This window comes from Pleurodeles waltl, chromosome 2_1 (genome assembly GCF_031143425.1).
Source record: "Pleurodeles waltl isolate 20211129_DDA chromosome 2_1, aPleWal1.hap1.20221129, whole genome shotgun sequence".
Lineage (NCBI taxonomy): Eukaryota > Metazoa > Chordata > Amphibia > Caudata > Salamandridae > Pleurodeles > Pleurodeles waltl.
Window position 1 is genome coordinate 400,344,478 of NC_090438.1, and position 72,089 is coordinate 400,416,566.

Sequence of the window (72,089 nt, forward strand, 5' to 3'; positions counted from 1 at the left end):
TCACATTGTTGGCTAGCTAACAAACTTCCAACAGGGTGGTTTACATCCCCACAGGAAAGTAACCATATAGTGGATGATAAAGGGAGTAACCAATCTATTGCAGAGCTACTCTCCACTTATCACCACTTAGACAATAAAGACTCAACTGGCCAAGGTTAGCCTTATTGTCCTTCGTTTGGGGTGATTTTGTGTAGGAAGGTAGCCTCTTTCTAGCCTTGTTACACCACTTTTGGCCTGTTTGTGAGTATATGTCAGAGTGTTTTTACTGTCTCACTGGGATCCTGCTAGCCAGTGCCCGGTGCTCATAGTGAAAACCCTATGTTGTCAGTGTGTTTGATATGTGTCACTGGGATCCTGCTAGCCAGGACCCCAGTGCTCATAAGTTTGTGGCCTATATGTGTTCCCTGTGTGGTGCCTAACTGTATCACTGAGGATCTGCTAACCAGAACCTCAGTGTTTATGCTCTCTCTGCTTTTAAAATTGTCACTGCAGGCTAGTGACTAATTTTACCAATTCTCATTGGCACACTGGAACACCCTTATAATTCCCTTGTATCTGGTACCTAGGTACCCAGGGTATTGGGGTTTCAGGAGATGCCTATGGGCTGCAGCATTTCTTTTGCCACCCATAGGGAGCTCAGACAATTCTTACACAGGACTGCCACTGCAGCCTGAGTGAAATAACGTCCATGTTATTTCACAGCCATTTTCACTGCACATAATTAACTTATAAGTCACCTATATGTCTAACTCTCACTTGGTGAACGTTAGGTGCCAAGTTACTTAGTGTGTGGGCACCCTGGCACTAGCCAAGGTGCCACCACATTCTTCAGAGGGGCAAATTCCCGGACTTTGTGAGTGCAGGGACACCATTACATGCGTGCACCACATATAGGTCAATACCTATATGTAGCGTCAACATGGTAACTCTGAACATGGCCATGTAACATGTCTAGGATCATGGAATTGTCATCCCAATACCATTCTGGTATTGGGGGGACAATTCCATGTATACCCAGGTCTCTAGCACAGAACCCGGGTTCTGCCAAACTTGCTTTCCGGGGTCTCCACGGCAGCTGCTGCTGCTGCCAAACCCTCAGACAGGTTTCTGCCCCCCTGGGGCCTGGGCAGCCTGGTCCCTGGAAGGCAGAACAAAGGATTTCCTCTGAGAGAGGGTGTTACACCCTCTCCCCTTGGAAATAGGTGTGAAGGGCTGGGGAGAAGTAGCCTCCCACAGCCTCTGGAAATGCTTTGATGGGCACAGATGGTGCCCATCTCTGCATAAACCAGTCTACACTGGTTCAGGGATCCCCCAGCCCCGCTCTAGCGCAAAACTGGACAAAGGAAAGAGGAGTGACCACTCCCCTGGCTAGCACCTTCCAGGGGAGTTTCCCAGAGCTCCTCCAGTGTGTCCCAGACCTCTGCCGTCTTGGATTCAGAGGTGTTGGGGCACAATGGACAGCTCTGAGTGGCCAGTGCCAGCAGGTGACGTCAGAGACCCCTCCTGATAGGTGCTTACCTCGCTCAGTAGCCAATCCTCCTTTTTGGGCTATTTAGGGTCTCTCCTCGGGGCTATTCCTCAGATAATGAATGCAAGAGCTCACCAGATTTCCTCTGCACTTCCCTCTTCGACTTCTGCCAAGGATCGACTGCAGACTGCTCCACGACGCCTGCAAAACCGCAACAACGTGGCAAGATAACTACCAGCAACATTGTAGCGCCTCATCCTGCCGGCTTTCTTGACTGTTTCCTGGTGGTGCATGCTCTGAGGGTTGTCTGCCTTCACCCTGCACTGGAAGCCAAGAAGAAATCTCCTGTGGGTCGACAAAATCTTCCCCATGCCAATGCAGGCACCAAACTTCTGTATCACCGGTCCTCTGGGTCCCCTCTCATCCTGATGAGCGTGGTCCCTGGAACACAGGAGCTGGGTCCAAGTGTCTCCCCCAGTCCAGTGGCCCGTCTGTCCAAATTTGGTGGAGGTGAGTCCTTGCCTCCCCACGCCAGACAGTAATCCTGTGTACTGCGTGATCTGCAGCTGCTCCAGCTTCTGTGCACTTTTCCAAGGATCCCTTTGTGCACAGCCTAGCCTGGGCCCCCAGCACTCCGTCCTGCATTGCCCAACTCGCTGAGTTGGACTCCGATGTCGTGGGACCCTCCTTTGTGACTCTGAGTTGACTGCTGTCCTCAGGTCTTCCAAGTGCCTGTTCCGGTACTTCTGCGGGTGCTGACTGCTTCTGTGGGGGCTCTCTGAGTTGCTGAGTGCCCCCTCTGTTTCCTCCTCCAGGGGGTGACATCCTTGTCCTTCCTGGGCCCCAGCAGCTCCCAAAATCCTGAACCGCGACTCTTGCAGATGGCAAGGCTCATTTGTGATATTTCTGCGTGGAAACACTCCCGCAGCCTCAAGCATGCCGTGGGATATCTTCTGACCAAAAGACAAGTTCCTGGCATGTTCCGTTGTTGCAGAATCTTCGGCTTCTTCCACCCGGAGGCAGCCCTTTTGCACCTTCGTCCGGGGTTTAGTGGGCTCCTGCCCCCCCGGACACTTGCATTACACTTTTGCTTGAGTGAATTGGTCTGTTACCCAGAGCCTATAATTTACCTTTTGTCAAGTCCCGTAACGCGGCGTCTGAATTGTTCTTGTACCTTGTTAGGCAGGCACATACGTCCCATGAGGTATTCCGTTTTTCTAAAGTTGGCTGTTTCAGTGGGATGCTTGTCTCCTTTCTGACCATTCTTTTGTGTAAGTCCTTAATGAAATCCCCTATTATTTCCTGCATTTGGTCAGTTCCTTGTTAGACGTGCATTTCACAAAGGCCTCCTTTTGCATGTGTTATTTTTTACTTTAGAGCTATACCTGGAAACGTTATGCCTTGACAACCTCTCCAATTCGGTTCTGTTCGGGTATATTATGGTTTGTAAATTGGCTGATAGTATGGTAATGATTTTTTTTTCTTTTTTTTCTTTTTTTACAAAATAGATTGTCAGTATATTTTTCTTTTCTGAAGTTTATGTTAAATTTTTACTTGGGCAGTGGAGGTTTCTTCCCCATTACTTTTCATAGTTGATACTTTTGGTATTCTTTTAGGTATGCCTTTTGCTCAAGTTATTTATGGTTTTCTTTTTACAGTCAGTTGGTGGTCACTGTCTTTCTATGTTTGGTATTTTTGATTCTCTATGTTGCTTTTTTTCATGTGTCTGATAACTACTATGGTCAATTTAACCACTGGGTTGAGTACTTCGACTTTCTAATGTTTTGCAATATGGACTGGAATATTTACCATTATTAGTACTTGCAAGCTTTTATTTATTTATTTTTTTGGTTTGGAATTCACTAAGCATAAAACATAATAATTTATTCCCGACTATTGTGCATATAATAAGCCTTTTGTATTCCACCTTTTTTCTTTCGCCATTATGCACTGAACTGTGTTATGACACTCAGTGCACATACTGAGTATTTTTATAACACATTAATAACAATTTTTTATACTTTTTTTTATAAACAAACCTCCTTTTTGCATTATGTCTCTACATGTTTATTTGTTTTGACTTTGACCAAAGGTTTAAGAATTTTTTAGCTTTTGCTCACCTAATTTTGTACACACCACTTTCTTCCCCGGAGAGAAACAATTATTTGTTGCATTGGAATTACTCTGGTTCTTTGGGTTATAGGTTTAACCTGTATATTGTTGCAATTCCTAAATTTCAAAGCATAGACAGAGGGCTGTATCCACCCCCTTCATGACTTCTGAAGATGCCTGCTCTGTCACTGGCAAGTCCAGCCCACACCTGGGCCTACCTGCCCTTGGCTACCTTAGACAAAGTGGAATCAAATTCAGGGAAAAGGCAAGAACCTACCAGAACCTCTTTAAGATTAGTCTAAGGGGGTTATCTCGTATACATTGACTGCCACTGGGTAACGTCAGACCCTCTCATAAGAACAATCCTGGACTTGTGTAGACTGAGAAGAGGAACTGCCCTGATGTCTGCAGCCTGAAAGAAGACTGGACCTGCTTGCCTTGAACTCAGAATCCCAGTGACTCCAAGTGTCAGATGGCTGGCACCCTGTTTGAACTACAGAGACCCAACAAGCTTACAGACAACTTCCCTGCAGCTGACCAGTACCAACTCAATCTGCCTGAGCCCTGCTACTGGTCTTTATTGAACTGATTCCTAACCACAAAGAGGTGCCCCTCCCGGACTAAACCCTCAGCTGGTGTTACAGTTTACTTTTACGACCCCAAAAACTGCAAGAACTAGACTCCAGAGGAAAACCCAGAGGTTTTGGGTTCTTTACATTGAAAAGGCCTATCTCTGTCTTATAGTTTACACAAGCTAACTTCACCAATGCAAACGCTGCACTTGCATCTGGCAAGCAATGCAACCTTCCTGGATACAGACACTGGACTTCACCGTCCAACTTCTTCGTGTCAACCACAAGCACTCCACATTTACCGTCAATGTGAATTTCCAATCGACAACCATTTCTTCACTCAATGACATCACCACCAACACACTATTCCGACTAACACCTGAGATGTTAGAAACCCGCTGTCGATAAGCCCCTCATTGGATCCAACTTGAAGCCCAGCTGTTTCTGACCTTGTTGATGAGTGCTTCTTTCGTGTAAACTGGACTAATTTAAAAGGCAACATTTCCACTGGGATGAACCTGATCCTTCTATCTGACCCATGCTCCATTGCAATTGGCTTCAACTTTTAACTTTTATCCATCCAGTGCATCCAGATATCCATAATTAGCACTTTGTACTTCTTGGTGCTATTTTTACGAAATATTTTCAAAAAACCATATCACTGATTCTGCTTATTGGATATTTGTTTTCTGTCATTTTGGGCCAGATATATCAAACGTTTTAGCATTCGCAAACGGTGTGAATCGCAAAAATCGGCTGTTTGCTAATGCAAAAACTTGTTTTGTGATGTATGAAAGGCATTTGCAGGCCAAAAACAAGGAATCACAAAAATTGCGATTTTTAGTGAAGCAACATGGTTTTGAGTGTCGCAATCTGCGTATCGCAATTTGCGACATGAAAAACCAAATTGCTATTTGCATACCGCAAATTGCGAGCTCGAATAGCAACTCGCAAATAGAGATTCAGTATTTCAGGTCGCAAATTCCGATATGCAGATTGCGACACGCAAAACCATGTCGCTATGCGATGCATCAAAAATTCGCAAATTGCGAATATTCGCAAAATGGCCTTTTGCACATGCAATTTACCACAAATTGAAACCAGGTGGTAACCAGGTGCAACCTATATAAAGAGGCCCAGAATGCCTCAGCCACAATGGCTGTACTCTACGTCATGGCGAGGAGAATGAGGATGTTGGTAGGTTTGAGGAGAGGGAGGAGGAGACAGGAGCGCATTTTCAGAGTGCGCATAACCCTTTTTGACCAGACTGAGGAGGAGATATATGAGAAGTACAGGTTGAGCTCAGCCATGATACTTGACCTGATAGCTGAGCTACAACCCATACTGCAGCCCACAACACACAGGACCAATAGCATACCCACCCATGTGCAGGTATTATGCTCCTTGCACCTACTAGCCTCATGGAGCTATCAAGGGGTCATAGCAGCAGCTGGAGGGGTATCACAGAGTGCCCTCTCTAGATTTTTCTATGCATTTCTAAATGCCATGCTGAGCAGGATACACCAGTACATCAGATTCCCCCACGCCCCACAGGAAATACAGCAGACAAAAATCGATTTCTACCAGATAGCACAGTTCACCATGTCCTAGGTGCCATAGATGGGACACATGTTTCAATCTGTCCACCATCAGCCACAGAGTATGTGTACCTCAACCGTAAAAACCAACATTCAATGAACATACAGGTGATATGAAATGCCTCCTACATCATAACTGATCTCGTGGCCAGGTACCCAGGGACCACACATGATTCGTACATCTTTCGCCACAGCGGGATTCACGCAAGACTGCTAGCTGGGGAATTTGGTGAAGGATATCTACTAGGTAATTTGCAACTTTACAATGTTGCATTGATGGCAGTGTGACTTCAAATGGCCCAGCTACTCATTATACCCTCTCTTCCTTCCAGGAGACAGTGCCTACGCAGTGCACACCTACATGATGACTCCCTACTTAAACCCTGCAACACCAGCAGAGTGGAGATACAATTAAGCACACAGGGCAACCCGCAATGTGATGGAGCGCACCTTTGGCCTGCTGAAGAGTCGCTTCCGGTGCATCCACAAAAGTGGAGGGGCACTACAGTACAGCCCGGACACGACCTGTAGAATAGTGGCCACATGTGCGATCTTGCACAATATAGCTACCACCAAGGGCATACCAGTGTAAATATCGGAGCCAGACTCAGATGAGGATGATGATCCCATACCACCCTTACAGCCAGCAGACAGGACCAGTGCAGCAGAGGGCAGGCAAAGGCGTGCTGACATCACGCACAACCATTTCAGATGTAAGTAATGACAACACCACCTCACTGACATGTATTCCAGTAGTTAGCACCTTTATTACCTTGACTTCAGGTAACATATGTGTCACTAGGACAAAGCTATGCACAATAGGCAGACATGAGCCATTAACAGTGTCACACTATTATCATCATAGTTTTACTGTATTGCTACATGTGAAGGTAGTCCCCTGTAGCACTCAATGTCACTTCTTACGTCCACGCATTCCACATGAGTGCGCAGTGGCCTCACCGGCACCTCTTGTATCAGGGTCGCAGGCAGTACTGTGCCTTGCACTGCGACGCCTAGGATCCATCACGGGGACTGCAGAACTGCTGAGGCTAGAGGACTCAGTATCCCCAGCATCCAGTTTGCTGGATGTAGCACTGCGTGCTGTCTGCATAGCATCCAGAACGTTGGATATTTGCACCCATCCCTGTGCAACATCCCGACTGCTATGTGCTGCCTCCACCTGTGCGGCCACAGCACGCCGTGATATCAGGGCAGTTGAAGTAGCGAGCTGATATACGGATCGGCAAAAGCCATTGAACATTCCCATGAATTGCCGTTGGCGCCTGCAGTGGCTCACACACCCATGCCTGATCTCAGTACAGAGTTCCTTAATGGCATTTGTCAGTTCCTTCATGTTATCTGCAGCTGTTTGCTGTCCCTCATGCAGCTTGCAGATGTTTGCATTCAGAGGCTCCAACTGCTTGTGCAGTCCTCCCATATTGTCACTGTGTGACTGCAACTGCCTGTGCATTGCCCTCATGTTTTTGCATTGCAGGATTTGCACTTTGAGCATGGACGCTTCAAAGCCGCCAAAGATTGATGGGCCCTCGCCTTCATCTGTGTGCTGTGTGCATGCATCGTGAGGCCTCCTGTGGGGAGTTGAGTGATGCTGGGGCAGGGACTGCTGCCTCCCTGTGGATCTAGCTTCTGGGGTTGGTGTGTGGCCTTCATCCGGCATTTTATTGGAGTCCAGGTTCAACTCGTGGAGAGGTAACACCCTTGCCCTGCGTCTGATTGGTGCTATACACAATGACTCACTGGTGTTTGAGTCGGACAGTGGCTGTGTTTCTGCATCCTCCACATTGGCACATTCTGCTGCTGCTTGGCCTGAGCCATATGCAAGGACAATGTGCAGCATGTCATTTATGAATGTATCACCAAATGTTGCACAATGGTAATAAATGTACACTTACATTGTATCACTGTGAGTTGTGTGTGTTGTTCTTCTGTGTGTCTGTATACTTAATTGCTATCTATGTGCTATTTTCAGCTCAGGGTGTGGACTACCACTCCCATAAGGCATTGTTGTTCTGCATGTAAGATGTGGAATGGACTACTTATCACAATGCTTTGCACTAATTGCTATTTCCTAAGGGGCATTTGTACATGCACATATGGAGATACACATCATTATTGGACTTACCTTTGCTGGTGCTGGGTGTGCCAGAAGTGTCAATGTCAGTGACCCCACTGACAGCTTCTGGAAGCAGTGTGTCTCCACTAGGTCTTCCATGGGGGTGAAGGGTGTCTGGGTGGATGGTCTGCCTCCTGTGCTCCTTGTCTCCTTTAGCCTGCTGGCCACCTTCTCCTTGGCACGGGAACGCAGGTAGTACCACCTCTTGCGTATCTCTTCCACTGAGCGCTGCACAACCCCCACTGCGCAGATTTTGGTCTGGATGTCAGCCCAAAGTTTCCGCTTCTCACTCTCTGGTACCTGGAGTGAGCTCTTCCCAAAGAGCTGGTCATGGCTCCTGACCACCTCCTCAGTGAGCACCTCCAATTCTTGTTCACTGAATTTCAGCTTCCTCTTCCTGTCTCCCTTCACCTTCCCATTGCCAGCATTGGCCATGTTGGTGTTAGGTCCTGGCTTGCTCCCACAATAGCCTCCCTGGGGGGGTGACTCTCTGACTGCTCCTTTGGGTGTGGTACCTGGAAACAGCATGGGCTGACTCACTTCCTGCTTGTGATGTCATCAGGCTGTGCCGGGTAACCGTTTTCGCAATTTGCGATTTTCAAATTGCGAATCGCAATTTTATTTGCGATTCGGTATTTGGACCTCCGAAATTGCATTAGCGATTTTTAAGAAATTGCTATTTCTGACCCGCAATTTTGATACATCACATTTTGCGTTCCGGAAATAGCGATTTCTTAAAATTCACTATTTGAGACTCGCAAAGCAAAATCTTGATACATCTGGCCCTTTATTCATTAACATTTTCTCCTTTTTTTAAATAGGTTTGGTATTTTATTGTGCTATTTTTTCACTGCATTACTGTTTGAGTGCTGCATAAATACTTTACACATTCCTTTTAAGTTAAGTCTGGGTGCTTTTGTGCTAAGCTAACAAAGGGTTAAGCATAAGTTTATTTAGTGACTTTGGTGGTTTCCATTTTCAAGGATTAGGACAGTTACTTGAGATGGGTTCTCACACCTCTAAACTACTAACTCTGTCTCTTGCAGGTACCATCTCTCTTAGATGAACAGCACCATACTCTCCATAGCTTTGACGAGCAAGGACACAGTCAATGCACAACCAACCCTTACATTAAGAAGGACAGAGGAATGAGAGACATAATTGGGCTACCTCTGTTTGCACTCTCCCAACTGGACATCACTGTAATATCAAGTACTTATTTCCCATATGAAGTTGAATGAAATACCTTTGTATCCTCAGTGCAGGATAATGCTTCTTTTTTAGGGTACTTTTATGCCCTTGCTGTCCGATGAAAGGACCCTAGGGATATTAATAAAAATATATGGGATGACCTCACACCCTCCCCCCGGGTGTCATGCTTCATCATCAGTCTTCCCGTGCTCGCCAAAAAAACTTTTAATGGCAGGCAGACCCTTAGATCCATCGAAGAGACTTACAGGGAAGAAGACGTAAAGGCTTGAGATGAGAATTAAAAATCCTGCTCATGTCCTCTAAGGATATCCCTCTTTATTAGGCAGTTGGTGAAGAGACATTTAAAAAGGGAATACAGGATGTGTAAGACACTATTAGGCTTCTTGTAACCAATTAGGTTGACATGCTTCTGTCGTCCTGGTGGCCCAGAAAGTGACCAGGACTTTCTTCAGAACCAGAATCCTACTTTACCTAGGATTAACTCCTGTCTATATGCGTACACCTCCAGCATACTTACATACAGTACCAGTGCAAATTCTCTGCTGGGAAGGGGGTAAAGACTCACTTATTATTTAGTATACATGAGGACCTGCTACATGAAACGTAGAAATAAAATATAAACTAGAATAAAAAACTTTGAAACATAAATAATAAATAACAAAACAGGACATGCATTCAAACAAAAGTTAGGAGAAACTCAGTTTTCCATGATAAGCATGAAGTGCCAGCTCTTTGTACACTCCAACTTGTGTGTGAGCACTGCAAACAATATAATATGGTGAGTTTTCACACCAACTCACTATCAAAAGTGGACTCTTGTATGTATGTGCTCATACACCATGCAGTTCAATTCACACAATCCTGAACCATTGCTATGGGATATTTAAACATTATGGAAGAGTTAACAGGGGTAGCCTCACACACTGCAGAGAAATGTGTGTAACTAATTAATAGCTAAGGAGGATAGTATAACTAGAAGAAACACATATGGAGCTTCCCATCAGGGTCACCAGCTTCGTCAAAGGTCTTACCCTGTATTTTCACCTATTGCACATATGTACACCTCCCAGCGATAATAGAAGCTGATTTGTGTCACATATTTGAACATGTGCAGCTATGTGGTGTGCGAGTGACGTCATTATCCGCCTAGGGCAGGTGCTTGGGGACATGTAACCCCTAGAAAAGGTGTGGTAGTAAGTACTGAGTAAACAATACAGTCAAGGGAGATTTTACATCTTTAAATTATTCACCTAGTGCAGCCATTGGAAAATGTACCCAACAAGAGGGAGGACATTTGCGCTGCATAAAACACACCTAAGAGAGAGGCACAACGAGAATATATTCATGACAATACATCTATCGGGGTGCTGTGCTGATTAAAATCGATAATCAAAAAAGGTTTTGGCTATAAGGAACCAGATCACTTTCACAGACCGCTGGATGATGCCGGGTTATAAAATAACATACTTTCTTGTTGCTATGTCTGCTGCAAATTTAGTTCAGAATATAATGTGCCCACTTACATTAATGTAAGCCTGAGTATAGGATGCTACCACCAGGGGGATCTTAATGGCTGATTTTCGAGATCTGTCTGATGATAGTATGTCAACACATGCAAAAGTCTTCTGTCAGGTCACAGTCTGTTTAATGTGGGAAAGCATATTGGCATCCCATTATTGATATGTTCAAGGTATAGAATTTGTGACAGCAATAGTCATTGAAATTCAACAAATGAGTGGGGAGATATCAAGTATATACAGTCATTTTCCACTCCAGGAGTTCCCTCTGGAATGGAGTTTACAACAACAGTGTCATCTTTTTGATGGCTCAAGGGGGTGGTTCTGGCTACCGTGTAGAATAGACCCCATCTCATGCCATGTCTATATGATCTGTCTGTGGTCATTTCTATTTGGTAAGCTATAACAATAGTTTTTCATCATTGAAACTGTATATGTGTGTTTTAAGACGGTATACTCAGCAATAATCCCTCTATAGGGGTATCTGTGTTATGTTACCAAATGGTCTTGGTGTTATCTTTTCCAATATTACCCACATCATATCTCTGTTGCTGTGTGGTTGTGCTCCATCAAGTGTTTTGTCATGTGGGTGAGCTCATTTTACACCTAATATTATTATTAATAATTGTTACCAAACCATGCATTGATTAAGTATTGACAGCAGCAACAAGAAGAGAGGGAGAAACAGGGACAACATAAAGGGCCTAACAGGTATTCGTATTATGCAAAAAAAACTTTGCTGCACAATTTAGATACAAAAACAGCTGGGCTTCTGGGCTGTAGAAGAAATTTGAAGGCTTGGTGGTAGACCTGGCATCACTGGCATCACTGGCATGGTTTCCTCTAACTGTATTGCCTTCTGGCCTCTTGTTCTGCTGACCTTGTTTTTGCTGGTTTTAAGACTCTGGGCACTTTACCACTGCTAACCAGTACATGTACTCTGCATAAAACAGTCTACGATTTGCTTATCCACAACTGGCAAATTGTATTAACTTATAAGTCCCTAGGAAAGTATACTACATGTTCTCAGGGCCTGTCATGTAAATGCTACTGTTGGGCTTGCAGCATTGATCGTGCCACCCACTTCAGTAGCCCTTTAAACATGAATCAGGCCTGACATTGCAGAGCCTGTGTTTGCAGTTGTAAACTGCCTTGTCTACCAGGCAAGTTAACCCTATTGCCAGGCCTAAACCTTCCATTTAATACATATGTCACCCTTTAGATAGGTTCTAGGCAGCCAAAAGGCAGGGTGAAGTGTATTTAAAAAGTAGGACATGTACTTTTACCTTTGACATGTCCTAATAGTGAAAAGCTCTTAAATTCAGTTTTCACTAGTACAAGGCCCATCTCTTCCACAGAATAACACTGTGATTGCCTCATTACCTTTTATAAGTATAATTTTCAATTGGGAAGAGATGGGACCCACAAGTTTGTTGTCTCTGGAATAACAATTTAAACTCACAACTTATGGTGAAGTCTGATTTTAAATGGTAATTCTGAAAATGCCACATTTAGAAAGTTAACATTTTCCAGTGCCTTCTGTTTGTCTCTGAATACTTGTCTGGGATTGTGGGCTCTTGTGCATTCCCTCCAGACAGCCACACACAAAGTGAGCTTAGGTGTGATTGAGGGACCATCAACATCCTGATGGCTCATTCTGGGCACAATGGGAGGGAGAAGCTGACACACCAGAATATGCGGTGTCCTTCTTTGACACAAAGGGCTGCATGATCCCCCTATATTGAGTATAGAGTCAAGGCAGGAAGATCAGGGACTCTGTGCATCTCAAAGGTCTTTCTTTAAAGTCTCCCCAACTTCAAAGGCACCACTGAGTATAAGAACCGGTCCTCAGACACCACCAACTTCTGGACCTGTGGATACTCTTCCAGGAAGAAGGACTGCTGGACTCTGCTAGACTCTGCTGGACTCTGCTGGACTCCTGCTCTTCTGACATGCTGCCCTACTTTCCTGGTACTGAGATGGACTGGTCATGAATCTCTCCAACCCAGCACTAAAGTGACTCCAAGGGCTTGTTGGCCTCCCTCATGTTTTTCTGAAGTTTGAGGGACACAAACGACTCCTAACACACCTGATGAAGCTCCTGGACCCATCTTCAAGCACCTCCTGAATCCCAAGAAGTGCCTATTCAGTCCTGGTCCCTTTCTTGATGGCAAACAGGCCTGCTCGTACTGCAACTTCGGCATTCGCACAAAGAATCAGTGGGAGCTATGGCAAGTTTGTCTTTTTGCACAGCAAGCATCACCAGTCACAACTGTGAGAGAGGGCCTATCTTGACATGCTTAGCCCCCACTTTCTGCTTGGTATCTGATGTGATTTCAAAGTGTTGAAGTGCCCGGTTCCCTGCTAGCCAGGTGTCCTGGGCCATATTTCTTTCCCTAAACCGTTGTGATGCATTGGCACAATTAAAAACACCTTTAGGTTACACTATAAGTCCTTAGTAAATGTTACTGAGGTATCCAGGGCATGAGGTACTAGGGGGAGGTCCCTTAGGGCAGCAGCACAGATTGTGCCACCCTCGGGACCATGCATCCAAGTTCACCCAGCACTGCAATTGCAGGCTGAGTGTCCTGGTGCAATCCTACAATGCAAGACTGACATGGCACACAGGCTGTGTGCCCTGCCCACTACTCACTGCATGCAATATAGGTAAGCCACCCCTCTGGCAGGCCTTCCAGCCCTAAGGCAGGGTGCACTATACTGCATCTGTGGGCATAAATGCATGCAAAATATGCCCCTACTGTGCCCCGCTCAAAGTGGGACATAGTAAGTGAACAGAAAAGCCATTTTACATGCATGTGCTGGACACTGCTCAGTACGAGCTTCACAGCTACATGATGGCCACTCTGCACCCTGGATTGTTTGGTATCAAACAACTCCGAATGATAAATCCAAACTGCTACAAATATTGGATTTATTGGAAAATGTACCCAGGGGCCACCTTAGAGGTGACCCCACAAAAAGCTAACTATCCTGGCATGGTTTCTGTCCAGTCACAACCAGCCTACCACCACTGGACAAGATTCTGGAACCCTGGGGTGAGAGCCTGTGCTCTCTGGGTCCAGAGAACAAAGGCCTTCCTGGGCAAAGGTGTTACACCTCCTCCCCCAGGAACATGCACAGCCCTGCCTATGAGGTTCAAAGGACTTATCTCCCTTGAAACGTATACCCCAGCCCTGCTGCTAGCAGCAGGTGGCTGCTTCTGTTACAAATCTCCACCTTTGGTGGGGGCAGTGGTGGGAAACTGACCAAAGAACATGAGGAGTGGCCATCCCCAGCTGCATCATTCCTTAGGAGTTTCAGGCGAGGTGACCCCTCCATTTTATTTTCTTCTACCTTGCATGGTAGGAAAATAGATTATCAGGGAAAGGGAAATGACCTCTCCCCACAGGAAGTGGTCACATAGTGAGTGTAGCCACCGTAAGGTAGATGACCCATTGGTCACTACAAGGTACTCCCCTAAATGCCCATTAAGTGCAGTATTTAGTAGGTACCCATAGACCTGCAGATCCAATTCTAAGGACACAAGAAGGCCTGCAGCAAAGATGACCCAAGGCTCGAGAACTGCATTCCTGCTGCACAACGCAAAGGCACCAAACCTTACCTGCTGCACCCAGAATTTGACAAATGCACGGACATAGGACGGACTCTACACAACCACAGAAGAAATTTGCCCTTCCTAAAATTGCCAAAGATCTCCCTTCAGAGTGTAGGCATCACTCACTGCAACACTCCTTCAACAAAGATCCAGAGATCATTGAAGTCCAGTTGACTTACTGGCTGCTGAACTAGGGGCCAGATGCTGCAGCCAGACCAAATTTTACTCAACAGACCCGGAGGACAAATCCTGCAAGTCTGCCAAGTTTTGTGGCTCACCGACATCCAGTGGTTGAACTGTTCAATAGCCCGAGGTACAGGTCACTCAACCTTGGATACCAAGAAGAAAAGTCCACTCCAGACTCCAAAGGGAACAAGAGCAAGCCCTAGTCAAGGGACTTCAGGACATATAAGAAACACTCCACAGAGTGTCCCTGCTGACCTGCAATCCTCCCTCAAATTGTCCTGCCTCCTGCTTTCAAGGGCATCTTTGCGCACAGCTTCTGGCTCACATATCTGCTCTGCACCCAGCCTCCCTGGGCCCAACATCGGAGAACCAGCTGTGATTTAATGGTCCCCCAACCCTTGCGACCTCTGTATTCCAATGGGATCCACCGGACTTGCCTTCAAGTTTGCCTGTGCATTGCTTTTCGAAGTGGTGCCCCCCAGTGGTCCTGCACAAGGTCCAAGGACTTTTCAGCAGCTCTTCCCACCAAAACCAGAAAAGCCCAAACTCCTACGGCTGGCCCACAAGACATTGGTAAATGCTTTGCCTGATTTTATATGTATTTTTAACATTTTCTCCCAATGATTCCTATGGTGCGTAATTATGCACAAAAACAAGACCTTTTCTAAACTTTGACAAATCCTAACTTAAAAAGTACTTGCCTGATTTTGATGATCTTGGTATTAAACATTTTACAAAAGTCTGAAGTATTTTTGTAAATTAGTCTTGAGTTATTCCTTTAAGTGTGCATCCACATTTATTGATACTGTGAGTACCACAAAATCTTTGCAGTTCTCCAAGATTGGCTTAACTGTTCGACCAAGCTATCATAAAATTAAGAGCATTAGGTGGTTTCGTTTTTACCTCTGTAAACCAACATGTGGCTGCCAGGACACTCTGCACAGTGTGCCCGGTTGTGTACACTGCATAGACAGCTAGCCTCCTACAACGACCAGGAGGCTCCAGTCCATCTGTCCATGTCATCTGGTCGGCGCTTCGTACCCAGGACTACCACGAGGAATGCTTTCCTTGCTCCCGCCGAAATTCTTTCCCACAAATAGGACCCTTGGCTCAATGTTTGAGAAAGCAAACCTGCAGTGGGACCTTCGTAGGACTGTATCCGACCAGTGCTCAATTGTGATCAGCCTGAACCTTTGGATTTAACCTGGTTTAGCTCTTTCCAGGAGCCCCATTTAGTGCTTTATGCTTTTAAGCACTATATTGCATTTTATTCTTTAAAAATTCATATCTCAACTTCTACCTATTGGATGTTTGTCATTTTGGTCTGTTTTGTTCATAAACGTGATGTCTATTTTCCTAAACAGGTGTACTATCTTTTTGTGTGGTGGTTTCATTGTTTGAAATGTTGCACAAATACGTTATACATTGCTCTTAAGTTAAGCCAGCCAGCTCTGTGCCAAGCTACCAGAGGGTGAGCCCAGGTTACTTTATGGTGCGTATCTGACTGACCCGGACTAAGATTGTGGTACCTGCTTGGACAGGGTGCATACCTCTGCCAATCAGAAACTCAGTTGGGTTTCGCAAAAAGAGAGCATGCCATGATAAACCCAAAATTGCAGGGTTCAGACTAGCTGAAGCTACTCTATGCCAAATGAGGGGCATATGCTGCACCATTGCCAATAGCAGCACTGCAGTCTTTCCTAACAATTGGAGGGCGATGTCAGGATATGAGTGCAAATGCCCCCAAAATGGAACCCACTGATTAGGTGACAGCCTGGAGAACAGTGCAAGCTCAGACATAGTATTCTCTTCTGCAAATCTAGTGACTCCCATGCTAGCATCTACAGCAATACTCACTATGATAGCTTCAGCAGCAACTGTAGCAACTTCACTGCTGATTGACAGCCTGCAAGACGACTACATGCAAAATGAGTCTCTAATAAATGAGCAGCTCATCTCTGTGGCAGGGCAGGCTAACTAGGTTCCTAATCCGGAAACTCATCAAATATCAAATCACAAATTTTTAAGTACAGTGGCACTTCACTTCCTTCCGTAGTACCCTTCTCACTCAATAACCTCCATGAGAGATTATTTAATCAATTCACCCATGAAAGAAACTGGAAGCAGGATCTGTGTAGCAAAACTTCTCTTCTACTACCCAAATAACTTCACACGCTTTGAAGTTGGAAGACCTTAGCAGAGATGCTTGCTCTAAATTATTGGTTAGGAGAAGCCTGCAAAACAGTTTGAACAAATGTTCAGATTTTATGTCCTTGAGGAAACAGAGATAAGAACTCTGCGAACCAAAAGAGCTCAAGATATTCTAGCTAAGGCAAAGGTACCGAAAATAAGCTTGCTTGTGCGGAACAAAAGTGGGAAAGACTTTGACATAGACCATCAGATCAACTATGCAACCTACAGTTTGTGCTGAATATCTTCTAGTGCAGACACTTGAACAGGTACTCCATTATGGATCATTCCAACAAACTCACAGGAAGACTAGGTGGTTTACTAGGGAGTTCATAACCACAATATCCACAACATTCCATGGTGTTAAAATTATACCAACATGGTGGTCTCAATTTTCTTGCAAGGGAGATCAAAAAATGTTTATGGTCATATAAGGGGTCCAGAGTTTTGGTACAACAAAGTTTGTAAGCCAAAGGGGTTCCTTTATTTTGGAACACCGGGCTGGATTAAAAACAAACAGGGATGTTACTTGGAGCCTAAGGATCAAATATTGTTTCTACTTGTCAAATGCCATCATGTATGCCATCATGTTTTGACCTCCATGAGAACATCATCAGGGCAGTCAAATGTACCCCCACTGTCTGTACTTGTGGACTAGTTTGTACATGCAGATAAGAGTAAGTCGCACCTGGCAACCCTGCATATTTAACCTGTAGAAAAACAGAGCAAAATAAGCCTTAAAACTCTAAGCATCTTTCTTTTTCAATGGTAACATTTGTTATTGCATTTTGTCTTCTTGTTCCATGCATTAGAATGTCTATTTCTCCTGCTTGTGCACTCAATGTGGTACATTCATGAAAATAACAAATTGCTAGAGACACGAGTAAAACACACTGGTGATCATGCACAACTAGTGCACCTACGTACTCTGATATTGTCAGTTTCTAACACTAGCAGTCACACTGGGGAGGAACCATTCTTGTAGTCACACAACTGTGTGGAAAAAACAGGGGTTAGAATGTAATACTTGGGAGCAAAACGTGTCTCTGAGTAGGTTAGACTTGTTATTCTAGAACCATAGCTCACTTGTATCAATCAATAGATTGCTCAGCAGGTCAGCTGTGATAGTGTTTTTATGCTTGTGTGTTACAAGTAGATTTTATTTCAGAGTAAGGATAATGGCAGAAGTCCTATCTTTTGAAGACAAGGTGCTCACTTCTTTCCCAGCAGCTTGAGGACATATATACAGAGGTCTTATTTTTCCAGTACATATCAGGATCCTTATTAGGAATGGCCTGTGCTCATGGGTTCCTCCATTAGATGAGCCCACCATTTTCCCCCTGGCAAGCACTCATGAGACTGCCTTTTTTAGGAAGAGGCAGAGGAGTGGGACGAGGAAAGACAAAAAAAAAGAAGCTCACTTGGAAAGAAATGGAACCATCCCCAAGTACCAGCAGGAATTAAGGGAAGAGGATAAACCAGTACTCAATTTGAGTAATAGAGTTGAACTGAAGCGCAGAAACAAGTAGTAGGCAAAGGCTATGGGTTTAAACCCACTCCTAAAAGTGACCTCTTTAGACTATGTACATAGGTTGTTGAATTTTGCAGGAAGATTAGTTTGCATGTCTTCTTTAAGGATCAAGGCAAGCAGTGAGGTAGAAGAAAACACTGGTTTAAAAAAAAAAAAGCCTACTTTTATGCCATTGCCTCAAGTGAAGCCACCTGGGGTGTTGGCCTTCGAGGAAGTGGTCAGTAATGAAGTAGATAAATTGAAATTATTGAATTAAAATCACTTCCATAATTTCATAGCAGAAGATTGAATGGTAATCACCCAACTTTTACAAGCCAAGTATTTTACCATAAAATCGGCAGACAAAAAAGGCGCAATCGTTGTCTTCCCCTGTGAGATGTACAAAGATGAACGTGTGAAACTCCCTAACGGGGAGAGAAACTATAAGAAGTTATTAAGAGATCCAACTGAGGCTGTAGTAGAGGAAATAAACTTTCTGGTGGACGCGGGAATTAGAGAATGATTGGATAACTGAAAAAGAGGATGAATTACAGTATTACAGTACAACCCAGCCCAACAAACCCATTATTTTTACATTCCCTCAAAAGTACATAAGGGTATTTAACTTTACCAAGAAGACCCATAGTCTCAGGGATAGGTTCAATCCTGGAACCACTCTCTAAATTTTGTGACTGGTTCTTGAGACCCACTGAGGAACAGCCTCCAACCTATTTAAAAGATTCAAAAGAACGTCTGAACATCCTGACTTATTTCAAATATGACCTAGATGATGAATTGATGATTAGCATGGATGTGGAAGCACTTTACACAAGTATTCTTCAGGAAGAGACCTTGAAGATGCTGTCTCAATACTGTCATAACTTTTTTGGGATTTCATGGCACCAACTGATGTTTTAATGAACTGAGCCCACCTTGAATTGACAAATAACTATTTTGAGTTTGAATGGGAGTTTTACTTAAAGATCCATGGGGCTTCCTTGGGAAGAACCTTTGCTCCTATCCTGACGTACATGATTTTGAGTCAAGGGTGATCTTTGGGATCAGAGCTCATTTAGAAGTAACATCAAGGTGTGGGATAGGTGCATACATTATTTTTGAGGGCAGTGAAATATAACAACTTCACCTTATGGGTAAGTTGCATAAACCAATTTTGAAAGTTAACATTTACTGTACTTAACAAGAAACTTAACATATTGGATTTGCAGATTGTTGCAACAGAGGGAGCCCTCAAGTTTTATTTTTGCTATAAGCCTCCAAATAGAAACACACTACTATGATTTGAAACCTTTCATTCTAGGAGACTCCCGGTAAATCTTCTTGTGGTGTAGTTTCTATGATTATAATGTAACTGTATGGAGAAAACAGGTTGTATGCCAAAATCTTGCAAAAAAAAACCTTAGAGAAAGAGAGTACCCAATGAAGATTATGAGCACATAACACAAACACGGAACTGCTACTCCAAGACAGAATACGGGAACCCTGTAAGAGATGCATATGTGTCTTCACTTTCAATCCCCTGTCCACTGAGGTTAGAAAAGTGATAAACAAACATTAGAGGTTCCTTAATATTGGACCCTTCAATCTGGAGAAATGAGTGTTCACATTCAGGAGAGTAAGAAGCATAAGGGACCTATTGGCACATACAAGACCTAGGGATCAAGATGTGTCACTAAGACAGAGGACTCTGTGGGACATACCAGGAGTTATGGGCTAGTTCCTATGTTGTCAGTGTAATGTTTAGTCGTTGAAGTAAAAAACAACCAGTGTTGATCTAGACTTTTCAACTCACTGGGTCATCAAACAACATAGTAATTGTAATTCAAGCAATATGGTCTACATCTTGATTTGCAGATGCATTTTGAAATACATAAGGATGACCATAAGAAAAGTGAGAATACATAATAAAAAGCATTGAGGTATGTTCAGATACAAAACAAAAAGTTAATAAAATGTTGTGTCACTTCATAGACAAGGGACACCATAAGACATACTTCCTTTGGTTTGTTATAGACAAAGCAAAACTGAAAAATAATGACATGACCTACATTTTAACAAAATCTGAACACAGGTGGGTCAGTAGGTTGCATACACATGCTGAAGGTTCCAATGATGAAATATCTTGGTCACAGGTAGGATAAGCAATGTCCAGTTCTACTATTGACAAGAGGTGACATGAATAGACTTTCTGAAAACCATAATGGGAACTAGCATGTCCAACACCACAAAGTACCCTTTTCACATTGTCTGAAAGGTCATAATGAAGACCATCAGCTACATTAAGGATGGGATATGGAATGGTAGATTTGACCATACTAGTACAAACATCCATATTGTATATCTCGGTTTATCTTTTCTAAAAATGATGTTTCTGGAAGTTATACTCAAATGATCTATCCATATAAATTGAGGGGTTGTTTAATATTATACTGGACTATACCATTATTCTAACAATCCCAAATGTATAGGAGGAGGAATTGCAGTGGATTGGTGCATATACATGACTCAAATGAATAGGACAACATAAGTTACAAAAATCCTAAAGTTACTTTGAACTTGGGATAGATTATTCAGGTCACTGGAGTGTATACAGACCATGGGATTATGACAGTATGATCGCCCAGCATTTGTAGTGGCCTGACTTAATTTAACTAATAACAAAATAATACCATAAAACAGGCGTAATCAGCATGACTGAAGAATGTGAACTAGAAAAGGGCGGAATAGGACTACATCTCCCAAGCCCCCCAGTGATGCAGATATATGATGCATACACCATGATGTTTTTTTAACTGCAATCGCTGCCAGATGGGAGAAGGTGCACTGGTGGCAACTGTAGTTGCACTAGCGGAATCTGAGCATTGAAATAGTAACATAGGGGTATATGGTGGTGTCTAGCAATCTCTGTTGGGATTGTGACAAATGTAGGGGGTCTCTCCTCCGGGCACTCACGTTGCATGACGATTGAATGCATACCATGCTGGGACAATGCAATTATTGACACAAGAATAGACGTAACAAACATTCAGTGACCAGAATGTACACCTCGCTACTGATACAGCCAATTTCATGAATACAATGGAAAGGAATTATACCCATATTTATAACAACAGAATTTGCACTTTTAGTGGGGCCTACCTAACAAGAATAGGTGTAACTAATACACAATCATTAACTGATTTTTAGAACAATTGCACCTCAATATTGATCTGACTACCTTTATAAATAAATGTACGCAATGAACTTTAACTAGTTTTAGAGAAATTAAACCCTGATGTTGATGTGACCGAGTTTACAATGTAAAGAAATAGTATTTATCCACATATTTATCACATCAGAATTTGCATATTATGGGACCCACTCACGGGCGCTCAGGCTACGTGATGAATATATGCATGCCATGCTTAAATAGCAGTTCATGAGCAGCAGGTCTCTAGGAAATCTCCCCCTAGAATTGACCTTATGTAATACTATCTAAGTAGATGAATAAGACCTGTCCTAGTTAGAGACGTGTTGTGCGACCAAGTATTACATTCTAACACCCATTTTATTCCACACAATTGTGTGACTACAGGAGTGGTTCCTCCCTGCTGTGACTGCTAGTGTTAGAACCCAACAATATCAGGGTAAGCAGGTGCACTGGTTGTGCATGCTCACCAGTTTGCTTTTCATGTGTGATTATTTTGGTTCGCTTTTCTACAGGTTAAATATGCAGGACAGGCAGGTAAGACTTAGGGGGTCATTCCGACTTTGGCGGGCGGCGGAGGCCGCCCGCCAAAGTAACCCCGTCGGAAGACCGCTCCGCGGTCAACAGACTGCGACGGTCATTCCGACTTTCCAGCTGGGCTGGCGGGCGACCGCCAGAAGGCCGCCCGCCGGCCCAGCGGGAAAGCCCCTTCAACAATGAAGCCGGCTCCGAATGGAGCAGGCGGAGTTGAAGGGGTGCGACGGGTGCAGTGGCACCCGTCGCGATTTTCAGTGTCTGCAAGGCAGACACTGAAAATCTTAATGGGGCCCTGTTAGCGGGCCCCTGCACTGCCCATGCCAGTGGCATGGGCAGTGCAGGTGCCCCCAGGGGCCCCACGACACCCGTTCCCGCCATCCTGTTCCTGGCGGTAACAACCGCCAGGAACAGGATGGCGGGAAGGGGGTCGGAATCCCCATGGCGGCGCTGCCATGGAGGATTCCCTTGGGCAGGGGTAAACCGGCAGGAAACCGCCGGTTGCCCTTTTCTGACCGCTGCTTTACCGCTGCAGTCAGAATTGCCCATGTAGCACCGCCAGCCTGTTGGCGGTGCTACCTCCGGCCTCCACCCTGGCGGTCTATGACCGCCAGGGTCGGAATGAGGCCCTTAGTCTTACCTACATGTACAAAGTAGTTCTTAAGGACAGACAGTAGGGGTCTCTTTGACTGCCCTAATGAAGGCCCTTAGCTCTCTTCCCAAAAGGTCTTGTGGGAGCCAAACCATGTTGGCATTTGACAAGTAGAAAGGTTGTTTGAGGCATAGGCTCCTTGTAACAGGGCCATCTTTGTTTTTAATCCAGCCCTGTCTATCCAACATAGAGGGGCCGCTTGGCTTTGCACACAGATTGTTTATAAAAAAAATCTGGACCGCCTTATACATTTATTTTGATATCCCTTCAAGAAGATTGAAACCACCATGTTGGTACCATCTTAATATTGTGAGATGGACTAGTCAATGATGAAGCATGCCGAAAGCGTGGGTGAGGCTGTTCCATCCAAATCTTTGATTTGCTTCCTGTTCCCTGAGATGTAATCTCATTATTCCAGAATGAGTCTAGGAATATGCCACCTTCCTTTTTTTTGTGGTTTAAATTTGATGTAGAGGTTGTGTGGTAGGAAGACCTCTAGCTCTCTAGTTGTGTGAGTTAACTAGGGAGCTGTCGGCTCAATATGATGTTTTTATATAGGCCTTCATACTTCATGGGCTGAGGAATCAGAAGACAATTCTACTAGCTCTTCCTCTTCTGTCTCTAGTAAAATAATGTTTAGGACTATTTTAAAAGACGTTTGTCAGTCTGCTGAATTTGAAAGATTACCACAGAAAGTGCTTTTAGTTGAGGACCATTTGTCTGCTTTTGTGGAAAATAATAATGTATGGCAGCTACAATCTCCCCAACCCTCCAGTAGATCAATAATATCCAGAGGAGAGACATTAGTACCACCAAACTTAAGGAATTATGAACTGTGAATGACAGATTGAAAAACTGGTAAGTTGACAAGCAGATAAAGCCAGGCTGTACTTTTTCCTTTTTTTGTAGGTGGAGTCTGCCTGCGGAGAGGGGGGTGAGATTCTATGAAAGTAATGCCCAGATGTCAAGATTGACAGCCAAACTCTTTTTGGATATCTATTCCCTGTTAGTGCCAAACCAGGGTGCAGTAGAAGACCAAGGAATAGAAGGTGGGGTTGAGGGCAGAGAAGGAAAGTGTGCTGGGATCAAAATATAGAATTAGGAGCAATAATGTGTAATACTGACCAGAAGGGAAAATGGTTAAAATCTTGTTGTGGAATATAAACGGTATTAAGAAGGGAAGGAAAGAACCAAAGGGTTTTCTGAAGCCTGGCAGCTGAATTCTGATATTCTAACCCTGCAGGAAACAGATCAATAAAGCTGAAAGCTAACGTCAATAATATATTTAAGTGCTATAAAGGATATATTATGCTAAGAATTTATGATCTCTCCCATGCTACGCACCCCTTGGGACAGAGAGGGTCTCTATACTAATATTTAATAAATCATTTAAAATTTTAAATACTAAAATTGATCCTACTGGCAGCTGGAAAATAATTTACATTGAAAATAGTGATTTGTTTATCCTGGCTAACTTTTATGTATCTAGTTATAAGAACCCCACAATTTTCTGCCCAAATGTTGCTGCAAATGAATAGCTACAACATACCTATTACTGTTACATGTAATTTCAACTGCTTATTAAATTTAATGCCCCATGTACAGGGCACATTAGAAAACAGAGGCAGCATCATCAATTTGAAAGAGGTTCTGGACTTAGTAGATGTATTGAGAAATATTAATCCCTTCCAATACACAGGAGTATACTTTCTACTCCAAACCCAATAGGCAATGCTCTCATATTAATATGTGCCTAATGAACACTCTTATTGTTTTGTCCTGCCAAGAATAAATTCAGCCTCTTCTACAGTCTGATTACTCAGCAACTTTGCTCAAATGGCAACTTAGGGGCATACGTAACAAATATTATTATCAGTACTATTTTCCTAAACACATATTGAACATGGTGATTATACTCAATACTTGCTAAATTAAATCTCCAAGTTCATTCAAATTAACCGGGTCAACTTCTGTAGTATGAGACACAGTGAAAGCCTACTTTAAAGACATAACATAACCGATTATCTCTCAGATTCAAAAAAGCAGCAAAGAAGAGAAAGAGTAGTCCACATTTAACTTAAATTCTTCTTTATTCTTCTTAATAGATTTCACTCCAAATTTGCTCCAGTCAAGGCAGTCAACACGTGTTTCGTCTGGGGAATACTCCTTGACTTCTTCAGGACCTTCTATAACAAACAATATACAACATACAGTCTACAAATATACATCACTCATGTTAATTTCCATCTCCCATTTCCATGCATTGTGACACAATGGCTTAGATGCCAGAAGTGAAGACCGTGATTCCAAACAACATAGATAATTATCACCACTGTGAGGACATACAAAACACATTAGTTCATGTCCTACCTTAAACATGCACTGCACCTTGCCCATAGGGCTACCTAGGGCCTATCTTAGGGGTATCTTACATGTAAGAAAAGGGAAGGTTAAGTCCTGGCAAGTGGGTACACTTGCCAAGTGGAATTGGCAGTTTAAAACTGCACATACAGACACTGCAGTGGCAGGTTTGAGCCATGTTTACAGAGCTACAAATGTAAGTGGCATAACCAGTGCTGCATGCCTACTAGTAGCATTTGAATTACAGGCCCTGGGCACCTCTAGTGCACTGTACTAGGGACTTACCAGTAAATCAAATATGCCAATCATGGAAAGCTAATTACATACACGTTTTACACAGGATCACTTGCACTTTAGCACTGGATAGCAATAGTAAAGTGCCCAGAGTAACAAAAACAGCAAAAACAGAGTCCAGGGCACATCAACAACCTGGGAAACAGAAGCAAAAAGTTGGGGGAGACCACGCCAAGGATGAAACGTCTAACATCAAGTATGCCAGAAATATGCAAGAATCTTATGTTTTCAGGCATATGTCTGGACACCCTATGTGCATTCTGCATTCTGGTTTCAGACAATGCTGAAGAATTCCTTTGTACATGTTTTCAAATAAGCATGGTGAAGTGTCCTTGTTTTTGTGCAGTTGCTGATTTTTCTCATTGTTTCATTGTGGAATATATTTTTCAATGAGAAAAATCCATTTCACATTAGCCCCCACTAATTTTATGAGTGTTCCCTTCACGCCCAGGAAAGTAATTTTCACCTTTCTCTAGAAGAAGAAAACCTTTACTCATATCCAGTTTTTGAGAAAACTATTAACCTCCCTACTTTGTCAGTGTTCCCAAACCTACAAAGGAAACCCCATCTTAAAATACCCACTAGCCTAGAGTGTAATATTGTGCACTATGAACACGATTTATGTGTGCAAGGTCACCTTTTCTGAATCTCTTCCATTCATGAATCAAGCTATTTTCAGGTGTCTGACTTATAGGTGTAAATTACATACACTGGTCCAAATTTGGGGATTTGGTGCATTGCAGTGTAGCATCTCACCTTGCTGCGCTGCCCTCCATCAAAGTGAAAGGCAGGACAGTGCTGTATCTAAGGCATGCAGCACATTCCTATCCTTTTTCCCTGTGCTGTTGCCCTTTCAGCAGCCTAGTGCCAAGGCAGAAACCTTTGCACCACTGTAAAAGGGTGTAGGCATTGTAGGCAGGATTGTTTTTGTGAGGCACCCTCCTGCACAAGAAAACTCATGGGAGGCTTGCCTTACTCTATATCTATGAGGCCATGCAAAGTCACGCAAAGTGACTTTGCGTGGCCTCTTAGATATGCTTGAGAAGTTTGCACCACTGCTGCGTCACTAAAAGTGTAAGCCTCTCATAAATATGCCCCAAGGACTCTGTAGGCAGTCTGTCATTCCAAATAGAAACAATGGGCCAGATGTAGGAAAATTGCAAATTGCGACTTGCAATTTGTGAGTCCTTCCGACTCGCAAATTGCAAGTCGCAATTTGCAATGCAGAACGGTGTCTCAGACATCGTCTGCGAGTCGGTATGGGGTCGCAGAGACCCACCTCATTAATATTAATGAGGTGGGTCGCAAATTACGGCCTCATACCGACTATAGGCACTCGCAAACATGAAGGCCTGCTGTAGTCAGCAGACCTCCATGTTCGTGACTGCTTTTAAATAAAGCAGTTTTTTTTTTTTTAAGTGTAGCCCGTTTTCCTTAAAGGAAAACGAGCTGCACTTAAAAAAAAATCCGAAACCTTTAGTTTCGGTATTTTTTCAGGGTAGGTAGTGGTCCTTTGGACCACTACCTGCCCTGAAAACATAATTTGGGGTCCATTCACAAAGAGGAAGGGGTCCCATGGGGACCCCTTCCAATTTTCGAGTGGGTTACCATCCACTTGAAGTGAATGGTAACTGCGACACCATTTGCGACCACATATGCGGTCGCAAATGGTATTGCATACCACTAGGAATCGCAAATAGGAAGGGAACACCCCTTACTATTTGCGATTCTGAAATGCATTTTGCGAGTCGGTCCCGACTCGCAGAATGCATTTCTGCATTGGAAACACGCATTTGCGAGTCGCAAACGGCAGATTTTGCCGTTTGCGACTCGCAAAGTGTTTCCTGCATCTGGCCCTATATTCTCTATTTTAACCTTCATATGAGAGGTGTTAGAGAGTCTAAACTCCATGCCATCAATAATGCCTTTAATTACAGTTGGACACACATATATAGCGAATGTCAAGACCTTGCACAATTTGGTAGAGTGTTAGACTTCATCAATTACGTCAGATGCTGAAAAAATAGTTTCCACAAAATTAGCTTTAAACTGCTCAATTGACTCCATCATTTAAGTGTTTTAGAAGTTAACATACCTAACTTATGAGTATAATGCAGCCATGTATAATATGCCCTACTTTCCTTGCCAGCGTACTCAATTGTGCTAAACTAAAATGTGCCACTGAATACATTAATGTGAATAAAACTTCCATTTATGTGTGTATAATACAGTGGACAACACAAACTTTAAACTGGCTGTGGGTGTCATGTAAAATATTGATACCTCACTTCTGTGCTGATGAGTCTAAAAATGTTTACATGTGGATAACCTATTCTAAGATAAGGGAAGATAGTGAGGGAAAACTATTCACTCCTCTGCTAGTTGTAGCAGTCTTAAAAATGTATAACTGTAGTTCACTTTTGCGAGACAGCTTTTTAAATTGAAGATTTTTTGAAGTCACTATGCTACTGTCAGCAAGGTCACCATCACCAACCTCTCACCTACACTCCGCTAAAGACTCTGGCCCTCATTACAACCCTGGTGGTAAATCCCACTTACCACCGTGCTGAAGGCCTCCAACATACCGTGGCAGCGGCGGAAATCCGCTACAGATATTACGACCCACATCTCAGAATCTGCTACAATACAGACACCCACAAAAGTCCGCCACACCAAAGGTCAGTGATAAACTGGCGATACCAAAACCTACACCATCACGCCAATAAGAATACACCCACACTATCACGACCCACGAATCAACGTGGCGTTCTTTCAACCACGGTAATCCATTAGCGGTACACACTGCCGCGCTCAAAATACACACACACTTACAAAACACAACTACATTGGAAAATTCAAAATACACACACCTGATACACATACACACACCACACCCACACACTCACACCACTATAAAACCCACACCCACATTACCCACAAACCCTTACAATAATTTGTTTTTTTAAAGCAGAGAGAGAGAGAATAGCAAACACAACACCAGCATCCACAGGCAAACCACATAATCACTTATACAACATCCACGCACCTCAAACAACACACCCCAACACAACACATCACACAGCACAACAAACATCACCTCACACATCCCCCACACTACACTATGGCACCTCAAAGACACCCTAGATTTTTCTGAGGAGGAGCTCAGGGTCATGGTGGAGGAAATCATCTGGGTAGAGCCACAGCTATTCGGATTACAGGTGCAGCACACCTCCATTGCTAGGAAGATGGAGCTATGGCGGAGAATCGTCCACAGGGTCAACGCAGTGGGACAGCATCCAAGTACACGGATGGCATCAGGAAGAGGTGGAACGACCTACGGGGGAAGGTGCGTTCAGTGGTATCCAGACACCAGATTGCTGTACAGAGGACTGGCGGTGGACCACCACCTCCTCCCCCACAACTAACAACATGGGAGGAGCAAGTCTTGGCAATACTGCATCCTGAGGGCCTTGCAGGAGTAGCAGGAGGACTGGATTCTGATAAGTCAAATCTTTACTACTATATCCCCCACCCATCCCCTCACCGCCATCACTCCAACACCTCACATATGCCCCACTATCACAACCCACACATCCCAATACCAAGCCCTGCATGCAACACCAAAGCATGGACACCCATTGGCAAAGCATGTCCAGTACAGATACCCACACAGACCCCAAAACACTAATCACACAAGGGCAAACACAATAATGCAAGCACAGGAGTAGAGGGTAACTCACTCAATGCACAAGATGGCACACACAGATACTAAAACCCTGCATTTACAACCCAACAGGACTCATACCCAATGTCACCGGACAGGAGGTGCCAGACATATCCAGTCCCCCCACAGAAGAGGTCCACAGTGATGACAGCAGCTCTGCACACCTGGATCAAGATGACCAGCCCGGCCCATCAGAGACCTCTGGACAGTCGGTTCCCCTGCCACAGTCACAATCCACCACAGACCCTCCCACCTCAGGAAACACCACCACAGCACCCACCCAGCGGGCCCATGCCACTGTCCCCAGGACACGTCAATAAGCAGTGTGTCTACCACTACCGGGACCCCAGGCAAACCCACCAACCCAAGACAATCAGGGGCCTGGGGTCAGTGGCAGTGGGCACACGGTTCAGGGGACAGAGGCACAGGACAACAGGGAAGCTGGGAGGACTGCTGTGCAACAGGCAGAGGACAGGCCCAGGGAACCAACTCTCCACAAGGCACTTTCCAACATCATTGGAGCATACCACCATTCCCAGGAGACCATGACACTAGCCTGGACAATGAACAGCCCTCCACCTCCGCCGGCGCTAGTGGACAGGAGGCACTGCCACAGGAACAACAGGCCACCAGCACCCCACCCCCTGCAGAAGGAGAACCACCCCGCAAACGGTCCCTAAGATACAGGAACAAGACATAGAACATTGCCAAGACCCCACCAGGAAATAAGACCCTCCTGATTGTCACCCTTTTGTCCCACTTTGTCACCCTGTCCACCTTAAACTGCCATTGCTCCACTTCCTATGCCCCCATGGACAATGCACCTGTGAGACCAAGAAACTTAACCCTACCATGGACATTCCTCCACCATTACCCCAACCCATTGCACACCCCCCTCCATTTATTAGCACAGAAATAAACACCCTTGAATCACAAATGAATCTGGAGTCAGTCTGTAATGTGTAATTGCAACTTCTCTGAAATATAGCAATGTCAATGTTCATATTCACATACCAATGTTACACAGTTGTTGGGCAGCAGTAAACATAGCAGAGGGCACAAAGTGGGACCCAAATCTGTGAAATGGAAAGGCAAAGTGACATGTCAGGGTCCATACACAGAGGTAAAAAGGCAAATTTATGCTATGTCCTACAGTAGTATGAGATGTGTGAAGCAGTGCCATCCTCTTACCTCTGTCTCCTGGAAGTATTGCATGATGATGTTGTTTCGGTTGTCTATATCTTCTTCTTCTGCCTCCTCTTCTTCACTGTCCACAAGCTCCACAGCTGCCACAAGACCAGCATCAGGCCCATCCTCCTGCAGAAAAGGCACCTGGCGTCGCAAAGCCACGTTGTGCAACATACAGCATGCCACGATTATCTGGCACACCTATTTCAGTGAGTGGTATAGGGAGCCACCTGTCAGATGGAGGCACTGGAATCTGGCCTTCAGGAGGCACAAGGTGCACTCTATTATCCTCCTAGTTCGCCCATGTGCCTCATTGTAGCATTCCTCTGCCCTTGCCCTGGGATTCTTCACTGGGGTCAATAGCCATGCCAGGTTGGGATAACCACAGTCACCTGCAAATATCAAGGGACAACTGTTAGACATCCACCAAACAGTATGGAATCTCCCACTCCCAGACACCTATTTAAACTGTGTGGGGACCTTGGGCTCACCTATTAGCCACACATGTTGCCTCTGGATTTGTCCCATCATATAAGGGATGCTGCTATTCCTCAAAATATAAGCGTCATGCACTGAGCCAGGATACTTGGCATTCACATGGGAAATGTACTGGTCTGCCAAACACACCACCTGCACATTCATAGAATGGTAGCTTTTGCAGTTTCTGAACACCTGTTCAATCCTGAGGGGGGCGACAAATGCCACATGTGTACCATCAATGGCACCAGTGATGTTGGGGATATGTCCCAGGGCATAAAAGTGACCTTTCATTGTGGGTAGATCCTCCACCTGAGAGAAAACGATGAAGCTGCACATGTGTTTCAGCAGGGCAGATAATACTCTGGACAACACGTTAGAGAACATTGGCTGTGACATCCCTGATGCCATGGCCACTGTTGTTTGAAAGGACCCACTTGCCAGGAAATGGAGCACTGACAGGACCTGCAATAGAGGTGGGATTCCTGTGGGATGGCGGATAGCTGACATCAGGTCTGGTTCCAACTGGGCACACAGTTCCTGGTTTGTGGCACGATCAAGTCTGTAAGTGATAATGATGTGTCTGTCTTCCATTGTCGACAGGTCCAGCAGGGGTCTGTACACAGGAGGATGCCGCCATCTCATCACCTGCCCCAGCAGACGTGCCCTATGGAGGAGAAGGGTGAGCACAGGGTCATACACCACATAGGTTTCACAAGGCTGTTTAGGACAATCGTGAAATTATCTCTGTTTGCCTTTGTCTGTATTCCTGGCCAAAATAGCTGTGATGCAGTTAGTTGGCCTGCCATGCGGGCCCCTGAAATGGCGGCTGCCTGACCTGTGAGGAGGGACAAGGGGAAATGAGGTAAATGCACTGGCATTGTGCAGCCTCGCGGTAGGCGGTCGAAGACCTCTGTGCAATTCAGCATTGGTTTTCAATGGGCCCTATGAGTTCCAGGAGCCAATGATGATGTACGCCGGCGGTGACGGTACGCACCACCGCGGACATGACCGCCATTTTGTATCTGTTCCCTCACTTGATACCTGACCTTCAACAAGAGAGGACCTACACTGCAAGTGATGCTGTGACCTGCGTCTGGAAGCGACAATGGCTACAGTGTCTGGGGAAATGGCCCTTGCCTTCACTGTGAAGGAGTTGGAGAAACTGTTGTATGGGGTCCTCCCCAGTACGCGCTAATCTATGGTCCTCCAGAGAAACAGGTGAGTGAACCGTGTGCATGGTGGATGGGACATGATTGTATGGAGTGTCGTGGATGGAAGAGACAGGGGGGGACAGGCCAGCATGTGAGGATGGTGAGTGTGGGGGTTATTACAACTTTGGAGGAGGTGTTAATCCATCCCAAAAGTGACGGTAAAGTGACGGATATACCACCAGCCGTATTACGAGTTCCATAGGATATAATGGACTCGTAATACGGCTGGTGGTATATCCGTCACTTTACTGTCACTTTTGGGACGGATTAACACCTCCTCCAAAGTTGTAATAACCCCCTGTTTGTTTTTCTGGGACAGGGTGGGAGGTATGTGGCCAATGTGTCAGAAGAACTGTACGGGGGAGTCACATAATTTTTTTACTTCACTATTCCTCTAGGGCAGCGCCCACCAGAAGAAGGGTATTTGGCGTGCCATCGCCAAGGGAGTGTGGACCCTGGGGATCTACATAGACAGAGCACCCACTGCAGGAAAAGATGGGAGGACCTGCGCCACTGGACCAAGAAGACGCCGGAGGCCCAGCTGGGGATGGCCTCCCAACGTGGAAGGGGTGCCTGTCGCACCAAGACCTCTCTGATGTACCGGATCCTGGCGGTGGCATATCCTGAGTTGGATGGGCGCTTGAGAGCATCACAGCAGCCACAAGGGGGTGAGTACACTATCATTCAGCTGACTCTGCACGCTTGACAAGGTGTCTGGGTGGGGTAGGTGGGCTGTGGGTTCCCCTAGGCCAGGGCAGACACGCAAAGGTAGATCCATTGATTTGCAGACTCAGTCCCACTCCAACCCCAAAGGTGGTATTTGCCCTCTACACCTAGCCAGGCTCCTATGGGTTCCAGCTGTGCATGAAATGGGTCTAGACAGAGTCCCCCCATGGGCATGTGCTTTTCCCCTGCACTTTTAGTGCATGGCTTAGTGCATAGGGCTGCTCCCTGTGTGTTGTGTCCGCCAACGGTAGTGGTGTTGCAGACACTGACCATCTGTCTCCTCTGTCTTTCCCCCCCTTTTTATTTTGTTACCCTGTCCTTGTGTGCATTAGCATCATCTGGCTGAGGAGCACAGGCACCGGAGCAGGAGGGAGCTGCAACCCACATGACCCTGGCGGGTGAATTTACGGAGTCATGAGGCACCAGTGGGATGGAGGGCGAGGGGAGCTCCACGACGGGGACAGGAGCAGACACCAGTGACAGCGACTCCTCCTCTGATGGGAGCTCCCTTGCAGTGGCGGCACCTCTGTGCCCACCGCAACAACAGATACAGCCACCATTCCTCCTACCAGCACCGCCCTCCCAGCAGCCACTCATCGAGTTTCCCGTGCCCACTCATCCAGGAGGGTGGGCATCTCCTTCACCCCAGGCACGTCAGACCCTGCCCCAGTCAGCCCTGCTGCACTCAGTGATGAAGCTATTGACCTCCAGAGATCCCTCACTGTTGGGCAATCAACCATTTTGAATGCCATCCAGGGTGTTTAGAGGCATTTGCAGCAAACAAATGCTTACCTGGAAGGCATTCATTCTGGTGTGGCAGCCCAGCAGAGAGCATTTCAGGCTCTGGCCTCAGCACTGATGGCAGCCATTGTCCCTGTGTCCAGCCTCCTCCCTCCAACTTCCTCTACCCAGACAAAATCCCCTGTACCTCAGCCTATCCCAAGCACACCATCAGACCAGCATGCACACTCATCAACACACAAGAGTGGACATGGTAAACATAAGCACCACACATCCCGCAGGCACTCACACAGGCACCATCCCCATGCAGACACACCAACATCTACTGCATCCACTGTATCCCCCTCCTCCACATCCTCCTCCTCCCTACCTGTCTCGTCTCCACTCACACCTGCATGCACTACATCTTCATCCACTACCTCATCACCAGCACGCCCATCACCACACACTGCTCATGTGCAATCACCACCCCACTACCAGTCACACATCCCCTGTGTCCTTTCCCAGTGTGTCTGTGAGCTCTCCTCCCAAACTACACAAACGCAGGCACACATCCACCCAACAGCCACCCACCTCACAACAGCCTCCGGCCCATGCACCTTCACCCAAATTCAGCAGACGTACACCTCCTACAACCACTACCTCTTCCTCCACTCCCAAACCCCCTCCATCTTCCCGTCCCAGTGTGTCTAAGAAACTCTTCTTGGCTAACATTGACCTCTTCCCTACACCTCCCCCCGTCATTCCCCTAGGGCCAGGATGTCCAGGTCCCAGCCCAGCTCCTCAGCCACCAAGTCGTCCAGCACTGTGGTCTCAGCAAGTCCTGTCTCATCGCGGGCGGCACCCATCAGGGCTGCAAGTGTGCCACCTAGCGAGGCCAAGGATCAGCCCATTCCACTACCTGCCAAGGTGAAGAAGATGCCCACATGTCAGAGTCACCAGATCCTCGGGGTTTGCGCACGTTCCCAACACGTCCTCTAATGAACAACTCCAAGAGTCTGATAGACAATTCACAGAGACTGTGAGAGTTCAAGAGGGGAAGAGGGGATTAGGAAGGGTACTGCTGGGAAGGAGACCTTTAATGGGAAAAAAGGTTAGAACACACAATATAACCTGAAGTAAATATTAATAAACATAGTCTTTCTGGAAATATGAGCAATCTTGAATTTCAGTTTTTAAAATGAACAGATTTTGTGATGATCAGATACCTGTAATGGAATCAAGATTAATTGAAATAAAACTTTTCTTATTCAAGCATGAATTAGAATAACAAGAATATGCATAATAGGAGGATATAATATTGCATCTAGAACTTCTGATCCTATATATATTTTCCTTGAAATGTTTTCAACACAGATTACACTCTTAAAACACTAGAGAAGAAATATTTTTCAATGGGTTCAATAATTCAAGAAATATTTCCCATACTTGTCAACTCGAATTGTACCAATCAATTATCCTGGAATGGTAATATGCAGTTCACAACATAAATAAACTCTAGTAAAAAATTGCATGTCCTGCTGACTCGAATGCCACCATGCAAAGTCAAGAAATGGTTGCACAATAAATAGCGACAGGTTTTGAAATGATCTTAAATTGAATTATACATCGTGCCACTTCAAAACCTTCTTTTAAATGTCAATAAATAGTAACACACAATGTTCCACAAGCTTTTAAAGCTTCATAAACGAACCGCGCCTCTTGCCGATTCGTGATCAATCATGTGTGGGTCAATAAATGCCAGCGCGCAATGCAACTCAAGATTTCAAAGCTTTTCAAACGAATCGCGCCTCCTGCTGATTCATAAATATCCACGTGTATGTCAATAAACACTGGCGCGCAATGTAACATGAGTTTCAAAACTATAAACGAATCGCGCTTCTTGCCGATTCATAAACATCCATGTACCCACTTTAACAAAAATACTCGAGTGCACTTTTTACGACTATGACCTTAAAACAAATTGTTAACATAAATAAACGATCAGATCTTAGAATGAGATAATTCTAGATAACCCAACTACCGTCTTACCACCCAGGAACAAGATGCACCAATGAAGATTTCAAAGCAGAACTGGGAGATCCAAAAAGGCCACTGGAACTGAAGTTCTGGAAATAGCTGCTCTTCTGCACTGGAACCTCTGAATAGTGAGCAATGGGAGTTGGGCTGACTCTCCTTATATAGAGTCTTGGCCCAGCCCAGAACCACGCCCAGGCATGTTGCAGGGAAAGTCTCTGGAAGGCCCTGGAAAGAGGTCACACCCTAACCCACTCTGAAAACCTGTAGCAATACCTTGCAAAGAAACAGTATTTGTAAACATATTAAGAATAAGTGTTTAGGATTGAACTCTGCAATGCAAAAGGGTAAAATACAACATATCAGCACAATGCATGAATCATGTTATTTTTAAAGTGATGTTTTTTTGCATTTTTTGACGTCAATAGAGCGCGTACTGTTCTGGTGTTGACACCACATGACGTAGGGAGAAGCCGCACCAACCACCCAGCAAGGGCTCCTCCAAGCCAAAAGGGGACAGTGCCAAGGGACCAGCAGTGACATCAAAGGTGGGAAAGGAACACAAGGCGAAGGGCAAATCAGGACAGGGCACGGAGCCTCCGGCTGAGCGACCACAGTCACCCCTTCTGGCAACCAGAACAACAACCTGTATGGCGGTGGACACCTCCACCTGCACCGCCACCTGCACATCTGCTGCCTCAGCAACAGTCCTCAGGATCATCCCCAGTGAGCAGCCATCCGAGGCTGCAGGAGACGTCCTGCTTTGTCCCTCCACAAGTGCTGACTCATTCACCACCGGCAGCATCTCTGCCACAGACACCGCCTCAACCACAGCCATCAGCCCCGCGACGTGCTCAGACAGTGCCACCTCAACTGACATGGCTATCATCCCGAGTGGCCAGCCGTCAGAGGCTGCAGGAGATGTCCTGGACCCTGCACAGCGTACATGAGGCACGACCCCCCCAGCTCTGTTTGTACCTGCAGGTGGCAGGCGAAGTCGAAGCAGGGTGGAGTGTGTGTCTGTCTCCATGGAGTATCATGCTACCTGTTCCCAGGCGATCTCGTGGCACACACACCCAGGTGAGGGAATGGGACCTGCCACACTGCATGTGAAGCACTCTGGACACAATGCCCCCTCCAGAACCAGTGGAGAAGAGCATCCTCTACCCCAGTCCTTGGCAGGATGAATCACCCTGGGCAAAATGCCCCCTCCAGAACCAGTGGGGAAAAGCATCCACTACCCCAGTCCTTGGCAGGATGAAGCACTCTGAGCACAATGCCCCCTCCAGGACCAGTGGAGACTGAGATCCACTTGAGAGACTGTGGCTTTGCACTCCCCAGGATAGAGCAGTGGGCAAACCACCCACTGGAGAGACTTGAGAGACTGTGGCATTGCACTCCCCAGGATACAGCAGTGGGCAAACCACCCACTGGGGAGACTTGAGAGACTGTGGCTTTGCACTCCGCAGGATACAGCAGTGAGCAAACCGCCCACTGGAGAGACTTGAGAGACTGTCGCTTTGCACTCCCCAGGATACAGCAGTGGGCAAACCACCCACTGGAGAGACTTGAGAGACTGCGGCTTTGCACTCCCCAGGACCAAACTGTGGGCATGGAGCCCCCTCGTGGAGCAGTGGCATCGTCCGTTCATCTGGCTGAGGTGCCCCCCCTCCCCCTGAGGTGCCTGTTTATTTTCCACCTGATGCCCCAGCAGTGTTCTCTCTGTTTCGAGTCAGGTATCATGTGTGGGTTTCGGCCATGCATTCTGGGACCACTGGTCCATGGACAATGATTTCCTTACTATCCGGACTTGTGTAGTTGGTGTACATATTTGTATATACTGATGATTTAAATTTTAGCCTATCAGATTTTTCGATGATTACACTCGTTACAACCATTTCATTTGGTCCTTGCATTATTCCAGGGGGTGACGGGGTGTAAATGTAATGTTGATGCATGTATTTGTGTGTATGGTGTTGTGGGTGGGGGTGGGGGTGTTGCGTTTTGCGTGTGTGTGTCACTCTCTTTTCCCTCCTCCCCTCCCCTGTGTGCTAGGTGCAGTACTCCCTGTGGTCGTCGCCAGCGTCTTTGCTGCTCCTGATAGAAGAGGAGGTAAACCAACGTGGGCAGGACCTGTAACTCGGGCTCCATGGCGTCCTATTTCTTCGTTGGGTGTTGAGAGGTGAGTGGTTTCCGTTCCAAGTACTGTTTCTGCCGTGCTTTTGATGGCGTTGGTACCGCCCCGGAAAAGCTGGTGGATTGGTGTCTTGTAATACGGTGGGCGGTTCATTGTATTACGCCTGTCTGTTGGCGGTTACCGCTGCGGTGTTTGTTTCTACCACCGTGGCGGTCGGAGTGTTAAAGTGGCTGTCTATGTTGGCGGTTTCCACCATGGTCGTGATTCAATTTTGGCGGTATTATCGCCGCTTTAACACCGACCGCCAGGGTTGTAATGAGGGCCTCTGTCTCATCTACAAGAAAGCAAGTCATACTTGAAGTTCTAGTAGCTTACAAATTCAATATTTGCCAGCCTGTCATTGTTTCAACGTGATAGCTATTACCTTTAATGATGGTTTTCTGGCATTGTCATTATGAGCATGTGTAGATGATCAAAAAGGCAGCATGGCACGCCGATAATGTTGGAAATCATCATTTGTTTCATCATGGCATGAGTCTTGGCGAAATACAACCAGCCTTAATTCTTGTGCTGGTGTTAAAGCCTAGACACAGTGAACACTTCAAATCACTGTAGCATGTCCTCTGGTGACCTCATTCTGAAAAAAGCAGTTCCTGGAGCTGAAAAAGACCTACTCCTGAAGAGGGAACCGAAAGTTAGCAAAATATTTGCAGACTGTGTTTCATTGTATGTGTTATATGTCATTTTAACCCTTCTCTCCTAGGGGGTTGCAAAGACCCACCTCAGTAATATTAATGAGGTGGGTCGCAATTTGTGACTCCCTTGCGATTCCCTGCAATCACAGGGATGGCGGCCAGCTGGAGATAGCAGACCACCATGTCTGTGACTGCTTTTTTAATAAAGCAGTTTTTTTTTTGTATTTCAGCCCTTTTCCCTTAAAGGAAAACGATTTTCAATACACTATGGAAAATGAAACCATTTGGTTTCATTTTTTCAGAGTAGGCAGTGGTCCATTGGACCACTGCCTGCTATGAAAAAATAATTTTGGCTCCATTCACAAAGGGGAAGGGGTCCCCTGGGACCCCTTCCTTTTTTCGAATGAGTTAGCACCCACTTTACATGGGTTCGCGGTCACAAAGCAATTCTGCATCGCGGTGCGACTTGCAAATAGGAAGGGGAACACCCCTTACTATTTGCAAGTCGCATTCCCAATTTGCGAGTCGGTACTGACTCGCAAAATGGGAATGTGCATCGCGATGCCCGTTTTGCATGGCACAAACTGCGATTTTCGCAGTTTGCGCCATGCTAAACGTTTACTACATCTGGCCCTTGGTCTCTAGTTGGCAGAGGTATATACCCTGTCCAAGTGGGGACCACAATACTAGTTAGGGTAAGTCACATTTTAAATTAACCATTGCTCACCCTCTGGTACCTTGACACAGAGCAGGCAGGATTAACTTAGGACGCAATGTATAAAGTATTTGTGCAACACACACACACACACACAGTAACACAACGAAAATGTCACAAAAAGACTCCAAACAGGTTTAGAAAAATATAGAATATTTATCTGAGTAAAACAAGACCCAAACTAAAAAAATATAATTAGTAGAAGTTGAGCTATTTATTAAAAAAAATTAAACTAAAAATAGTGCTTAGAAGTCACTAGCAGTCACAAGGTTATTTGAGGTTGTGAGGGACCGGTGCAAATCCATAGTTCAGGCCGAACATGATGGAGGGTAGGACAGCTACAAAACCCACACAGGGTCTGCCGAAAGAGTACCTTGTATGGAGTGAGAGTCAACATCAAGGAGCAAATGCCAAGGCGATCTGGTGATATTTTCCATGCAGTTGGGTCACTGTGTCGTCGTTGAGCCTCCCAGTCAAGTACCCCATCGGCATAGAATTCTGTAGAGATGAAGGCAATGCCTTGTCATCGAGCTGCACAGAGCACCATCATTGTGTTGTGCAGGCTGTGAATCGGCTGTCAACTAACAGCCTCTGCATTGGTGGGGTGATGCAGCAGTTTCAACTGTTGCAGTGGTGATGCATGGGGTTGTGCAAAGATCAGCTGCAGAACCCAATTCTGAGGGCCACAGCCGGAGGGGCACCTCAGGCAAGGGAAGGACTCAGATGGCAAAGTCCAGCAGTACCAGGAGAGTTACAGGCAATCTTTGATGTCCATGATACTGCAGAATAACAGGGGCAAGCCCTTGGTCACTCTGGGTTCAAGTAAGATGGGTCCAGCCCTTGTCCTCAACAAGGCAGAGATCAGCGGGGCAGCTTAGAAAAGCAGAGAAGCAGTTCCTTAAACTAGTCAGTCTAAGCAGAGTGGCATCCTTACAGCACAGAAGCCTTTACTCCAGCAGAGTTCTTCTCTGGTCCAGTAGTGCACTGATCTGGTAGGGTCAGAGTCTTTGTACTTGTGCCTTTGAAGTGAGAGTGACTTCAAAGCAACTCCTTGAAGTGTACAGGTCCCTCTTTCATCCCTGCCCCGGCTCCAGACTATCAGAAGGTGGTAAGCCACCCTTTTTGTGGTTACAGGCACTTCACTAGTCAAGGTTGTCAGTCCCCCTCCATCTTTCCTGCCCAGCAAGGCCCATGAGAATGTAGATGAGTCCTTTGTCACACCCACCCTTCCTTTGTTTGTGGATGTCTAGAGGGAATGCACAAAACTGTAGCTGTCACCTAGCCCAGGAGTTTATTGAAAATAGGCTGAAAAGTACACAGAGCAGTAAGAGCAGAGAAATGCCCACTTTCTAAAAGTGCATTTTGAAAATAATAATCTCAAATCTGCAAAAAGGATTTAGCATAACCCTTCCAGTGATATGGAACGTGACCAAGCTACTCCTTTCAGACCAGGAATTGCAGCTTAAAGGTCTAGCAAGGAATTCCCAATGCTGGTCTATGAGAGGAGTAGGCCTGACAGTAGTGAAAACATGCCCCTTGGGCTACCTAGGGCCTACCTTAGGGGTGATTTATATGCAATAAAATGAGAATTGAGGCTTGGAAAGAGGTTTGTTTTAAATGCCTAATCAAAGTAGCAGTGAACTGCACACATAGGAACTGCAATGGCAGGCTTCAGACAAGTTTGAAAGGCTACCGGTGTGGATGACTCAATCAGTGCTTCAGGCTCACTAGTATCATCTAATTTAAAGACACTTGGTATATGGTATATCACTTTAAAAGGAACTTGCAAGTAAATTAAATATTCCAATTGTTCATACACCAATGTTACCATGTTTTTAGGGAATAAGCATATGCGCCTTAACACTGTAGTGGTAAAGTGCTCAGAGTCCTAATGCAAACAAAAAGATAGAGCAAAAATGTGAGGGAAACAGGCAAAAAGATTGGGTGAAGACCACTCTACAGCTGTCAGGTTTAACAGCCCAATAGACATATGACTGAAGCTGCTGCCCATTTGTCTGTCATGACCTCTAATAAACTTGTGTAAACTATTAATTAAATAAATAACTAGTTAATTATTAACTAGTCAATTATGTAATTAACAGTTATTATTTACATTTATATTGTTTCACCTCTAGGAATTTACGATGTATTCATTATGATATGTTAGTCTACCAAGTTCTTAACGCAGAGCTGAGGAATCCTCAAAGTGCTAGGAAGGGGAGAGGTAAACACTTTAGGGAGCCCAAAATGCTCAAATGCTCATCAAGGCAGGGCATCAAGGGTACTGGTGTTTGGTTGGCTGGACAGAGTGGTAAGAGCAGGAAAGACAATGAAGGGGTATGATAAACTGCTCAATCTTCACTCAACCTGGTACTATTTTGGCAAACTAATTTTCATTTCTTTCTCTTTCAACAGTTTATTACATTGATACACTGACATTTAATTTGCTGTATAGTTAGCGAAATGCAGTTTTTTTTAATTGATTGTATTATTAAACCAGTAATACAATAAGTTGCAAAGATACTTGGGCAGAGGGACACAAACTGCAAAGTCGAAGTCCAGTGAATGGGATCTTATATGTTCAACTGGTGGTACAATAAAGTAGTCCTACTGTGACAAGGCTTAACACTCCCCCCCCAGCAAACATGATGCTAGTGAGTTGGATCTTAGATCAGCCCAACTCCGAGCTCCAATGGCAGAAATTAGATGATTTCATGACATGTTACCCAGATCAACTGTAGCATAGAGGCCATTATGAAGTTTGTTCAGTTTTAATTTGATCTGTTTCAAACCTGCCATTTCTGGCCCTTGATAGATACTATCCAGTGCCCACAGTGTTTAGCTGCATTTCTCAGTGAACTCCAAAAGTGATTTGCCTAGCTAGACGTATCTTCTAAACAACATTGTACAACACAGTACAGTTAAAGGAGCCAGGATCTGAGGTTCTGTACAAACTAGTTTGCTGCCTGTGAAAGCAACCATAAAAGCATCATCACTGCAAGCTCAGCAGGTACTTCCTTGGATTACTCTTTTGCATTATGAAGGGGAACTTTTTCAGGGTAATGGGCTCCTGGACATCAATGCCCACAATTACCTGAAAGGTGCAGACTGCTGGGAGGTGGAGTTACACCATTTTGTGCTTAAAGGGCTTAATAACTTTTCACAGTGCAGGATTTTCTTCATCCTATGGGGTTTCTGAGATTTGATGTCCACAATTCCCTGAACTGTGCATCATGCCTGGAGGAGAAGGACATGGAGCCCTGATGCACAGAGCTTACAGAACTTAACAGCTTTTCGCAGAACAGGACTTTCCTCATCCCATGGTGATTCTGGACTTTGATGCTCACAATTACCTGACCTATGCTGATTGCAGGAAGGAGAGAGAGATGGGGCTCCACTGCACAGTGCTTATGGGCTTACTAGCTTCCTGCGATGCTGGGTGCATGTGGGAGCACCCCAGCATGGTCCAAATGAAGACTGGGCCTGTCCACACCGTTTATGGCTGACAAAGGCTGGGCTTGGCAAAACCCTCTTACCTGCTCTTCCTTCTACCTCACATCGTGGGCAAAAGCAAAGCAGTATCTAACTCATGCCCTATTTCCAAAGGAACCTCTATAGACAGTTTTTCACAATTAACTTTGGGCATAATAACTGAAGATGTTGCTCTCACAGGGAAACAACTTTATTGGAAGTCTATATTCCGATTACATAGCCTACAGGCCTTCATACCCCAGCTCAAAGCACTAGTCTTACGAACATTGATAACATTAACTCTGTAACACCTGATGGGGCCAAGGTTCTATTGCCCCCTATCAAGCCATTGGTTCAGCAGAAAAAAGGGGCATGCATACTTTGCGTTTGAACTCAGAAAAGTCAGATAATTTCCTCATAAGAATTGAGACCCTTATTCCGTCTTCACTTGATCTACCATCACCAGCAGATCAATTTTTATTTGGAGTGAAAGCCCTCACAAAGGACATGTTGCAACTGATTGTTGACCAATTAAAGAAAGTGAGAAATTGGATTGTTAATTGACTCGCGTCTGAGCCATGTTCAAACAACAGTGACATCACTTGCAGGGTAACCCACGAAAAAATCACTAATTTAACCTGTGCTTAAGCCTGGGTAGCTTGGCACAAAAAGCAGTCAGACTTAACTTAGAAAAAAAGTATTTGTGTAGCACACAAGCAGTGATAGGGTACAAATACAACAGAAAATCCTACACCAGTTTAGAAAAAATAAAGAGTAAAATTTACAAAATATTTAACATCAACACAAATCGAATCAGTAGAACCAGAATTATGAAACAATTAGAGCTTAAAGGATCAAAGCTCCAACAGTGGACATCTAGTCGCGTGAGACTGGGTCAAAGTCGAAAAATATGTCTGGCTGTGATGGAGTACGGTTCAGATAGAAGAAGTGAATTGGGCACGTCAGCCCTTTGAGTCACACTGGTAGTTCAGGTGAAGGTGCCGGGCTCAACAGCAGGGCTGGTTTCTGAGGATTCAAGGCAGGCTGCAGGCAGCATTGTCGTCCTTTCAGGTACAGCAAACCAGTCTTGCAGAGTGCACAGCAGGTCATAGCAGCAGGCCGTCCTCTAAAAGTCCTTCCACTGGTCTAAGAGTAAAATGAAGAGTGGGTCTAAGGGGCCTCTCATTATAACTGGTGCCCTTCTTCTAGAAATTTGGAGAAGCTTAAACAAAGTTTCTTCAAAGTGCATGGAATTTCCTGACTCCCCTACCCTGGCTGCAAGCTAGCTGCAGTGATAATGTGGGTGATAGGTTATTTCTGTGAAGGCAGAAGACTGAGTGGGGATGTACTCAGCTCCAACCCCAATCCTGCCAGCAGGTGGCCCAGTAAGGCACACTTAACCCTCCATGGTGTGACTGTTCGAAGGAATTCACAAAGTCTGTCAGCGACATCCAGCCATGTGACCCAAGACAGGCTGCAAGCACAAAATGGCTAAAGGCAGGAGAATGCCAACTTTCTAAAAGTGTAATTTTTTAGATTGTAATTAAACATTCTAGATATCAAACATGAACTAGCTACCTGATTGCAATGAAACTGAACTTATCAAAGTTAAATAAGCTCAACCCAAACTTATCCTTGAAACTGGTAGGCCTCACAGTAGTGAAAAACGAATTTTGGAAATGTTCACTACCAGAACAAGTAAAACTTAAAAGTACATGTCCAACCTTTTTATTACAGTGCACCTTACCTTATTGGCTACCTGGGGTCTACCTTAGGAGTACAATAAAAGTAGAGTCTAATACTTGGCAATGGTGCTATATTGCCAAGTTGAATTGGTAGTTTAAAACTGCATTTGGGCTGCAGTGGTAGGCTTGGGGCATGTTTTAAGGGGTTACTTAAGTGAATGGCACATCAAGTGCTGCAGACCCACTAGTAGCATTTAATTTATAGGCCCTCGGTATATGGTATGCTATACTACAAAGGACTTAGAAGTAAATTAAACATGCCAATCAGGTGTAAGCCCACTCAAACCATGTTCAGGGGAGTGAGAGCAAGCACTTTAGCACTGGCAAGCATTGGTACAGTGCACAGAGTCCTAAGGACAACAACAACCAATTTCAGCAACATAAATGAAGGTCTGTAGGCAAAAGGTGTGGGGAAGGCCACCCTAAGTCTGACAGGGCTATCAGAGCGCAGAAATCTCTGGTTAAGGTTTGTGGTGGAAGGCAGAGATAGGGTTTCCCCTTCATGTGTACCTCTAGAGTTCCCCTTGGCTCTCCATTGAAGATGCTGCCCTGTCCCTCACACAACTCACTTTGCCCAAAGAACTTATCAAATGACAGTGTATCTATCATGATTAGTTCCTGTCAGCCAGTAGAGGTTGGCACTGGAGTTAAAGCCTCTGCTTCTAGTCCTGCTGGAAGTTCCTACCTTAATTCAGGAGCCTGTATCCACCTTAACCAAATCTGTTTTCCTGGCACACTTAATTGCCTCCCACAGCATGTTTGTATGTGTTGATTGTGGTTAACATTCCTATACTTAATCCTAATAGTCATGAAGATGATGAACAATTAATTAACGCAGTGCTACATGGATTGTCTGTGCACAAGGGTGTCAACATGTGTAACAGCAATCAAATTAGTTCTTAATGAAGTATCCCCTGGGTGAGTCCACTTGAAAGTCTGTGTAAGGGGATTGCATTCTGATTCCCTTTAGAAGCCCCATTATGTCTGTAACTCATTATTGTCTGTCCAGTGTTCCTCTGTTAAGTATAGTTACATTGCCTCACTACCCTTAGGTTTTTTCTATAAACCAATTTGTCAGGTTAATCTGGAGTCCCCACTGACAAATAGCAGTCCTGTGTTTAACCATAATTGTATTGCTCCTGTCTCTGGTCATGATATTGGACTCTCAGAACATGGCTGAGGTGGAACGACTTGAGAAGCTACATACCCCATTCCCTCTAAACAGGTTTCTCAGGCTCTATCCATGTTCGCAGATGATGTAGTTGATAATTTAGTGCTTTCCACATCAATACGTGGTCATATATGCATTATGTTAACCAAAGTACTATTAGTTTGAATGTAGAAGATGCCACAATAAGCCATTTAAAAGTTCATCCGTTTAAATTAGTATTAGCAACCCTGGTGGTACCACTCATAAATTAAAAGTTTGCAAGATGTAAACAATATTATCTCATAATTTAGAACTTAGTCTAACAGAATGTATTGAAACAATATTGGATTTCTAATGATAAATGAATTAAATATGATGCAAAAATAGAGAACTGCAGTTTTGCGTTATATAAATTGAAATGTATTGTTTTTTCATTTAAAAATTAATGTAACATTCTTATTAAAGCATTAATAATGTTGAACCCATAAGATTTCATATTAAAATTGTGTTTATTAAACTGTAACAGTTATATGTATTGCTATAATGCACATGCATTAGTGTAAGTGAGGCCTGTTAGTCTTGTATTTCATGACTGTGCAGGAAATGCTGATTCATTTTCATTATGTGAGCATTCTTTTAGATGACATTTCCATAAAAAGACTATGGCCCTCATTACAACCCTGGCGGTGAATCCCGCTGTCCGCCGTGCTGAAGACCGACAACATACCGTTGAGGCGGTGGAATTCCGCTACAGGTATTACGACCCACAGCTCGGAATCCGCCACAATACAGACACCCACACAAGTCGGCCACACCAAAGGTCAGTGATAAACTAGCGATAGCAAAACTGACACCATCACGCCAACAAGAATAGGCCCACACTATCACGACCCACGAATCAACGCGGCGGTCTTTCAACCACGGTAATCCATTGGCGGTACACACCGCTGCGCTCAAAATACACACACACTTACAAAACGCAACCACATTGAACAATTCAAAATACACACACCTGATACACATACACACACCACACGCACACACTCACAACACTATAAAACACACCCCCACAAACCCTTACAATGTGAAATTTTGAAGAAGGCCAGAGAGAGAGATTATCAAACACAACACCAGCATCCACAGACACACAACACCATCACTTATACAACATCCACGCACCTCAAACAACACACACCAACACATCCCTCCACACATCACAACAGACAGCACCTCACACATCACCTACACAACATAATGGCACCTCAAAGACACCCCAGGTTTTCTGAGGAGGAGCTCAGGGTCATGGTGGAGGAAGTCATCCGGGTAGAGCCACAGCTATTCGGATCACAGGTGCAGCACACCTCCATTGCGAGGAAGATTGAGCTATGGCGGAGAATCGTCGACAGGGTCAAAGCAATGGGACAGCATCCAAGAACCAGGGATGACATCAGGGAGAGGTGGAACGACCTACGGGGGAATGTGCGTTCAGTGGTATCCAGTCACCAGATTGATGTACAGAGGACTGGCGGTGGACCTCCACCTCCTCCCTCACAACTAACAACATGGGAGGAGCAAGTGTTGGCAATACTGCATCCTGAGGGCCTCGCAGGAGTAGCAGGAGGAATGGACTGTGGTAAGTCATATCTTTATTACCATATCCCCCACACCCCACCTACATGACATCACATACCCCCACCCTTACCCTCACTCCCATCACTCCATCATCTCACATATGTCCCACTATCACAACCCACACATCTCAATACCAAGGTCCTGCATGCAACACCTATGCATGTACCACTGTCACCAAAGCAGGTCCAGTACAGATACCCACACTGACCCCAAACCAACTATCACAAAAGGGCTAACACAATGATGCAGACACAGGATTAGAGGGTACCTCACCCAATGCACAAGATGGCACACACAGATACTAAAACTATGCATTTACACCCCCACAGGACCCATACCCAACGTCACCGGACAGGAGGTGGCAAGCATATCCAGTCCCCCCACAGAAGAGGCCCACAGTGATGACAGCAGCTCTGCACGCCTGGATTGAGATGACCAGCCCGGCCCATCAGGGACCTCGGGACAGTTGGTTCCCATGACACAGTGCCAAACCACCACTGAACCTCCCCCTTCAGGAAACACCAGCACAGCACCCACCCAGCAGGCCCATCCCTCTGTCCCCAGGACACGTCAATCAGCAGTGTGTCCACCACTACAAGGAACTCAAGCAAACCCACCAACCCAAGAAAATCAGGGACCTGGGGTCAGTGGCAGTGGGCACACGGTTCAGGGGACAGAGGCACAGGATAACAGGGAAGCTGGGAGGACTGCTTTGGGCTAGGGGGAGGACAGGCCCAGGGAACCAACACTCCACGAGGCACTCTCCAACATCATGGGAGCTTTCCACCATTCCCAGGAGACCATGGGCACGGTACTGGCCAAGTTTCAGGAGACCCAGCGGCTGCAGGAGGAACACTACCTGGGGATCAGGGAGGACTTGAAGTCCATTAACAACACCATTGCAGGGGTGCTGGCAGACCTTGTCAACACCAGGAGGGACACAATGGCACACCAACGGGCCCCTGACACTAGCCTGGATGATGAACAGCCCTCTACCTCCACTGGCGCTAGTGGACAGGAGGCACCGCCACAGGACCAACAGGCCACCAGCACCCCACCCCCTACAGAAGGAGAACCACCCAGCAAATGGTCCCTGAGATCCAGGAACAAGACAGAGAACTTTACCAAGACCCCCACCAGGAAATAAGACCCTCCTGAATGTCACCCTTTTGTCCCACTTTGTCACCCTGTCCACCTTAAACTGCCATTGCTCCCCTTCCTATGCCCCATTGGCCAATGCACCTGTGAGACCTAGAAACTGGACTCTGCCATGGACATTCCTCCACCATCACCCCAGCCCATTTCATACCCCCCTCCACTTATTTGCACAGAATAAACATCCTTAAATCACAAAAAAAATCTGGAGTCAGTCTGTGCTTTCACAAATGTATAATTGCAAAATCTGTGGAATATAGCAATGTCAATGTACTTGTTCACATACCAATGTTACACAGCTGTAGGCCAGGAGTACACATAGCAGAGGGCACAAATTGGGACCCAGATCTGTGAAATGGAAAGCCAAAGTAACAAGTCAGGGTCCATACACAGAGTGAAAAAGTGTCAGGAAGACCAGATCCTCGGGGCCTGCGCATGTTCCCAACATGTCCACCACTAGACAGCATCAAAACTCCAATAGATATACCACAGAGCCTGAGAGAGTCCAAGTGGGGGGAAAAGGGGATTAGGTAAGGAACAGCTGGGAAGGAGACCTGTAGGAAGCAAGAGGTTAAACAACACAATGTCAAGATATAATCACATTGACTTTCAATAGACTATGGTTCTAAGAATTCTTATACTGTAATCATGGATAACCTAGGACATGACTATAACTAGCCCTCAAGAAATCTAGGTACCTGGAAAAATCAAGAATGGGTTAATACAATGTTTCCTTTGAGCTTTTCAGGAAATATCATATACTGTCTAGAATACAAGAACCTTCTTCAAAATAGTTTCAGAATAAACATAGCATTTTTACAGGAGGACAAAGGCTATCTGAACATTCCATAAAAAAACAACAGGAAATGTACCAGGAGCTTAATTAGCACAAAGAATGCCGCACTTTGAATTAAGCAATTTGAGAAATCCAAAAAGCTCAGGATAAATGTGTGTACCTCAACAAACACAGCACACCAAAGTATTCAATGCCATGAAAAGATCGCGCGCACAGCCGATCTGAAAATCAAGAGTTTACTGCCAGAAAAGAATCGCGCACCTTGCTGCCGATTTGAAGTTTCACAATGTTAATGTAATGAAATGATCACGCACACTGCTGATCTGAATGTCAAGAGTTTTTATGTCAGGAAATGAATCGCGCACCTTGCCAATTCAAAATACACAATGCAAATATCATGAAATGATCACGCACACTATTGCCGATCTGAATGTCAAAGTTAAATGCCAGGAAATGAATGGCGCCCCTTGCCGATTCGAAATACACAATGCAAATATCATGAAATGATAGCGCACACTGTTGCCTATCTGAATGTCAAAGTTAAATGCCAGGACATGAATTGCGCACCTTGCCGATTTGAAATACACAATGCAAATATCATGAAATGATCGCGCACACTGTTGCCGATCTGAATATCAAAGTTAAATGCCAGGAAATGAATCGCGCACCTTGCCGATTCAAACAAGAATATGTAAATGTCATGAAAACACAATCACGCACACAAGGAGTTTCACAACTAGGCCCAAAAACTCGAATGTCTTTGAAAAACGGGGTTGGGGCCCAGCCCGACCTCCACCTTACCACCCTGCTATAGGATCATCAATATGATGAGGGCAGGCTTAGAAATATCATTGTAGGCCTCCAGGACCGGAGCTCAGGAAGTTGCTGCTGCTCTGCACCAGGACCACTGAATAGTGAGCACTTGGAGCTGGGCTGACTCCCTTATATAGAGTCAAGCCCTGCCCTCAAACCACACCCAGTCATGGGGCAGGGAAAGCTTCTAGAAGGTCCTAGAAAGGGACCACACCCTGACACACTTGGTAAGCCTGCAGCAATACCTTGCAAAGGAACACTTACAACCATAATTAATAGTGGTTTTCAAGGTTAAACTCTGCAATGCAAAAGGTTAACAAACTACATATAAACATAATGCATGAATTATGCCTTTGCAGAAAGACTGGGTTTTTGCATTTTAGTCGCCTGTAGAGCGCGCACTGTCCTGATGTTGACAAAAAGGCAGACTTATGCTAGGTCCTACAATAGTATGAGATGTGGGAAGCAGTTCCATCTTCTTACCTGTGTCTCACTGAAGTATTTCATGATGATGTTTTTCAGTTGTCTACATCTTCTTCTTCTGCCTCCTCATCTTCACTGTACACAGGCTCCACAGCTGCCACAAGACCAGCATCAGGCCCATCCTCCTGCAGAAAAGGCACCTGCCATCGTAAAGCCAGGTTGTGCAACATACAGCAGGCCACGATGATCTGGCACAGCTTCTTCGGTGACTAGTATAGGGATCCACCTGTCAGATGGAGGCACCGGAATCTGGCCTTCAGGAGGCCCAAGGTGCGCTAGATCATCCTCCTAATTTGCCCATGTGCCTCATTGTAGCGTTCCTCTGCCCTTGTCCTGGGATTCCTCACTGGGATCAGTAGCCATGACAGGTAGGGGTAACCCGAGTCACCTGCAAATATCGAGGGACAACTGTTAGACATCCTCCAGACATTAGGGAATCTCCCATACCCAGACAGCAAATGAAACGGTGTGGGGACTTTAGGCTCACCTATTAGCCACACACGGTGCCTCTGGAGTTGCCCCATCACATAAGGGATGCTGCTATTCCTCAAAATGTAAGCGTCACGCACTGAGCCAGGATACTTGGCATTCACATGGGAAATGTACTGGTCTTCCAAACACACCATCTGCACATTCATTGAATGGTAGCTCTTCCGGTTTCTGTACACCTGTTCATTCCTGCGAGGGGGGACAAATGCCACCTGTGTACCATCAATGGCACCAATGATGTTGGGGATATGTCCCAGGGCATAGATGTCACCTTTCACTGTTGGCAAATCCTCCACTTGAGGGAAAACGATGTAGCTGCGCATGTGTTTCAACAGGGCAGACAACACTCTGGACAACACGTTAGACAGCATTGACTGAAACATTCCTGATGCCATGGCTACTGTTGTTTGAAAAGACCCATTGGCCAGGAAATGGAGTACAGACAGGACCTGCACTAGAGGGGGTGTTCCTGTGGGATAGCGGATAGCTGACATCAGGTCAGGCTCCAACTGGGCACACAGTTCCTGGATTGTTGCACGATCAAGTCTGTAAGTGATAATCATGTGTCTGTCTTCCATTGTCAACAGGTCCACCAGTGGTCTGTACACAGGAGGATGTCGCCATCTCATCACCTGCCCCAGCGGACGTGCCCTATGGAGGAGAACGGTGAGCAGAGGGTCATCCAACACTTAGGTATCACAAGGCTGTTTTGCAAACACGTTACATTTTCTCTATGTGCCTTTGTTTGTCTGTATTCCTGGCCTAAATAGGTGTGACGCAGTTATTTGGCCTGCCATGTGACCCCCTGAAATGGCGGCTGCCTGACCTGTAAGGTGGGACAAGGGGAAATGAGGTAACTGCGCTGGCGTTGTACACCGTCACGGTAGGCGGTCGAAGACCGCGGCGCAATTCAGCATTGGTTAACATTGGGCCCTATGGGTTCCAGGAGCCAATGGCAATGTACGCCGGTGGTGACGGTACACACCGCCGAGGACGTGACCGCCATTTTCTATCTGTTCCCTCACTTGATACCTGACCTTCAACAGGAGAGGACCTACACTGCAAGTACTGCTGTGAACTGTGTCTGGAAGCGACAATGGCTACAGTGTCTGGGGAAAGGGCCCCTGCCTTCACTTCGGAGGAGTTGGAGAAACTAGTGGATGGGGTCCTCCCCCAGTACACGGAGCTGTACGGTCCTCCAGACAAACAGGTGAGTACACTGTGAGCATGGTGGATGGCACATGATTGTATGGAGTGTCATTGATGGAAGAGGGGGGGGGACAGGCCAGCATGTGAGGATAGTGTGTGTGTGTATGTATGTCTGGGCCAGGGTGGGAGGGTTTTAGGAAATGTGTGAGAAGAACTAAACAGGAGAGTAACATCCATTATAACTTTACTTTTCCTCTAGGTCAGAGCCCACCAGAAGAAGGGTGTTTGGCGTGCCATCGTCAAGGGAGTGCAGACCCTGGGGGTCTACCATAGACGGAGCACCCACTGCCGGAAAAGATGGGAGGACCTGCGCTGCTGGAGCAAGAAGACGGCGGAGGCCCAACTGGGGATGGCCTCCCAATGTGGAAGGGGTGCCCATTGCACCATGACGCCCCTGATGTACCGTATGCTGGCGGTGGCATATCCGGAGATGGATGGGCGCTTGAGGGCATCACAGCAGCCACTAGGGGGTGAGTACACTCTCATTCAGCGGACTCTGCGCGCTTGATGAGGTGTCTGGGTGGGGGTGGTGGGCTGTGGGTTCCCCTAGGCCAGGGCAGACGCGCAAAGGTAGATCCATTGATTTGCAGCCTCATTCCCACTCCAACACCAAAGGTGGTATTTGCCCTCTATGCCTAGTCAGGCTCCCATGGGTTCCAGCTGTGCATGAAATGGGTCTAGACAGAGTCCCTCTTGGGCATGTGCTTTTCCACTGCACTGTTAGTGCATGGCTTAGTGCATAGGGCTGCTCCCTGTGTGTTGTGTGCGCCAACAGTAGTGGTGTTGCATGCACTGACCATGGGTCTATTCTGTCTCCCCCCCTTTTTGTTTTGTCACCCTGTCCTTGCGTGCATTAGCATCATCTGGCGGAGAAGCAGTGGCACCCGAGCAGGAGGGAGCTGCATCTTACATTGCCCTGGTGGGTGAAGTAACGGAGTCTGAAGGCACCAGTGGGACAGAGGGTTAGGGGAGCTCCACGAGCATACGCCAGCGACAGCGACTCCTCCTCTCATGGGAGCTCCCTTGCGGTGGCGGGAACCTCAGTGCCCACCGCATCAACAGGTGCAGCCGCCACCCCCCCTACCAGCAATGCCCTCCCAGCAGCACCTCAGCGTGTTTCCCGTGCCCGCTCACCCAGGAGGGTGGGCATCTCCTTCGCCCCAGGGACCTCAGCCCCTGCCCCAGTAAGCCCTGCTGCCCTCAGTGAGGAGGCTATTGACCTCCTGAGATCCCTCACTGTTGGGCAATCTACCATTTTGAATGCCATCCAGGGTGTTGAGAGTCATTTGCTGCAAACAAATGCATACCTGGAGGGCATTCATTCTGCCCAGACGGCCCAACAGAGAGCATTTCAGGCTCTGGCCTCAGCACTGGTGGCAGCCATTGTTCCTGTGTCCAGCCTCCCCCCTCCAACTTACTCCACCTAGACCCAATCCCCTGTACCTCAGCCTATCCCAACCACACCATCAGACCAGCATGCACACTCATCAACACACAATAGTGGACATGGCAAACATAAGCACCACACATCCCACAGGTACTCACACAAGCACCATCCCCAACCACCTCCTCCACGTCCTCCTCCTCCCTTCCTGTCTCATCTCCACTCATACCTGCATGCACTACATCCTCAGCCACTACCTCCATCACCAGCATGCCCATCACCACACACCGCTCATGTGCACTCACCACCCCCACCGCCATTCACACATCCCCTGTGTCCTCTCCCATTCACACATCCCCTGTGTCCTCTCCCAGTGTGTCTGTGAGCCCTCCTCCCAAAGTACACAAATGCAGGCACACACCCACCCAACAGCCATCCACCTCACAACAGCCGCCGGCTTATGCACCTTCACCCAAATTCAGCAAACATACACCTCCTACAACCACTACCTCTTCCTCCACTCTCAAACCCCCTCCATCTTCCCGTCCCAGTGTGTCTAAGAAACTTTTCCTGGCTATCATTGACCTCTTCCCTACACCTCCCCCCGTCCTTCCCCTAGGGCCAGGCTGTCCAGGTCCCAGCTCAGCACCTCAGCCACCAAATCCACAAGCACAGTGGTCCCAGCGACTCCGGTCTCATCGCAGGCGCCACCCATCAGGGATGACTGTGTGCCACCTAGCTAGGCCAAGGAGCAGGCCATTCCACCACCTGCCAAGGTGAAGAAGGTGCCCACATGCCAGAGTGAGAATCCGCACCTACCAGCAAGCAAGGGCTCCTCCAAACCAAAAACCAAAAGGGGACAGTGGAAAGACACCAGCAGCGACATCAAAGGTGGGGAAGGGACACAAGCTGAAGAGCAGGTCAGGACAGGGCACAGGGGCTCTGGCTGAGGGAGAACAGTCACCCCTTCTTTCAACCACAACACCAACCTGTACGGCGGTGGACACCGCCACCAGCACCGCCACCTGCACATCTGCTGCCTCAGCAACAGTCCCCAGCATCATCCCCAGTGGGCAGCCATCCGAGGCTGCAGGAGACGTCCTGCTGTGTCCCTCAACAGGTGCAGACACATCCACCACCGCCAGCACCTCCGCCACAGGCACCGCTGCAACCACCGCCACCAGCCCCGCAACGTGCTCAGACAGTTTCACCACAGCTGACATGGCAATCATCCCCAGTGGACAGCCGTCCGAGGATGCAGGAGATGTCCTGGACCCTGCTGAGCGTCCATGAGGCATGACTCCAAGCACTGTTTGTACTGTAATCAATCAAGCAATTGAAAAAAATTATTAAGCACACTACTCACCCATTAGGGTCTCAAGGCACTGTGGCGGGGGGAAGGGTTCCCGATTACTGCTCAAAAAGCCATGTCTTGAGGTGCTTTCTGAAGGTTAGGAGGTCCTGGGTCTTGCGTAGGTTGGTGGGGAGGGAGTTCCAGATCTTGGAGGCGAGGTGGGAGAAGGATATGCCACAGATCCACTCTACAATTTGATTCTGTCTTGACCCTTCTGTACCATCCACTGTTGTTGACTTACTCAAAACTCCATCAGACTGAGCTTGCGCTGTAGCAGTCACTTGTCCAGTAGCAACAGCTTGTCTTTTCTGATCCCTCTCACTCATTGTAACTGACCCTTCTGGAAAGGGTGCTGCATCATCAAGGGGACCTGGGACTTTGCGAGTGTTGCTCGCATGTACCTAGTTCAGGAGACCAGCACTCTTCACAGCTGTAGTGGCTGCTAAATCCACCTGGCGAGGGACTTTCCAATGCGGCTCCAAGCATGTTTTCCTCACATGCTCCTTGATCATGACTCAGTCGCCTGGACATAGTTCATGGCAAAGCTCCTGCTGTGCCTGTGCTGTGGCTTCTCCAACCTAATGAGACACAGAATGAACCACGTCAACCAGCCTTTGCAATAATCCAGCACCAAGCCACCTGTGATGTTAACAAGCATACTTGTAGGCAATGCTGGTTATTTTATGGCCCTCCCTATAATAATCTCATTAGGGGACAACCCAGTCTTTCTGTCAAGTGTACTACACATACTCATCAAAACAGAGTCAATGTGTCTGGCTATTTCAAATACCTGGATGCGCATACTTTCGCCAGTATGTGCTTCAGGGTTCCATTAATCTGTTCCACAAGTCCGAAGCCTTGGGTCGGCAGCTGCAAAGCAATCCTTGCTCAACTTGTGATGCCGCACACAACAATTTTAGGATCTCGGTGTTGAAATGAGTTACTCTGTCTGACTCTAGAGAAAGCGGAAAGCCAAAACGCAGAATCAACTCTCTAAGTATCAGCTTATCATTTCTCCTGGTCAGGTAAGCTTTAACCCAGTGTGAAAAAATGCAACCAGTGACTAAGATGAATTTCAGTCTATTGCACACAGGTAGTTCTATCAAATCAAGCTGCATTCTGTTGAATGGTCCTCCTGCTCTAACTATATGACTCAGTGTGACAACTGTGCATTTCCCTACATTCATTCCCCGGCATGTGACACATCTGTGGCACGGGATTTCTGCAATCAATCTGAATATGGGATTATACCATGTCTGTCTGAACGTTCTGATCATTGAATCCCTACCTATCTATGCTTTTTATGGTAACATCTAGCCATAGGGGACAGAAAGTTATTAGGCAGCACTTCACTTCCATCACTTGAAACCCAAACATCATCCTCATTTCTTTTGACACAGCCTGCTCTGATCCAACTCTGCTGTTCTTCCTCGGTCACTTCTTCTTGCAAACTCTTAACTTCTTCCCAAGTATCAATAGCGGTTAACAGGAAACTTTAAATTGTCTCATCACTTGTCTCGATTCTCCATTCTCTATTAATGGAGGTGCAACTAAGGGCGCAATATGTTGCCACTTCATCAGCGCACCTATTGCCTAAAGTTACATAGTCAGTACATTATCTATGTGCTGCACACTTCACAACAGCAATTGTTGCAGGCAGCTTTATGCAGTCAACAAATTGTAAATCTGAACACTATTCCATATAGGGGATTCAGAGGAGATAATGAACCCTCTCTGGGACCAGAACTGTCTGAAATCATGAACACCACCAAAGCTATACCGACTATCAGTGAAAATGGTCACTTTAAGCTTTTCAGAAACACAGCAGGCTCGAGTAAGAGCGACCAATTCAGCCTCTTGGGCAGAGAAGACTCCTTATGCCAGGAGGCTTCTATCGCACCTGAGACCGTGCAAACTCCATAACCAGCCCTCAAGGTTTATCTCTTTAACAGGAGCCATCACTAAACATGATATAATCGTTTTCATCTAAGTGGACATCTTGAATGTCAGGTCTTGGTTTGATGTACAATTCAGTCATACCAAGAGTCATGCTCAACCTCATTATTGCGGTCATCAACATTTTCAACAGGATTTGGCAACAATGTGGCAGGATTAAGAACTGTACAATGTTTGAGATTAACATTTGATAAAGCAATTATAACTTGCTGGTAGTGGGCCAAAAGTGCACTTGTTAAGTATTGGATCTTTGTACGGGGTAACAAAATTTCCACGGAGTGGGGAATAAAAATGTACAGGGGATGATCCATAACAATGTCTTTGCAGTGTTCTATGCTGATGCTAAGGCCCTCAGTTTTAGTTTGGTGGATGGGAAAGCCCATCCACCAACTCCCAACAAGGTGGCTGTTGCCTATGCGTCAACCTCCCCACCAGAGTCATTTTGAGTTTCCCTCTAGGTCAGTGGGTGAAAACCTGAGTTTCCACCCACTGGCCTAGCCTGCAACAGGCTAGAGCATTGTCTCTGTTTTGTAATCGAGCCTGCAGGAAGGCTGTGGGCAGCAGGGTACATCAGCACCCTGGCAATGTTCACTGTCTGCAAAGCAGACAGTGAACTTTGCGATAGTGTTCGGCACAGGTGGCCCTGCACTGCCCATGCCTAGTGCATGGGCAGTGCAGCCCCCCCCCCCTGTGGCCCCCTGCACCGGTTCTCCACCAGCCTTTTCATAGCGGTGTTACTGCCATGAAAAGTTTGACGGAGAACAAGGTCATAATCTGCAGGGCAGCTCTGCTTGCAGTGCTGCCCTAGTGGATTTCGATCTCCACCAGGCCACCAGAATCCATGATCGGTTCGTAATGTGTTGGACCACCGCTTCCACAGCAGTCAAGACCACCACACTCGTAATGGCCCCCTAAGTGCAGTGATGGCTTTTAAACAACTATGGCATGCTGACACCACAGGATCAAGAGTGGCAGAAAAATAAGCCACAGGCGTGTTCATATTTCCATGCAACAGTGTTAAATCGAAAAGTACATCCTTACCTCTCACAGCAAAACAAAGAAAAAACATTTGTTATAATCAGGCATTACCAGAGCTGGGGATCGTATAGGCTTTCCCTCAGCTCGGTAAAGGACACATAAGGTCGTCATCCAAAGGCACCTGATCAGAAATCATCCTTGCGTGTCAACCATTTTTGCCAAAATGGAAAATTTGGGAATCCACTGGTGACAGTAGCCACCATCCCAAGGATTCAGAATTCTTTCTGTGTGACAGAGGGATTCATTTGCATGATTGCAGATATTCTCTCTTGTGACACCTTCTGCACACCTTTCTCAATGGTGACATAAATACAAGGCTTCTTTCTTGCAATACTGTAAGTTTTCTGGGGAAGCCTTGTGGCTATTTTCACCTAAATAATTCAAGAGAGCTATTGTACCTCTCCTGCATGCTTCATGGGAGTTTGATGCGATAAGGAAGTCATCTATGTATTGAACTTTGACTGAGTGACAGGGATTCATAAGGGACTCCAGATTCTTTTTCAAGATCTGGTTGAAAATGGATGGTCACTCCGTATACCCTTGGGGAGTTTAGCACAATGCCACAAAATGACTTCCCAATTTGAGCGTGAAGAGAAATTGGCTTTCCCCATGAAGGGGAATGGAGAAAAAAGCCTGGCAAAGATCAATTACAGTAAACCATTCTGCTTTACAGGGAATTTTGAATAAAATCACTGCAGGATTCTGTACCACCGAACAACATGGAAGGACCATCTTGTTTACTTTTCTCAGGTCTTGAACTACCCAGTACTTTCCTTTGGGCTTCCGCAATCCTAGAATGGGAGAGTAATATGGCTTACCGAAATCTCTTTCAAAATACCTTTTTCAATTAAATTATTTGTTAGGGGTGTCATTCCAGCAATTGTCTCTGGTGTCATATTATGTGGGGGTGTCTGTTTGAAGAATTTCTGAAAATTCTCCACCACTCAGGTCCATCAAACGAAACTGTGATGTTATCTGATTCAGATTTGCATTTGTGATCTCGTTCAAATTTTTATGTGGGACAACCATTTGCTGCTGAGCCATAAGGGCTCTGCTGTTCGGGGGACACATTCACATTTTGTACTTAGGATCTTTGAACTGTCTGGATTTGAACCTGATTACTGCCTTGTGCATGAGTAGCTCCCACATTCTGCACTTGGTTATTCACATTATTCAAGAGACACTCCCTTCGCCAATATCCAAAATGTCTGCAAGCATGGCATGGATTAATTCTCTTCAAAGCCTCAACATCAACAACACCTCCACTCTGATCTACACACTCTGATCTACATGAACACTACATCCTCTACCTCTGGGGTGAACAATATTTGTCACCTGCTCTGGCACACCTTGCATTCCATGAGTACTCACCATCATCTGTGGGCTCTGAATAACTTTCTGGGCACCCTTCAATTGCATCTTCATTACCTTTTCTTTCCAATTTTCTGCTTCAATTCCAATGCATCACTGCAGTATTTTGTATACCACAGGATCTCATCAATCGGTTTGTTCTGACAACAAATCAGGTGCTGTTGAATCATCTCACTAAAGCCTGGCTACAATCCTTGCACAAACTTGAAAAAAATAATGACCCATATCTTTAGCATCTATAGTTTCTGTACCACTATGCTGTTTGAAAGCTTGCAGCAGACGTTCGTAATATGCATAAATACACTTTTTTGACTCATGACCTGTCATGTCAATTTTCTACCAATCAATATCTTTCGGGGACACTTTAGGCTTGATTACCACCTTGGCGGATGGGATACTCCATCACAAATGTGACAGATATCCCGCCCGCCATATTACAAGTTCCATTGGAGTTTCATTATATCAGAAAAAAGACAAAAAGGACAAAAGGGCAAAAATAATTTGAATAAAGGTAATCTCAGGGAACAAGGTACTGACAGAGGTGCACAAAAGATAAGTAAAAAGGGAAAGCGTTAGCATGTCAGAAGCTCGATCAAGAGCCTTCTAGAAGGGTTAGGGAGAAAAACTCTAAGTCTCAGCAGGACATCTCAAAGGGGCAAAGCAGAGAGGAAGATACCTTTTTCAGGGGCTCAGCATTCATGGGTTCTACATCATCAAAAGGTTCTGGTCGAAGGGCATCTGGAAATCTGACCAAAGTCCAACAAGTCAATGATATATTAAAGTTCATAAAACAATCTGATTTGCTCTGAAAAATAGTCCATATTATGTTGAAAGGGCATCATCCAATAGTGATCAATCACACAACTCCAGGTATCAACATCAACATCTCTTCGCAGGTGTTTCATGGGAACCTCATCCATCCATGTAGCTCTACACAGGATTGAAACATTTGTATAATTTGTTAGTCCATTTTTCATGAGGTTCTAACTGTTACACTTCTCTCTATGTCTAAAAAATAGGGGCCTATTACCAAATATAGTCCCTCATTACAACCCTGCCGGTCGGTGTTAAAGCAGCGGTAATACCTCCAACAGGCTGGAGGAAAAAAAAATGGAATCATGACCATGGCGGAAGCCGCCACCATAGACATCCACTTTAACACTCCGACCGCCACAGCGGTAGAAACAAACACCGCAGCGGTAACAGCCAACAGACAGGCGGAAGACAAGGTTCCGCCCACTGTATTACAACAGACCTATCCGCCACCTTTTCCGGGGCGGTACCAACACTATCAAAAGCACGGTGGAAACAGGACTTGGAGGGGAAACCACTCACCTCTCCACACCCAACGAGACACCAGGACGCCATGGAGCCCCAACTACAGGTCCTGCCCATGCTGCTCTTTCTCCTCTTGTATCAGGAGCAGGAAAGACGCCGTTCACGACCACGGTGAGTACTACACCTACAGCACAGGGTAGGGGGGAGGGAAAAGAAAGTGACACACACACACCACATGCAACACCCCCACCCCCATCCTCACCCACAACACCATACACACAAATACATGCAGCAACATTACATATACACCACCTGGAAGAACGCAAGGACAAAAGGAAATGATTGTAACAAATGTAATCAATAAAAATCAGATAGGGCAATTAAAAAAATCAGTATATACAAATACGTACACCAACTACACAAGTCCTGATATTATTCAAATCATTGTCCATGTATTAGTGTCCCAAAATGCATGGGAGAAGCCCACACAAGATACCTGACTCGAAACGGAGAGAACACTGCAGGGGCATCAGATGGAAAATAAACAGGCACCTCAGGAGGAGGGGAGGGGGGCACCTCAGCCGGATGAACGGACGACGCCACTGCTCCACGAGGGGGCTCCTTGCCCAATGCTTTATCCTGGGGAGTGCAAAGCCACAGTCTCTCAAGTCTCTCCAGTGGGTGGTTTGCCCACTGCTGTATCCCGGGAGTGCAAAGCCACAGTCTCTCAAGTCTCTCCAGTGGGTAGTTTGCCCACTGTTGTATCCTGGGGAGTGCAAAGCCACAGTCTCTCAAGTCTCTCCAGTGGGTGGGTTGCCCACTGCTGTATCCTGGGGAGTGCAAAGCCACAGTCTCTCAAGTGGATAACAGTCTCCACAGGTTCTGGAGGGGGCTTTGTGTCCAGAGTGCTTCATCCTTCCAAGGACAGAGGTAGTGGATGGGAATCTCCACTGGTTCTGGAGGGGGCTTTGTGCACAGAGTGCTTCATCCTGCCAAGGACTGAGGTAGTGGATGTCATTCTCTACTGGTTCTGGAGGGGGCTTTGTGCTCGGAGTGCTTCATCCTGCCAAGGACTGAGGTAGTGGATGTGAATCTCCACTGGTTCTGGAGAGGGCTTTGTGTCCAGAGTGCTTCACATGCAGTGTGGCAGGTCCCATTCCCTCACCTCGGTGTGTGTGCCACGAGATTTCCTGGGATCAGGTAGCATGATACGCCATGGAGGCGATGACACACTCCACCCTGCTGAAACTTTGCCTGCCACCTAAAGATGCTGAAGGATAATATTGTGTGTTTTACTGCCAGATCCTTTTTGAAATCTTTATTACATCTGAACAATCCAATGCTTTTTTAACTGTCTTGTTTTTCGTCTTTCTATAGTTCTTATGAGGGTCTCTGGCATTCAAAATAAAAAATTTGACTAGACAAGTCCAGAGGAATTGTGAATTTTTTAGGCAAAATCATGTAATGCTGTAGAATTGCAGTTTAATCCAAACTGCAACGTTAGACATTTCCCCTATCCCATGATATAGTGAAATGGTGACAAAATATGGTTGCTACTCAGGACTTCTAAACGGTTGAAAGGATATCATTGCTTTTTTTAAGGAAACAATATTGTCCATACAAACTGCAATTATATTTCAAAGTCGATCAAGGTAAAGTACCAAAATGAGAAATTCACTGCCTTATTTAGGTCCAATATTTTAAAATAAATAAATACCTCAAAGGGACCGTGACATTTGGCACAATTTCACCATAGCAGGTTGCAAAACGTATGCAGAAGAATAGTGGAATACTTGAGGGGATAGATGATTCACTGTGTGCACATTTATAACAGCAATTGTGGCAGGATTAACAAGAGTAAGAGACCAGAGGGCTAGCGGGTGGAGGAGGCAGAGTTATCAAAAAGTCATGCAACACAACACAGTAAGACAACTTGCTGCACTGAGTTGCATGACAGGGAAAGAGCAGAAATGTGCCATATACTAAGATAGGATGCATTCCTGCTCTCTCCCTGCACTGGCACACTGAGTGCTACCTACCACTTATCCAGGTACCCTTGCCCCATGGTGTAGGGGTGCCTGCATTACAGGTAGGATTGTTTTGTGCAGAATGCAGCACACATAGAAAGAGAAAATAACAAGGAGGAATAAAGATATTTCCCATTACACCTCTGTTGGGATGCGTACCATTTTCACGCAATCCCAGATTTGCTAACCTTAGCAAATCTGGGGTGGCATCACAATCCATGGGTGGATGCATGGGAATGCCCATGCTCCACCCACCAAAAGCCTTCCCAACGCAGAGTCAGACAAGGTGGCTTTGCGTCGCTTAGTAAATCCCACTGAAGGGTTTGAAAATATGGGCCAAGTTTCAAGAACAGTAGAATTTTCAAAAACTGTACCTGTAAGAAGTGTTTGTTATTTAAAAACTGATTGTGATGGATGAATGTTTTTAGTTACCAGAAAGTGACAATGTATACAAACCAAAAAAAGCACACAGAGAAATGTATTTATTTTGGCAAAACACAAAAACTGAGAAATTAACATGTGTTGCTGAGTATTCTACAGAATCATTGCTGTAGTATACAAAACTATAGAGCAATATCTTCAGGTTCTTGAAGCTGTACATAGATTATCTAAATATATTTGGACTCTAGATTGCTTGAACAGTGGCAATGGAGTTAAAACCATCCTCATCCAGTGCACAGGAAGTGCAATTAACACTACAATCAGAAGAAAGTGGCTGTGCTACTTAGCTTTGGAGGAAAATAAGTAAGCAAGGAATCCTTCTAAGTCTAATGATGCATAGGTATCAGAAAGGAAATGATATGACCCTTCTGCAGGCAATATCCAAGGGGGAAAAGTGCTTTCAGTCACAGTAAGTTAGAACATAAATGTTTATTATGCGATTGTAAACAATGCGATGCAGAAAAAGACCCTCTCCCTTCCACTTTGAAAGTAGATACCTGTGTAATGTATTAAGTGTAAATCTGCAAGATGAAGTACTAATTGTCAAGAGAGGGACGCTTGATTTTAAGGGGTTCAGCATACCATGCAGAGTATCTCACATATGTGTATCATAAAATTAAAAGCAACAGGCCAAAGATCAAAAAGGAAATTCACAGTGTTTTAAGAACAGACATACAATGAAAATTCTTCTTCCCCAAACAAAACATCATTGAATAAATTAAATCCTCAAACCGTTTTATTTACATCTGTTTTTGGTGTTTGTTGATTAACTGTTTCTGAATGCAGCCTCCCTACTTTCCCATTCCAGCTCATCACCAAGTGTTTTGTCATTGCCTGAGCATGTAACACCTAAGTCTGCATTTCCTAATTATTAAATACCATGCACCCTACTCTATGGGTGTTTAAGGCCTACTTTACGGTTGACTTAAAGGCATTGAAAAGGAAGGCTTAGTCGTGCCAAAATATTTATTCCGCCAGGCCGAATTTGCAGTTTGAGAACTACACAATCAAGCTGCATGGTCAGGCCTTAAGACACAATTTGGCACTTTAATGGTGACACCGTAGGGGCTGCAATCCACTTGTGGCATTTAACTGAGAGGCCTGGGTACACCAGGACTTATACAGGATTGTAATGTGCCAATTAGGATTTTTAACCAATTCACCAAGTTTTGGGAGGCCATAGCACATGCACTGGGGCTGTGTTAGCAGCTTCCCATTGTACAGAGTCCAAAAACAGCAGCATCAATTCAAAGAAAATGGGAATGATAATGCAAAAAGAAGCTCTTAGACAGTAATACCAGAAGTAACAGAACCATCTCAAATATATGGTGAGTCATATATGTGGAGTTTCAAAAATCTATCAATTGTAGATCTGTTGCAGTCTTCGACACAATAAATCCTGAGATTTTAATTGCGTGCATGGCAGAAATTGGATTTGGAGGCTCAGCCTTCAAATTGTTCTGTTCCTTTCTCTCCCAGAGAGACAATTCAGTAGCTTTGAGGGACTTGAGGGCTCATTACGACTTTGGCGGTCCGAGGACAGGCATGTTGGCAGTGGCAGTCCAACCGCCAACAGGCTGGTGGAGAAGACTGCCAAATTATGACATTGGCAGTGATGCATATAGGATCCTGCCAAAGCACCACTAGCACCGCTAGTACGGGATGACTTCCGTGGGCAATTAGGCACCATTAGTCCAGCAGAGACCATGTTTCCGCCAGACTCATTAACAGGCTGCACACCTCCAACATATCTGCCATGGTTGGACCACCATGGAACACCAGGCAGAAACAACAGAATAAAAGGAGCCACTCACCTCCAGGAAGCCATACTTGTTCGGAGCCACCATGGAACCATTACCATCCACCTGTTCCTGCTCGCTGAAAGACAACAGAATCATTGCTGATGAAAAAGAAACAACTGTAAGAACACACACTCACCTGTTACATTTGTAAAATGTATGAATTACAACTGTTACATAACATACCATAGGGAGGGTGATGCAAGGACTATACTCACATGTAACAGTACAGAGACACACACACACACACATACAGCAACAAACACACCCAAACATTCACAGCATGCACACTGTAGCCAGCCCATACACACACACCACACATCAAGAACACACACTTATGCGTGGCAACACAGCACATTGCCAGCCCCACCAATTTACATACACCAAATGAATTTGTAACAACAACACCACGACCGCACACATATCTACACATGCCAAACACTCACAACCGACACTGGCCAGGAACTCCGCACACATACTGAACAATACACAACCATTTGTGATAAAACACACACAATTATACCATCATACAGCCTAGCAATCGACATACACATCACACACACAGAGTACACCAAGCCTATTATGTCATACACAGTACACTCAGACTCTAACAGGCCAAACACACAAAGCCACACAGCACTACAACAAACACATATCAACACTAACGCAACACACCACCATGACATTAACAAATCAACAACATACACATACCCATCACACAAAACATACACAATCCCTTGGGGATAAAAGCACTGCAAACAACCTCACAGACTGCTCAGACAATACCGGAACCATCAAGAAGCACACACATACAAATACTGCCACGTAACCAATGTCAGCCAGGTCACTCAAACCTAAGAAAGGCAGAACAAAGACGGAATGTTAAAACCAACAACTGGTTCGTTTAACCTTAATGTGGAATAAGTTAAAAACAATGGCCTATATTTATACTTTTTTTTGGTGCCGCATTTGCTTAATTTGTTGGCGCAACCAAGGCACAAACTTGCAAAATATAATTGTATTTTGTACGTTTGCGCCACTTTTGCGTCAAAACATTACACAAATGCAGTGCAAAAAAAGTATAAATATGGGCTAATGTCCAAGGCCATAGTCTAGTCCACAGCTGTTGAAAAACAGCACCAAAGGCACTAAATGGTGACCCCTACTTCACTCCTGACTGCCATCTAACCTCCCCAGTTAGGGGCATCAAGGGGGCAGGCAGGCACCTCAGGGATCCTTGGGGAGTGGTGGGGGACTGGATGGTTTGGGCTTAGGCCTGGGAGGTGGGTTTAGGCTTGGGTGTGGGAGGGGGGGGTCTAGGCTTTTGATTGGGAGGGGGGCAGATCTGTTTGGGAGGGGTGAACTTCTTGCCAGAGGGAGGGGCATGGGTGCTGGCAGGGGGAGTTAGGGGGAGGCCTTGGACGTGGAAGGGATGGACTTTAGGAGGTAAACACAATTTTTATGAGTGTTGTGAGGGAGGAGGAGTACAGAAAGGGTCAAACTCATAAAGGAAAGTTTTCTTGGCCACACGGGGACGGTCAAATGAAGCAGATTGTAAGGGAGTGGTTGCATGATGTGCCAGAGTGGATGTTTTGGGTGTGTGCCTGAGGGAGGTGTTGCTTGTGGTGGCTGTCTGTTGGGTGGGTGAGTGTGGGCGTTTAGGTTTCTTGGGCTGAGGAAGGGTGGAGGTACTGGGGGATGCTCTGGTGTGTGGGTGGCTGTCAGTATGGTGGATATACTGCATGTAGGTGTGTCAGTGGTTGTAGTGTCTGTGGATTTCGATACTGGGTGGATGTATGAAGGTCTGCTGGGGTGATGTCTGTGGGTAGGATACGTGTGGTGGCTTGATCACTGAATGTTGGTGTAGTGTATGGAGGTGTGCCAGGTGTTGTGTCTGTGATGCTGAGGGTGGTGGGGTATCAGGGCAGGTCTTGACTGTTGCTGTGTCTGCAGTTGGATGTCCTCTGTGTGTGTGCTGGTGGTGTGTCTTGTTGTGCTTATGGTTGTCTGTGCTTCCCTTGGGTGTTGAGGTGGATGTGTGCCTGTCTATGCATGTCATATGGTGGGGTCAGTAACGGGGGATTCACACTGGGAAGAGGAAGGTGGAGGGGGGACGGTAGACAAAGGGTGACTGGCTTTCATTGATATGGAGGCCAGAGCCTGAAAATATCTACGTAGGTCTGCCAGTGTACTGTGAATTCCCTCCAGGAATGCATTGCTCTGTTGTATTTGAGTTGCCAGTCCCTGGATGGCATTAACGATTGGCGACTGACTCACAGATATTGACCACAGGAGGACAATAGCCTCCTCACTGAGGGTCATAGGGCTAACAGGGGCTGGGGCAGAGGTGCCTGCCATGAAGGAGATGCCTCCCCCTTTGATGAGTGGGCATGGCCAACTGGGTGGGGAGCTACAGAGAGTGGATGATAGAATGGGGGATGGCAGACAGAGATGTTACTTGGATGGTCCACAGTGGATCTGCCACCGCTATGGAGTAGCCACAGCAGGAGGATTCTAAAGAAGATGTACTGGATATGGTCTCCCCCATGGCACTCCCCTCACCATCCAGGCCACTGGGTCCCTCGCTGTTGGTGTTTTGATGACTGGAGGTCCCGTGGCCAGAAACTTCCCCACTCAACTGTGCCCCATCATCAAATAGTGATGTATCAAGTTTTGAAAAACAGTCATCTGGGTGATTAGTCATCAGACAGCTAACATCAACTGTCAAGTAAGAGGCAAGTTAGCTCTGACCTATATCCCACACACTACCACAAGATGTCAAACAGAGTGTACCAGAAATATGGGCAGTAACATTGTGCTGCAAGATGACAATAAGACCTACGTTGTCATGCAATTAGTCCATCTTTGGGCCAATGACTGAGTGGGTACATCACTACACACACATCAGACATGCCAAGCCTTGCATCTGTCTGGGGAGTATTCTGTGGGCCAAAGCACATGTGTTGCTAACATGACTGGTACACCTACCATGATGCAAGCCCCAAGTCCAGATACACTTAAATCGCTACTCACGTGTATGCGAACTACCACACTAGAATCACATATACAGTATGTCCTTGCCAACATTAGGCTCCCAAACAGCCAGGACTCGTTAGCCACATCCTTCATAGCAAATAGAACTATACCTAACTATTTGCAATCTTGATTCTTCCTTGAACCTTTTCAAATGATACATGATATTGATACATATCTGTCAAGTATGTACATGTGAGTAGGCTACCATTACCTATGTGCAATGCCTACAACCGTATGCCCACTTTCCACACACAGAACATTAGTAAGGTTGTAACATTCCTAGCTTCTGATATGAACAAATGTATCCCATAAAAATGTTGGAACACATCAATGGTATCTAAAATGCATGTTGTCTACTCTGATGGGGCATCACACATGTCTGTGTACATCCCTCACTTACCAAGGAGGAATACCTTGTAACAGGTGTGAAAATGTTAACCATGTACGTCATGTGACATGTCAGATGGACATCACAGTCTCACATGTTGCTGTCACTTATTAGAAAACTAATCATGAATAGTTTATGTCTCCCCTATGTTGCAAATAAAGAGGAATATTGAGACAGTGCAGAGGACAGAGTTCAAGGATCTACACCCCTTACCACCATTACATTAGGAGGATTTACCTGTTGGTGGGTATCTGCAATCCCCAAAGTAGAAAATGCAGTATACTGGTACACATATGACACAGTCATATGTACACCATTAAATGCAATTGTACTGAGGGAACAAAATAGTTAAGTAAAATACCTCTAAATACATTTGTATGTGCAAGCCTATGTGCAATAGATGGCTATGGGACACCAATTTGTTCACAGGAAATCTGTGACACTGTGTACTTACCACATTGTCAGAGCGAACATCCAGTTCCCTCACTCAATCACCTGGTAAAGGGACAAACATGACTTAGGTCTGTACTTACCCCCTTGTGGCAGCTGTGCTGCCTTCAAACGCCCATCCAACTCAGGGTAGGCCACTGCCAATATGCGGGCCTTTAGGTGGTTCAGTGCCCGACGGGCACCCCGTCCTCATCAGGAGGACAGCCCCAGCTGGGTCTCTACTGTTTTCCCGGCCCAATGTCTCTTCCAGCAATGGGTGCTCTACCAGCTGTGGACCCCCATGGTCTGCACTTTCTTGATGATGGCATGCCAAATACCCTTTTTCTGATTGGTGTTGACCTGCATGGATGACCTAGATTAAAAAAAGTATGTCATGCCTCCATGTACCATACATCAGGCAGGGTTATAACTAGTTGGCCTAATTGGCACAATAAGCCAAACACAGACTGTCCTTAACATCCCCTCCACTGATCAATGAGCAGATGCAGTCAGGCCAGATGTGCGGTGGAAACAGGCAGAATACATGCATCTCCAGCACCATGCTGTTGTGTCATCACAAATGACCAGACAGCAGACACATCTGCAAATATGCAATTTCAGGAGTAGTCTCGTATACCAACTCTACTAACCTTGTGCAACAGTTACAAGGTGGGTCAGGGAACATACATCAAACACTCACCATAATGTCTCAGGACTCGGAACCAGCCACCAAATGTCAGTACATGACCAGGTACTCATTCCCTTCTACCACAACTTTGGCACCCTACTGACTATAAGCACACATTCAGAAATGTTGCCCATCAGCCTTAGCTTAGTTTCACAGAGTATACTTGGGCTGAGAAAATATTTGTGCACATGGTGCACTTACCTCCTTCTCTGGTGCACCATTGAGCTGCCAATACATGGGTAGGACCTCCTCCACTAGCTTGTCAAGCTCCTCAGTGAGAAGGCAGGGGCCCTCTCACCTGTAGGGCTTGGCATGATTGCTCCCAGAGGCAGTACACAGAGGGTCAAGTTGTGGAGGTCTTTCTGGCAGCAGTATCATGAGTCAAGTGGGAGATCAAGTATGAAATGGCATTCACGATTGCCACATAAGACACCATCTCCGCCGGCAGACATCGCCATTGGCCCAAGACCACCAAAGGCAGCAATGTGTTCCAATGGCAATATCCACCGTGGTAGTATCTGCCTACCGCCATGACGACACCTGCCGGTGGACGTACGTCATTTCCTAATTTCCAATATAGTAGGTCAGGCAGCTGCCATTTTAACATCCTTAAATGGTCAGAAAAGTCCTATTAAAGATGCGTCACAAGGTCACAAACATATATGCCATAGTTTTCAGTGCTGGCTTCGAGCAACCACATATTTAAAATCTGATTTAATATAAATGTTGTGAGATATATGATATGTGATTTATGCTCTGCACCCTCATGGCAATTGGATAGATGATATTAGTGTCTATTGTGTGAAACATGATATGAATGTCATTATCACTGAGACTTTAGGTGACATGCATATCCATTTACTAGACATAATTGAGGGAGGGGGATGACATTGCAGCAATAGGCCTCCTTTGACCTATGTATTTCCTGTGTACCATGTTTAACTCTGTCATATGGCATGTCCACCCATCATGTGTGACACATGTGCATTCACACCTACAATGGACACAATGACTGATCGACATACCTTCTTGTATTCCTTCATCTAGTTACCTTGTAATGAGAAGGGTAAGGTAGCCTCTAGTGTATCGTCCATTAGCAGACCTGCAGTCCATGGAGGATTGACATGTCATCCAGATCTGCCACCTGGATAGGCATACAATCATGGATCTGTGTTGTCAGTTGGAGCCAGACCTGATGTCTTCCATTCATCATCCAAATAGCATAGAACCCATTGTATAAGTCATGTCAGTGCTGCATTTCCTAGCCACAGGAGCCTTTCAGAATACTGTGGCCCTAACTTCTGGCATGTCCCAGCCTATGTTCAGTCTGCTCTTCAAGGATATACTCTCTGCATTGTTAAAACACCTTGACAGCTACATCTGATTTCCGCAACATGAGGATTTGTCCCATGTGAAGGTAAATGTTTATGCTTTGGCACACATCCCACATGTGGTGGGACCCATTCATGCAACCCATGTAGGGCTGCTTCCCCCAAGTGCCAATGAACAAGTGTATCAGAAGAGGAAGAACTTCTACTTCATGAACGTCCAAGTAAACTATTTGGCGGACCTCTACATTTCCCAAGTATGTGGAAAGTACCCAAGTTCAGTTCATGATGCCTTAATCATGCAGAATAGATAGTAATATCTCACACATGATGACACAGCAGTACACAGAGAGGTCCTGGCTGGATGGCAAGTCATATAGGTGATAAGTGTCAGTATGTAATGTCTGCAGCCCAATGTAAGGATGTTCAATATTAATGTCTGCACACATGTAACGGTTCCTTAAAGGGTTTTATGGCTACCCAAACTGTCCATGGTTGTTGACACTAGTGAGGTACCCAACCACACCAGGGGAAGTTCACTTCAATGAGGCCCACCAAAGGACAAGGTGTATCGTGATACAGACGTTCGGGCTCCTAAAGGCCAGATTTCATTCCATTGACAAGTCAGGTGGGGTCTCCTCTACTCAACTGCCAAAGTCTGCCAAATCATTGTTGCCTTCTGCATTCTCCACAACCTTGCCCTAAGATGTCAGATCCCATATATACCAGACGAGGGGAAGCCAGCAGTTCCAGCGGGTGAGAATGGAGAATTGCCAAGTGAGGGTGACAGTGATGAGGAGGAAGGTGGAGACAGCCGTGCAGATCTCATACATCTCAGCTGACTGTAGCTATGTGTTGTTCTGTATAATACTACACCCAGTGGGTATTTGGGGGGCTTAGAGATGTTTGCGAAGGGTCTTAGTAGGACCATCAGACAGCTCATTATTTGCTTAGCAGTACATAGCTCAAGTGTGCATGTAAAATTGTACATGGAGTTGTGACTATCATGATGATCTCATTTGTTAATGTTAGTGACACTGCACAGTCAATGTGGCAATTGTATATAGAGCATGTCTTTATGGGTCTTTATAACTATTACCTGCCTATACCTTTTGTATTACATTTTTACTTTTCTTCACAAGGTCATCCCCATGTGGTCAAATCTGATTTGTGTCACAGGCTGGTGGGATTTGCAGGTCTGACATGTGAAGTGAACATGGATAGATCCAGGTACTCTATGGCATCATATTAGTGGTGTCTGAGTTACATGCCCAGACTGTTAGGACAGTGGGATGGTAGCATACTATTTCACACAATAGACATGCGCGCCATGTTCTCTGGGTCCAGTGATGTCATATGTGTGGCCTTGTGTCTCTGACACATATCATACTGTGTACTCCATCACCTTACCCTTCTCATTAGTTTGATAATGATACTATTTACCTTGTATGTCACTGTGCTTCCTTATTGCAGGCCACTGTGCATGTGTGTGAAGACTGACTTAGGTGAGTAGCATGCCTACAGATACCAGACCATGGTAAGTGGAATGTTCCATGACTGGGGACAGTTGTATTGAGCTCTGTGAGCAATATAAGGGGTATGCTCATTTGGGAGTTATGGTATAGGAATGTGATAAGGCTTTAGCTGTTGAAAAATTTAACCTATCCGTTTGTCTTTTTGTATAGCCAAACAATACAAAGGGGGTGATTCTGAGACTGGCGGGCGGCGGAGGCCGCCCGCCAGTCTTCCCCTGACAAAATACCGCTCCGCGGTCGCAAGACCGCTGAGGGTATTTTGAGATTTGCCCTGGGCTGGCGGGTGGCCGCCAAAAGGCT